Source organism: Mus caroli, unplaced genomic scaffold, assembly GCF_978045245.1.
Source record: "Mus caroli unplaced genomic scaffold, Mus_caroli_1 scaffold_11, whole genome shotgun sequence".
Taxonomy (NCBI): domain Eukaryota; kingdom Metazoa; phylum Chordata; class Mammalia; order Rodentia; family Muridae; genus Mus; species Mus caroli.
In genome coordinates this window covers 4,267,978-4,331,455 of record NW_028227266.1, presented here as the reverse complement: position 1 = coordinate 4,331,455, position 63,478 = coordinate 4,267,978, and the positions used below count along the sequence as shown (strand labels likewise).

General features: G+C 40.9%; 2 protein-coding genes and 1 pseudogene across 2 annotated transcripts; all 3 read right to left on the bottom strand.

Moving 5' to 3' along the window:
• Positions 1-4,001: 4,001 nt before the first annotated feature.
• LOC110301414 (nucleophosmin pseudogene) lies at positions 4,002-5,193 on the bottom strand (annotated as a pseudogene).
• Positions 5,194-30,105: 24,912 nt separating this feature from the next.
• Mmp27 (matrix metallopeptidase 27) lies at positions 30,106-38,943 on the bottom strand. The gene is made up of 10 exons (XM_021172651.2): positions 38,800-38,943; positions 38,214-38,452; positions 36,999-37,147; positions 36,789-36,920; positions 34,030-34,191; positions 33,736-33,856; positions 33,256-33,386; positions 32,431-32,590; positions 31,625-31,728; positions 30,106-30,341 (listed from the first exon to the last, which is right to left on the bottom strand). The coding sequence occupies exons 1-10, from the start codon at positions 38,941-38,943 to the stop codon at positions 30,106-30,108; spliced, it is 1,578 nt and encodes a 525-aa protein (XP_021028310.1).
• A 3,909-nt stretch (positions 38,944-42,852) lies between these two features.
• Mmp8 (matrix metallopeptidase 8) lies at positions 42,853-51,822 on the bottom strand. The gene is made up of 10 exons (XM_021172338.2): positions 51,645-51,822; positions 49,676-49,914; positions 48,860-49,008; positions 48,654-48,779; positions 47,137-47,298; positions 45,405-45,522; positions 44,750-44,883; positions 44,065-44,218; positions 43,101-43,204; positions 42,853-42,956 (listed from the first exon to the last, which is right to left on the bottom strand). Exons 1-10 carry the CDS (start codon positions 51,753-51,755, stop codon positions 42,853-42,855), a joined length of 1,401 nt encoding a protein of 466 aa, XP_021027997.1. The 5' UTR covers positions 51,756-51,822.
• Positions 51,823-63,478: the final 11,656 nt, after the last annotated feature.

Here is a 63,478-nt window from a genome sequence, read left to right as displayed (position 1 = left end):
TTTTTAGAGTTTAATGAAAATGAAGCCACAACATACCCAAACCTATGGGACACAATGAAAGCATCTCTAAGAGGGAAACTCATAGCTCTGAGTGCCTCCAAAAAACTAGAGAGAGCACACACTAGCAGCTTGACAACACATCTAAAAGCTCTAGAAAAAAGGAAGAAAATTCACCCACGAGGAGTAGATGGCAGGAAATAATCAAACTCAGGGGTGAAATCAACCAAGTGGAAACAAGAAGAACTGTTCAAAGAATTAACCAAACGAAGAGTTGGTTCTTTTAGAAAATCAACAAGATAGATAAACCCTTAGCTAGACTCACTAAAGAGCACAGGGACAGCATCTTAATTAACAAAATCAGAAAGGAAAAGGGAGACATAACAACAGATCCTGAAGAAATCCAAAACACCATCAGATCCTTCTACAAAAGGCTATACTCAACAAAACTGGAAAACCTGGACGAAATGGACAAATTTCTAGACAGATACCAGGTACCAAAGTAAAATCAGGATCAAGTTAACGATCTAAACAGTTCCATATCCCCTAAAGAAATAGAAGCAGTCATTAATAGTCTCCCAGCCAAAAAAAGCCCAGGACCAGATGGGTTTAGTGCAGAGTTCTATCAGACCTTCAAAGAAGATCTAATTCCAGTTCTGCACAATCTATTCCACAAAATAGAAGTAGAAGGTACTCTACCCAACTCATTCTATGAAGCCACAATTACTCTGATACCTAGACCACAGAAAGATCCAACAAAGATAGAGAACTTCAGACTAATTTCCCTTATGAATATCGATGCAAAAATACTCAATAAAATTCTCGCTAACCGAATCCAAGAACACATCAAAACAAACATCCATCCTGACCAAGTAGGTTTCATTCCAGGGATGCAGGGATGGTTTTATATACGGAAATTCATCAACATAATCCATTATATAAACAAACTCAAAGACAAAAAAACCACATGATCATCTTGTTAGATGCGGAAAAAGCATTTGACAAGATCCAACACCCATTCATGATAAAAGTCTTTGAAAGATCAGGCATTCAAGGCCCATACCTAAACATGATAAAAGCAATCTACAGCAAACCAGTAGCCAACATCAAAGTAAATGGTGAGAAGCTGGAAGCAATCCCACTAAAATCAGGGACTAGACAAGGCTGCCCACTTTCTCCCTACCTATTCAACATAGTACTTGAAGTCCTAGCCAGAGCAATTCGACAACAAAAGGAGATCAAGGGGATACAAATTGGAAAAGATGAAGTCAAAATATCACTTTTTGCAGATGATATGATAGTATATATAAGTGACCCTAAAAATTCCACCAGAGAACTCCTAAACCTGATAAACAGCTTCAGTGAAGTAGCTGGATATAAAATTAACTCAAACAATTCAATGGCCTTTCTCTACACAAAGAATAAACAGACTGAGAAAGAAATTAGGGAAACAACACCCTTCTCAATAGTCACAAATAATATAAAATATCTTGGCGTGACTCTAAGGAAGTGAAAGATCTGTATGATAAGAACTTCAAGTCTCTGAAGAAAGAAATTAAAGAAGATCTCAGAAGATGGAAAGGTCTCCCATGGTCATGGATTGGCAGGATCAACATTGTAAAAATGGCTATCCTACCAAAAGCAATCTACAGATTCAATGCAATCCCCATCAAAATTCCAACTCAATTCTTCAATGAATTAGAAAGAGCAATCTGCAAATTCATCTGGAATAACAAAAAACTTAGGATAGCAAAAACTCTTCTCAAGGATAAAAGAACCTCTGGTGGAATCACCATGACTGACCTCAAGCTGTACTACAGAGCAATTGTGATAAAAACTGCATGGTACTGGTATAGTGACAGACAAGTAGACCAATGGAATAGAATTGAAGACCCAGAAATGAACCCACACACCTATGGTCACTTGATCTTTGACAAGGGAGCTAAAACCATCCAGTGGAAGAAAGACAGCATTTTCAACAAATGGTGCTGGCACAACTGGTGGTTATTATGTAGAAGAATGAGAATTGATTCATTCCTATGTCCTTGTACTAAGGTCAAAACTAAGTGGATCAAGGAACTTCACATAAACCCAGAGACACTGAAATATATAGAGGAGAAATTGGGGAAAAGCTTCGAAGATATGGGCACAGGGGAAAAATTCTTGAATAGAACAGCAATGGCTTGTGCTGTAAGATCGAGAATTGACACATGGGACCTCATGAAACTGCAAAGCTTCTGCAAGGCAAAAGATACCGTCAATAAGACAAAAAGGTCACCAATAGATTGGCAAAGGATATTTACCTATCCTAAATCATATAGGGGACTAATTTCTAATATATGTAAAGAACTCAAGAAGGTGGACTCCAGAAAATCAAATACCCCATTAAAAAGTGGGGCTCAGAGTTAAACAAAGAATTCTCTCCTGAGGAATACTTAATGGCTGAGAAGCACCTGAAAAAATGCTCAGCATCCTTAATCATCAGGGAAATGCAAATCAAAACAACCCTGAGATTCCACCTCACACTAGTCAGAATGGCTAAGATCAAAAATTCAGGTAACAGCAGATGCTGGCGAGGATGTGGAGAAAGAGGAACACTCCTTCATTGTTGGTGGGATTGCAAGCTTGTACAACCACTCTGGAAATCAGTCTGGCGGTTCCTCAGAAAATTGGACATAGTACTACTGGAGGATCCCGCAATACCTCTCCTGGGCATATATCTAGAAGATGTCCCAACTGGTAAGAAGGACACATGCTCTACTATGTTCATAGCAGCCTTATTTATAATAGCCAGAAGCTGGAAAGGACCCAGATGCCTCTCAACAGAGGAATGGATACAAAAAATGTGGTACATTTACACAACGGAGTACTACTCAGCTATTAAAAAGAATGAATTTATGAAATTCCTAGGCAAATGGTTGGACCTAGAGGGTATCATCCTGAGTGAGGTAACACAATCACAAAAGAACTCAAATGATATTTACTCACTGATAAGTGGATATTAGCCCAGAAACTTAGTATACCCGAGATATAAGATACAATTTGTAAAACACATGAATCTGAAGAAGAAAGGAGACCAAAGTGTGGACACTTTGCCCCTTCTTAGAATTGGAAACAATTACCCATGGAAGGAGTTACAAAGACAAAGTTTGGAGCTGAGATAAAAGGATGGACCATCTAGAGACTGCCATATCCAGGGATCCCTCCCATAATTAGCCTCCAAATGATGATACCATTGCATACACTAGCAAGCGTTTGCTGAAAGGACCCTGATATAGCTGTCTCTTTTGAGGCTAGGCTGGGGCCTAGCAAACACATAAGTGGATGCTCACAGTCAGCTATTGGATGGATCACAGGGCCCCGAATGGAGGAGCTAGAGAAAGTACCCAAGGAACTAAAGGGATCTGCAACCCGGTAGGTGCAACAACATTATGAACTAACCAGTACCCCGGAGCTCTTGACTCTAGCTGTATATGTATCAAAAGATGGCTTAGTCGGCCATCACTGGAAAGAGAGGCCCATTAGACACGCAAACTTTATATGCTCCAGTACAGGGGAATGCCAGGGTCAAAAAGTGGGAATGGGTGGGTAGGGGAGTTGGGGGGAGGGTATGGGAGACTTTTGGGATAGCATTGGAAATGTAATTGAGATAAATACGTAATTAAAAAATATTAAAAAAAAAGAAGTTTCCTTAATGTTTTGTCTTTATAGATTTTTTTCCATATAAAACTTTAAGTTTTTTTTTTTTGATTCATTCAAAAATTTATTGAGAGCAGCTAAGGATATAAAGGTTAAAACGTGGTCAAAGAGATGCAGTAAAGTCTTCTGCATCACAAGAGTAAAAGAAACGTGCTTTAGGAAAAATGAGATTGTTTCCAACCTGCAGGGGGAATGGATGGCCGATCAGGATAGGGAACTGAGATTAAAAGAGAAGACTTCAGTCTGGATTGTTGATGGTACTGAGTTTGTTTCTCCTTTTCTTCTGTCCCCATCTTTGGACTTAATTACCAGTAGTGCCCAGGAATGTTCAATGCACTTTTTTTAAATGCCTTAATGTTTTCTACAAGACTAGGTCCTTTTGGTGTTTTAGGAGTTTTTTCCTGTTTTTGAAGGACTCTTGACACTTTGATCTTGGCATTGATGGTTTTAAGTCTATTTCATTTTGGTTTGATTTTTGTGCATTTTTGGTTGGGGTATCTTGTACAGTTTTTTTTCACTGGAACATTTTCTTTTTTTTTTTTTTGTTTCCTTCTTTATTTATTTATTTTTTTTATTACATATTTTCCTCAATTACATTTCCAATACTATCCCAAAAGTCCCCCATAGCGCCCCCCACTTCCCTACCCACCCATTCCCATTCTTTTGGCCCTGGCATTCCCCTATATTGGGGCATATAAAGTTTGCAAGTCCAATGGGCCTCTCTTTCCATTGATGGCCGACTAGGCCATCTTTCGATACATATGCAGCTAGAGACAAGAGCTCCAGGGTTCTGGTTAGTACATCATGTTGTTCCAACAATAGGGTTGCAGATCCCTTTAGCTCCTTGGGTACTTTCTCTAGCTTCTCCATTGGGAGCCCTGTGATACATCCAATAGCTGACTGTGAACATCCACTCCTGTGTTTGCTAGGCCCCGGCATCGTTTAAGTTTCCTCTTCATCAAAATCATCATCATCTTCTTCATCCCCCTCCTCCTCCTCATTATTCTCACCATTTTCATCAAGTTTTACTTTTTTATGTGGATCCTTGTTACCACCTCCAGGAGCAGATCGCTTTCCAGACATGCCTAAGAGTTTTACGTCCTCCTCATCTTCATCTTCAGGTTCTGCATCTTCCTCTACAGCTATTAGGTGCTGTCCCCTAATGTGCACAGGCCCTGAACCATATTTCAACCTTAAGACCATAGGTAGTGTAATTTTGAAGCCCCCGAGGGAAACTGTTGGCTGTACAGACATTTTCAAAGTTGCCAGTGTGACTTTAATTGGACTGCCTTCATAGTTCATTGCTTCTGCCTCTGTGATGTATAACCCATCTTTTGTGCCCGCTCCTAAACTGACCGTTCTTAATGACAACTGGTGCTCATTTTCATCATTATGGACTTTAAAGTGATAATCTTTGTTAGTCTTTAGTTTACAGCCATAAAGGTAGTTCTGAGGCCTAAGAGGGCTCATGTCCTCATTCATCGAGTCTTCCATGAGGTGGAGGCCCACACTTCAGTGTTCCACAGAACAGACACACAGGATGGAAACATGCCAAGGCTAAAACTTTAAGTTTTATTTGGCCAGGTTATTTTGCCTTTTCATGATGATCTATGGGGTTTATGACTCAGGCAGGGAAAAAAAGACAAAATTTAAGGTGTCCTTTTGTGCCATTTTAATGCTGTACCCTAATTCCAGTTTAGATCTGTTTTACTCCAAGTGTAGTCTGGAGGATCTAAGGAGAAGCATCATTTCCGAGCCCTTGGCCCCACCCAAGTTCCAGAGCTAAGCTCATCCTTCCCTCCCGCTGTGGGTTGCTTCTTCAGGTGTTTGGTCACACAAAAAGAAACTAACAATGTTTTCCTTCACTAGACCCCAAATCTGGAACAAAGAGATTGATCAGTGGCAGCCCTTCTCCTGTAAGAAGTATAAACCAGGAACTGTATCACAAACAGGAGCATGCTAGCCCTTCCAGCCAGCCAACCCTAGGCATCGTGGTGGGAAGATGTTTCCTGCTGAAGGGACTGAGGTAGCAGAATAAACTCCACTTTTTTTCTTAAGACTCCATTCTAAGTTAACTTGCCCTCATAGAGGCATGGACAAAAAGCAGCAGGACAGACTCCATCTTGTCTTCTAAACTCTATTTTAAGCTGCTATCTTTGGAGAAAGCTACTGTCTTTAGAGTGATATGGCTCCTACCCGTGAGGTTTGAGAAAAATCATGAAATGTGCCTGATGATAGCAAAATAGACACAGCGGCTGCAGCTAGCTGATAACAACAGAGTGGGCTAAGAAAACACAAGTCTTTCCCTGGTCACGATGCCCCCTTTCAGGTGTGTGGTCTCTCCTTGTGGTCTGAACAGATGCTATCAGTTTGAAGGTTAACATTCCTTTACCCATTTACCCAATCATGTAACACCAAGGCTTGAAGGCCCCAGCTTGCAAACCTTTCCTATATAAATCCTAAACCCCTAGACCCGAGCGTCACTTTCCTAACCTGTTGCTTGGGTTTGTGACCCAAGCTCGAGCTTGAATAAGGACTCTCGTGTTCTTGCATTGGAGTTGTAGTTCCTGGTGGTCTCTTTGGGGTTTTTGCAATCTGGGTACAATACTGCCCTTGGACTATCATAATAAACACTCTTTCCAAATCAGGTATCAGATTAATGAGGGTCCACAAACTTTAGCCAGATCCAGACTCTCAGGGTTTGGTTGCCAATGGACCTTTTTAGGCAAGATGTTTCACACTGCTCTGGGTTCATTTATCTGCGGGATCCACAGTCTCGGCACCAGCCAAGACTGCCCTGTAGTCTGTTGGGTCCGGGTGCTGTTTGTGAAGGAGACAAGTGAATGTGAAGCAGGCTTCAACTTCATAAATATATGGCACGTAAACAGGGAACTTTGCATGAGCGGCCACCTGGGTGGAAGCTAGCTGCCTTCATCTAGATCCTGAAGTAAACTGTATTAAATGAGACCTAAGAACAGTCAAAGGACTGGGGCCTCCCCACCTAGAGTCAGAGCCCAGAACAGTTAAAGGACTGGGGGCCTCCCACCTATTTCCTTGCTCTCAGTCTTCTCAGAGCTTTACCACAGTAGCCATGATGGAGTTAGATGAACAAAGGGGACATAATGGATGGGCTGGAAATGCACCAATTATGGTGTCTGCAAGCCAACAATGCATAGCTTAGGGCCCTACACTGTAATGGATACTTTAAAATGTCAACTTATCCATAAATACCTGGGGTACTAGCTTACAAGCTCAGCACTCGAAAGACAGATAGGAAAAATTTAAGTTTAGGGCTAGCCAAGTCTACATGGAGGATTCTGTTTCCAACAGCAGCAGCAGTAGCAGCAGCAGCAATAACAATGGGGGAAGAAACTCAACCAAGAGAGAGGTAAGGCATATTCTGGCTTTGAGTTCCAGAGGCTGTGGTCCATGGCTGCAGGAGTCCGTGACTTTTAGACGTGCAATAAGGAGAGAGTCTGCAGTTGTAAACCTGTTTATATCATGGCAGCTAGGGAAGAAAATGTGAGGAGGGGGAAAGAAGAGGATAGAAAATCTGGAGTCCTAATATCCTCTTCAAGGGCATGTTCCAAATGATGTAAGTTGCTTCTGCTAGAACCTATCTCTTAGAGAATATGCATATATATATATATACATATATATATACATACATAAGTATATATGTCTATACATATATATGTAGAGAGATAAATAATAAATATATAATTATATATTATATAATTTCTCTATATATACACACATACACACATACATACATACATACATACATACATACATACATACATACATAGAGAAGCTTTGTATTGGGCTTACAGATGCATCTGGCTTTGGAGCAAGTCTTAACTGCATGAGAACTTTAGGGGAAATTCAGGATTCAAATAATTCTACTTGGAAACCTATTAGAGATGCAAATTCTGGAATTCATTCAAGACTGACTAAATCAGAAAATTTAGCCATGGGACAGCTGTGCTTGTTTAAAACAAGCCCTCTAGGTAATTTGAACACACTCTCTCTCTCTCTCTCTCTCTCTCTCTCTCTCTCTCACACACACACACACACACACACACACACACACACACACACACACACACTACACTAACAGTCATTTCAGAATGGAGCAGAAGTGAGGGCTATTGAAAGAGAGTCAGGGAGCACACGGGGCTTGGGAACTTGCTAGACACACCTATCAGGTCCTGCCCTCCCAAGATTTTGACCTAATTGTACAACAATTGATCAATTCTTTCTGTTGATTCTCGTTGCATCAGTGATTCATAATCTCAGCTTTAAAACACTTAAATGTGGAAAGATGCACCCTATTCACCGTTGTGAGGTGAAAGCCAGCAGCAGCTGAACTGTGGACTGAGAAGAGAACCAGGCAACCCTAGGTCAACCCCTGCACAGTCTAGCGTCAACAGCTTTAGCTGTGTTTGCCTCAGTTTACAGGCGTTGGCACACAGGCTAGGTTCTGCTTGTGGGGCATGGACCAGCGGCAGGTCAGGGCGGGAGAGTCTTGGTTCTGCTCATGATCACTAGATGGCAGCACTGAACTTCAGCTTCCACAGGAAACATCCCCAGCCTGCACAGCCAGGCTCTGCTGTCTGGTGCCAACTCCAAGCTTTCGGTGTTTCATAATCCTTAGAGGCTTGTGCGTATCGGCACCAACACAGGGAGCACAGAAGACACAAGCGAGGCTATGATTTATTTCCTTGTTTCGCTCCAACATGTGATCATCTCATTACACACACTCCTCAGGTCTCCTTGGTCTTGGTCAGTGTTGTGGCCTCTCTCTTGCTGGGATAAACACTCTGATCAGAAGCAACTTGGGAGGGAGGGTTTATTTGGCTTACACTTCCAGGTCATGGTCCATCATGGAGGGAATCAGAGAAAAGCAAGAGATTGAAGCAAAACAATGGAGGAACATTGCTTGCAGGCTTCCTCTCTAGCTTACTCAGTCACAAGCTCAGCTAGCTTTCTTATACATGGCCTGCTTAAGGATGGTGCCACCCACGGTGGACTGGGTCCTCCCATATCAATTAAGAATCAAGGCAGTATCTCACAGACATGCCTGCAAGCCAATTCTCAATGGAGGCTTTCCGCTCAGATGACTGTAAACCCTGTCATGTTGACAACAGAGCTAACTTGGACAGACACTGTACTGACTATATGGAAGCCAAAGACACATCCCGTAATTAAGTTGTGTGTGTGTGTGCTCATGCACATGCAAAGGAGGCTAAAAAAGCCTGCAACAGCAACAAAAGTACAAACTGAAGACAGAGATTGTTGTATAGAAAGGAATTGCAGTCAAAAGAAGATGACCCCCAGTCAACACATGCAAATATGAGCCCCATCCTTGCCATTGGTGAACATGCAGCTTAGTTTTCTCCTCTGTCACTGAGTGGATGGAGAACACCTCTGTTTTCTTCCTTTTCTTGAAAGGTTAAAAACTACACACTATTACAGACATGCAAAAAATTAGTGAAATACAATCTACTTGAATATTCCTATAGTTCAGGTCTACTCACAACCCACAGCACACTGCTCTCAGTCAACTTTCCCGTGAGTTGAGGGTGAAGCTTCCATAGTGCTGTATTACTTTTTCTGAGATGTGAAGAAATGCTTGTCCACCCTAGATAGAGTCAAAGTTAGACTAAAGCAGTAGCTCTCAACCTTCCTAATGTGGAGACCCTTGAATATAGTTCCTCATGTGGTGACTGCTAACTATAAAATTAGTTTGTTGCTACTTTATAACTGTAATTTTGCCATTGTTATGAATCATAATTCAAATATTTGATATGCTGGGCCCAAATCAGCTGTGGCTCACAGGCTGAGAACTGGTGGAGTAAAGAAACAACTCCATTCATGTCCAGCATGATGAACCAGTTAGTAAGACTTATAGGGACCTGAGTGAGGAATTACTTATAGGCATATGAATGACCCCAAACCCATCATTGAGAAATTCTACCAGAACATGGATGAAGAAGATCTCTTGGATGGTATTAGTGGAGCCTGCTCCTGTCCACTTAGCTTTCCATGTTTTGTATACTCCATGTCATGTGCAGCTAGGGCTGAGTTGATTGCAGCTGCTGAAAACACTGGCATAGGAGGGACTGGACAACTGGAATCTCAGGTAGAGTAGAGACCCTCCCCATCTACTTCTACAAGGAAAGCTAACTATGGGTTTAGTCTTGTGAGGCTCTGTGAATGCGGGCAAGCATAGCTGTATTGGCTGTAAGGGAACAATGGCTTGTCATGGCAGGAGAGCTGAGTTCCGCCGCTAGCTCATAGGTTCTCCAGAACCTCTTTGTTGATTGCCTTCTGCAGGAATGTCTTCATGAGGGGACCTTGGTGTCAGAGTCAGCACCATCTGAGTTATCACTGCTTGTCCTTTGTAGTGTTACAGAATTGCTTAATGGGAAATGCAGTGTGCTTCTCTTTCTTTACACATATTGAGAAAAGAAACCACAACAATAATGAAATTAGAACACCGTGAAACACATTGCAGAAGAGCCAGGAAACTCATTGCAATGGAGCCTGCTAGGTTTTGCTGCAAGTCCAACAGTGAGCAGGAAATCACTTTTTTTTTTTTTTTTTTTTTTTTGGTAGAAAGTAGCTTGGTGAGTGGAGGGCTCGTGTTACTCCTGGGAAGGTGGTGAGTGCAGTACAGGCTGGGAGAGCCTTCATGTTCCAGAAGACTGTAGATGAAAATAGATGACACAAGATTTGGATTCTAACATCATATTTGGCTTTAAGTGAGAAAAATAGGTCCTCCAAGCACCATATCTTGCTTTTAAAGCAATAACTACATGCCTGGGGAGAGCAGTTAGAAAAGTGCTTGCTGTGAGTTTGATCCCACAGACCCCAAATCTAGGTAGAGGCACAGAGCTGGGGAATTCAAGGAAGGTAGCTCCTCAGGCAATGAGAGAGCTGGCAGAGCGGCAGATGCTCCTAGGCACTTAGCTTCTCCAGCCCAAAGTCTATTTTTTATTTATAATTAAAATTCATTCTCTGAGAATATAATTTTTCATGCAATATATTCTCATTATGGTTTCCCTTCACCAAACTCCTCCAGACCCTCTTCCCCCACTTTTGCACTCCCAAATCCTCTCTCTCACTCATATTAAAAAAATCCAGGTATCTAAAAATAATAAAATAAAATAAGATAAAATAAAAACAAACAAACCAGAATAGGACTAAACAAACAAACAAACAAACCAACAAACCAACATGCTAATAAAATAAGCTTGAAAAAAAACACCAGAAATGCATACAGAGTCAGAAACACATATCTTTGAACTAACAAAAATCCTACAAAAATAGAAAATTGGAAACCACAATATATAAACAAAAGACCTGTGAAGTTAAAAGAAAAGCAAGCCTCAAAAAGTAATATGACAGAAAAAAAATCCTCCAAAAATATGCCATTGAGTTTATTTTGGTTTCAGTATCAGAGTAATTGTGGCCCCTTAAAAAGAATTAGGTAGTGTTTTCCTGTTTCTAGTTTGCAGAATCATCTAAGAAGTATCAGTTTTACATTCTTCTCTTTTTTGGTAGAATTCTGGGCTGAATCTATCTGTTTTTTTTTTTTTTTTTTTTTTTTTTGGTTTGTAGACATTTAATTATTACTTCTATTATACTAAGGATTATTTGTCTGTTTAAATTGCTTATCTTATCTTGGTTTAAACTTGGTAGGTGGAATAGATCAAGACATTTATCCATTTATTTTAGTTTTCCTGTTTGGTTGTGTACTGATTTTCAAAGCATGTCCTTATGATCTATGGGTTTCCTTGGTGTCGGTATGTTCCCCTTTTTATTTCTAATTTGTTAATTTGGATGTTTATCTCCACTTTTTAGTTAATTTGGTTAAGGGTTTGTCAATCTTATTGGTTTTCTCAAAGAACTAGTTCTTCGTTTCATTGATTCTTTTTATTGTATTTTGTTTGTTTGTTTCTATTTTATTGATTTTAGCTCCACATTTAATTATTTCTTGCCATCTACCCCTTTGGGGGATGACTACTATTTATACCCATCCATCTTTCTTTCTTTCTGTTCTGGATATTTCAGTGCTGTTAAGTTACTAGTATGAGCTCTTTCCAACTCCTCTGTGTGTGTGTGTGTGTGTGTGTGTGTGTGTGTGTGTGTAGATACTTTGCGTATGAACTTTCCTCTTAGAGCTGCTTTCATTGTGTCCCATGGGCTTAGGCATGTTATATTTTCAATTTCATTCAATTCTAAAAAGTTTTAAATTTCTTTCTTAATTTCTGTCTTGATTTATTTTTCATTCAGTAGAGAGTTGTTCAGTTTCCTTGAGTTTGTAAGATTTCTGTTGTTGTTGATATCCAACTTTAATCTGTGGTAGTCTGATACAATGCAGGGAGTTATTTCAATTTTCTTGTATTGGTAGAGACATGCTTTGTGTTGAAATATGTGGTCAGTTTTGGAGAAAGTTACATTAGCTGCTGAGAAGAAAGTATATTTTTTTGTGAATATCTTTTAGTTCCATTTGGTTCATAACATCAGCTACACCAGCATTTTTCTGTTTAGTTTTTGTGTGAAGGACCTGTCTATTAGTGAGATTCCAGTATTGAAGTCCTCCACTATCAGTGTGTGAGGGTCAGTTTGTGATTTAATATAATATATAGTAGAGTTTCCTTTGTGAACTTGGGTGGCCTTATGCTTGGTGCATAAATGTTAAGAATTAAAATGTCCTCTTGGTAGAATTTTTCTTTGATGAGGTAATATCTTTCCCTATATCTTCTTGTTAGCTTTGGTTTGCAGTCTATTTTGTCAACTGTTAAAATCGTTACACCAGCTTGATTCTTACGTCTATTTGCTTGAAATATATTTTTCCATCCTTTTACCATGAGATGATGTCTATCCTTGATATTAAGGTGTGTTTCTTGGAGGCGGCAGGAGGATAGAATTGTTTAAATTCAGTATGGTAGTCTGTGTCTTTTTATTGAGGAATTGAGGCCATTGATATTGAGAGTTATCAAAGAGCAGTACTTATTGATTCCTTTTATTTTCTTATAACGGTGTAGGTTTCCCCCCTCATTTGACTTGCTGGTCTTGTATAACTTATTTCCTTTGATTTCTAGAATGTGGTTAACCTGATTGGATTTAAGGTTTTTTTTTTTAATTATCTCCTTCTGTGGAGTTGGATTCATAGATAGACACTGATTAAATTTTGTCTTAATTTGGAGAGTTTTTCTTTCTGCATTTATTGTGACTCAGAGTTTTGCTGGATATAGTAATCTGGGGTGGCATCTGTGGTCTTAGAGTTTGTAGAGCATCTGTCCAGACCTTCTGGTTTTTAGAGTTTCCATTAAGAAGTCAGGTGTAATTCTAATAGTTCTAATATATGTTACTTGCTCTTTCTCACTCAAACATTTAATATTCTTTCTTTGTTCTGTACATTTAGTGTTTTGATCCTTATGTGGTCAGGGGACTTTCTTTCTGGTCCAGTGTGTTCTATAAGCTTGTACTCTGGTCGTTATCTCTTACTTTAGGCTATGGAAATTTTCTTCTGTGATTTTGTTGAAAATATTTTCTGTGCCTTTGACCTGGGTTTCTTCTCCTTTACTCCCATTATCATAGATTTGGTATTTTCATAGTGTCTCAGATCTCCTGGATATTTTGTGCCTGGATTGTTTTTTTTTATTATATTTAACTGCCATGGACTAGGCCCAGTCGGCTCCCCTCAATCTGTGGGAATCAGGGTCTCGGACAGGTGGGCATAGAGTCGGTGAAAATTGACAGACAGACACAGACAGGAGAGAGTGTGTTGGATCTGAATGTAGTGTCACAAAGCGAACAGCAGTCTTATATAATACAGAAAACAAAGGGGTAGGATATCACAGCAGGCAAAGTACATTGAAGTTATCTGACACAAAACAGAGGAATGACTTCAAAAGGACTTACAGGAACCAGATAATGTTTAAAGTAAAGATAAAACAGCCCTGCCTAGAGTCAGCTAATGACAGGTAAGGATTTCACACCCTAGTCACAATTTGTGCTACTCCTTTGAACCTTGTGAAAGCTAGCACCAGGGGGTTCTGCTCTAGCAGACCTTCTCATGAATAATGCAATACCACAATCCCCTATTTCCTAGGCCTTGGTAAATTCTTGCATATGAAGGTAACTTGGCTGTTCTTTTAAGTTTTTGTAGGGAATCTCCATTTGTCAGGAGAATTCACCAACTTGCTTCTATTATGCAATGTAATCTGTTATACCTGGCTATAATGAAGATTTTAAGTATATGTTTGCTAAGCCTGCCCTGAGACTTCTCTTATCCAGTAAAATACTGTAAGAAAGCATGCCAGGCCCCTCCTCCCCCCAATATTACAGGGACAAATCTGTGGCATTCTAGCTATGGGAATGCCAAGGTTCCAGGGGGCTACGTTTTCTTGAAACTCTGCCTCAGGACTGCTTCCAGGTCTCTAAACCTGTATTTCGAGTCACTACTGGAGTGGATGTAGCATGTGACCTATTTATCCATTTTTTTTACATTGTGTTTATTACCCAAGAGTCTCTCTTTCTTGTCTTATACTCTGTTGCTGAGGTTCACCTCTGAGGTTTCCACTTGTTTTTCAAGTCTTTCATTTCCAGTTTTAAATCAGTTTTAGTTTTTCTTTTTTCTTTTTTTTTTTTAAAGATTTATTTATTTATTATATGTAAGTACACTGTAGCTGTCTTCAGACACTCCAGAAGAGGGCGCCAGATCTCATTACGGATGGTTGTGAGCCACCATGTGGTTGCTGGGATTTGAACTCTGGACCTTTGGAAGAGCAGTCGGGTGCTCTTACCCACTGAGCCATCTCACCAGCCCCCAGTTTTAGTTTTTCTTAAGTGATCTATTTCTACTTTCTGTCATTAATTGTTTCTGTTTTCATTCCACTATTTGTTTGTGCTTTCACAGACCTCACTAAGGGATTTGCTCACATATATTTTAAGGTCCTTGGACATATATTAGCTATTGTCTTGTGCTTTGACTGTATTGTAGTTCTCGGGGCCATCTGTAGTAGGTTACTGTGCTCTGGTGGAGACATATATTGTCTTGATGTTGATGACTGTGCATTTGGGTTTAGAATGATTGTGATTGTAGGTGTTGATATGTGGTCTTGTTCCTGACAGAAGTGAAAAGTGGGAGATAATCAAGAATACATTTCCAACTTTATTGATTAAATTTAACATTGTAAGCCAGAAAAAAAGTGAGCCAAAATTGAGCAGATCTGAAGGTTTAAATCAAGTCTGGTTTTCTGGTTAAGGAAGCAATAAACCCTGAGAGAATCACAAATTGGGGTCAAATAGAACACTTCTTTGCCCAGGAAACTGTCCTCAAACTCTAAGGCTTATTGTTGTATCTTGTTTGTGGTGTTTTTTTCTCTTTTCTTTTTCTTTTTTTTTCCTCTTCAATAGGTTAGACTCAAAGTTATTTGAATCAGTAACAAGTGGGTTCTTATTTCTAAGACTTTGGATAGATTACTATGTAGTAAGTAGATAGAGAACTAAAGTTTAAGATGTTTTGACCAACATGCTGAAGATAGTCTTTAGCATTTCCTGAGCCTCTTCTATCCACACCCAATATCTGAAGAATCTACTCACGTTAAACAGTGGAAATGTTCCGATAAGTTTCTCTCTTTGCTCTCAAGCTAGAGAAAATTCAAACATATCTTTATGAATTAATTTTTGTTTTGTTTGACTTGCTCAGATCTGTTGAGAAAACAACCACTGTCAGCATAGCCTTCTTCATGCTTGCCTCAAAAGCTGCTTCTTTCTATACCTGCTAAGAGGGAACAAAGAAAGTGCCAGGTTCTCTATACTTTTTTTTTCTTCTCATTTGATAATTTCTCAGTATGTCAGCATAACAGAAACAACTTTAACTGATAATCTTCCAACTTCTGTGTGAGAAAATTTATTCAGAGTTTCACTAAGTATGTTACCTTGAGGATAGAAGAATAAAGCCCAATTGCATGAGTTTACTAATTCAGTGAATGCTTGGTGGCACTAAGAGGAGATGAACTTTTTATCTGTAGGATCAGATAATGCCCACATGTCTTGAGCACAATGTCAGATCTATATTTCTTATATATGAGATTAGTGTGCACAAAACTCAATTTCATATTATGTAAGGGTAGTTACATACACGGGGCAATTTGTGGATATCTAAGGGGAATATTTCTTCCCTACTCTATCTAGTCTCTTAATTGTTAGGGATTTGCCTTAAGTATAACATTCTTCTTATCTTTTTTTTTTTTTTTTTTTTTTTAGATAGAAACTGCAAGCATCAATGGCACATCAGAGAAAGTTTCTCTTTTCTTTCTTTTCTTTATTATTGGGTATTTATTTCATTTACATTTCCAATGCTATCCCAAAAGTCCCCCACACCCTCCCACATCCACTCCCCCACCCACCCACTCCCACCTCTTGGCCATGGCATTCCCCTGAACTGAGGCATATAAAGTCTGCACAATCAATGGGCCTCTCTTTCCACTGACACATATGCAGCTAGAGACATGAGTTCGGGGGGGGGGGTACTGGTTAGTTCATATTGTTGTTCTACCTATAGGGTTGCAGATCCCCCCAGCTCCCTGGGTACTTCCACCAGCTCCTCCATTGCGGGCCCTGTGATCCATCCAATAGCTGACTGTGAGCATCCACTTCTGTGTTTGCTAGGCCCCAGCATAGTCTCACATGTGACAGCTATATCAGGGTTCTTTCAGCAAAATCTTGCTAGTGTATGAAATGGTGTCAGGGTTTGGAGGCTGATTATGGGATGGATCTCTGGGTATGGTAGCCTCTAGATGGTCCATCCTTTCATCTCAGCACCAAACTCTGTCTCTGTAGCTCCTTCTATGGGTGCCTTGCTCCCAATTCCTAGAAGGGGCAAAGTATCCACACCTTGGTCTTTGTTCTTCCCGAGCTTCATATGTTTCACAAATAGTACCTTATATCTTGGGTATCCTAAGTTTCTGGGCTAATATCCACTTATCAATGAGTACATATCATGTGAGTTCTTTCATTGAGTTACCCCATTCAGGATGATGCCCTCCAGATCCATCCATTTGGCTAGGAATTTCATAAATTCATTCTTTTTAATAGCTGTGTAGTACTCCATTGTGTAAATGTACCACATTTTCTGTATCCATTCCTCTGTTGAGGGGCATCTGGGTTCTTTCTAGCTTCTGGCTATTATAAATAAGACTGCTATGAACATAGTGGAGCATGTGTCCTTCTTACCGGTTGGAACAACTTCTGGATATATGCCCAGGAGAGGTATTGCAGGATCCTCTGGTAGTATTAGGTCCAATTTTTTGAGGAACCGCCAGACTAATTTCCAGAGTGGTTGTACAAGCTTGCAATCCCACCAACAATGGAGGAGTGTTCCTCTTTCTCCACATCCTTGCCAGCATCTGCTGTCACCTGAATTTTTTTTTTTTTTTCTGACATACAGAAACATAATATATTTCAAGTGTTACAAGGTGTGTGGTCATTACAATGGCAGTCGAAAGTTCATACAAAAGGCTATATTCAAGCAGGGCTCCCAATCTGAAGGTTATTCTTTATACCATCATCCTTAGGATCCCCAATAGGGGTTTCATAAAATGATCCACTTTTTGGTCTGTGACACTTCTAAGATTTACATTCCTCATCTTTTTTTTTTTTTTTCAGCTTACCCTTCATTTTATTTTATTTTTTTTAATATTTTTATTACATATTTTCCTCAATTACATTTCCAATACTATCCCAAAAGTCCCCCATAGCGCCCCCCACTTCCCTACCCACCCATTCCCATTCTTTTGGCCCTGGCATTCCCCTATATTGGGGCATATAAAGTTTGCAAGTCCAATGGGCCTCTCTTTCCATTGATGGCCGACTAGGCCATCTTTCGATACATATGCAGCTAGAGACAAGAGCTCCAGGGTTCTGGTTAGTACATCATGTTGTTCCAACAATAGGGTTGCAGATCCCTTTAGCTCCTTGGGTACTTTCTCTAGCTTCTCCATTGGGAGCCCTGTGATACATCCAATAGCTGACTGTGAACATCCACTCCTGTGTTTGCTAGGCCCCGGCATCGTCTCACAAGAGACAGCTATATTTGGGTCCTTTCAGCAAGATCTTACTAGTGTATGCAATGGTGTCAGCGTTTAGAAGCTGATTATGGGACGGATCCCTGGATACAGCAGTCTCTAAATGGTCCATCCTTTCATCACAGCTACGAACTTTGTCTCTGTAACTCCTTCCCTGGGTGTTTTGTTCCCAATTCTAAGAAGGTGCACAGTGTCCACACTTTGGTCTTCATTCTTCTTGAGTTTCATGCGTTTATCAAATTGTATCTTATATCTTGGGTATCCTAAGTTTTGGGCTAATATCCACTTATCAATGAATACATATTGTGTGAGTTCTTTTGTGATTGTGTTACTTCACTCAAGATGATGCCCTCCAGGTCCATCCATTTGGCTAGGAATTTCATAAATTCATTCTTTTTAATAGCTGAGTAGTACTCCATTGTGTAAATGTACCATAATTTCTGTATCCATTCCTCTGTTGAGGGACATCTGGGTTCTTTCCAGCTTCTGGCTATTATAAATAGGGCTGCTATGAACATAGTGGAGCATGTGTCCTTTTTACCGGTTGGGACATCTTCTGGATATATGCCCAGGAGAGGTATTGCTGGATCCTCCGGTAGTACTATGTCCAATTTTCTGAGGAACCGCCAGACTGATTTCCAGAGTGGTTGTACAAGCTTGCAATCCCACCAACAATGGAGGAGTGTTCCACTTTCTCCACATCCTCGCCAGCATCTGCTGTCACCTGAATTTTTGATCTTAGCCATTCTGACTGGTGTGAGGTGGAATCTCAGGGTTGTTTTGAGTTGCATTTCCCTGATGATTAAGGATGCTGAGCATTTTTTCAGGTGCTTCTCTGCCATTCGGTATTCCTCAGGTGAGAATTCTTTGTTCAGTTCTGAGCCCCATTTTTTAATGGGGTTATTTGACTTTCTGGAGTCCACCTTCTTGAGTTCTTTATATATATTGGATATTAGTCCCTTATCTGATTTAGGATAGGTGAAGATCCTTTCCCAATCTGTTGGTGGTTTTTTTGTCTTATTGATGGTGTCTTTAGCCTTGCAGAAGCTTTGTAGTTTCATGAGGTCCCACTTGTCAATTCTCGATCTTACAGCACAAGCCATTACTGTTCTATTCAGGAATTTTTCCCCTGTGCCCATATCTTCAAGGCTTTTCCCCACTTTCTCCTCTATAAGTTTCAGTGTCTCTGGTTTTATGTGAAGTTCCTTGATCCACTTAGACTTGACCTTAGTACAAGGAGATAGGAATGGATCGATTCGCATTCTTCTACATGTTAACAACCAGTTGTGCCAGCACCATTTGTTGAAAATGCTGTCTTTCTTCCACTGGATGTTTTTAGCTCCCTTGTCGAAGATCAAGTGACCATAGGTGTGTGGGTTCATTTCTGGGTCTTCAATTCTATTCCATTGGTCTATTTGTCTGTCACTATACCAGTACCATGCAGTTTTTATCACAATTGCTCTGTAGTAGAGCTTTAGGTCCTGCATGGTGATTCCACCAGAGGTTCTTTTATCCTTGAGGAGAGTTTTTGCTATCCTAGGTTTTTTGTTATTCCAGATGAATTTGCAGATTGCACTTTCTAATTCGTTGAAGAATTGAGTTGGAATTTTGATGGGGATTGCATTGAATCTGTAGATTGCTTTTGGCAAGATAGCCATTTTTACAATGTTGATCCTGCCAATCCATGAGCATGGGAGATCTTTCCATCTTCTGAGATCTTCTATAATTTCTTTCTTCAGAGACTTGAAGTTTTTATTATACAGATCTTTCACTTCCTTAGTTAGAGTCACGCCAAGATATTTTATATTATTTGTGACTATTGAGAAGGGTGTTGTTTCCCTAATTTCTTTCTCAGCCTGTTTATTCTTTGTGTAGAGAAAGGCCATTGATTTGTTTGAGTTAATTTTATATCCAGCTACTTCACCGAAGCTGTTTATCAGGCTTAGGAGTTCTCTGGTGGAATTTTTAGGGTCACTTATATATACTATCATATCATCTGCAAAAAGTGATATTTTGACTTCATCTTTTCCAATTTGTATCCCTTTGATCTCCTTTTGTTGTCGAATTGCTCTGGCTAGGACTTCAAGTACAATGTTGAATAGGTATGGAGAAAGTGGACAGCCTTGTCTAGTCCCTGATTTTAGAGGGATTGCTTCAAGCTTCTGACCATTTACTTTGATGTTGGCTACTGGTTTGCTGTAGATTGCTTTTATCATGTTTAGGTATGGGCCTTGAATTCCTGATCTTTCCAAGACTTTTATCATGAATGGGTGTTGGATCTTGTCAAATGCTTTTTCCGCATCTAAGGAGATGACCATGTGGTTTTTGTCTTTGAGTTTGTTTATATACTGGATTACGTTGATGGATTTCCGTATATTGAACCATCCCTGCATCCCTGGGATGAAACCTACTTGGTCAGGATGGATGATTGTTTTGATGTGTTCTTGGATTCGGTTAGCAAGAACTTTATTGAGGATTTTTGCATCAATATTCATAAGGGATATTGGTCTGAAGTTTTCTATCTTTGTTGGGTCTTTTTGTGGTTTAGGTATCAGAGTAATTGTGGCTTCATAGAATGAGTTGGGTAGAGTACCTTCTGTTTCTATTTTGTGGAATAGTTTGTGAAGAACTGGGATTAGATCATCTTTGAAGGTCTGATAGAACTCTGCACTAAACCCATCTGGTCCTGGGCTTTTTTTAGTTGGGAGACTATTAATGACTGCTTCTATTTCTTTGGGGGATATAGGGCTGTTTAGATCATTAACCTGATCTTGATTCAACTTTGGTACCTGGTATCTGTCTAGGAACTTCTCCATTTCATCCAGGTTCTCCAGTTTTGTTGAGTATAGCCTTTGGTAGAAGGATCTGATGGTGTTTTGGATGTCTTCAGGATCTGTTGTTATGTCTCCTTTTTCATTTCTGATTTTGTTAATTAGGATGCTTTCCCTGTGCCCTCTAGTGAGTCTGGCTAAGGGTTTATCTATCTTGTTGATTTTCTCAAAGAACCAGCTCCTTGATTGGTTGATTCTTTGAATAGTTTTTCTTGTTTCCACTTGGTTGATTTCACCCCTGAGTTTGATTATTTCCTGCCGTCTACTCCTCTTGGGTGAATTTGCTTCCTTTTGTTCTAGTGCTTTTAGGTGTGTTGTCAAGCTGCTAATGTGTGCTCTCTCTAGTTTCCTTTTGGAGGCACTCAGAGCTATGAGTTTTCCTCTTAAAAATGCTTTCATTGCGTCCCATAAGTTTGGGTATGTTGTGGCTTCATTTTCATTGAACTCTAAAAAGTCCTTAATTTCTTTCTTTATTCCTTCCTTGACCAAGGTATCATTGAGAAGAGTGTTGTTCAGTTTCCACGTGAAGGTTGGCTTTCTATTATTTATTTTGTTATTGAAGATCAGCCTTAGTCCATGGTGATCTGATAGGATGCATGGGACAATTTCAATATTTTTATATCTGTTGAGGCCTGTTTTGTGACCAATTATGTGGTCAATTTTGGAGAAGGTACCATGAGGTGCTGAGAAGAAGGTATATCCTTTTGTTTTAGGATAGAATGTTCTGTAGATATCTGCCAGATCCATTTGATTCATAATTTCTGTTAGTTTCACTGTGTCCCTGTTTAGTTTCTGTTTCCATGATCTATCCATTGGTGAAAGTGGTGTGTTGAAGTCTCCCACTATTATTGTATGAGGTGCAATGTGTGCTTTGAGCTTTACTAAAGTTTCTTTAATGAATGTGGCTGCCTTTGTATTTGGAGCATAGATATTCAGGATTGATAGTTCCTCTTGGAGGATTTTACCTTTGATGAGTATGAAGTGTCCTTCCCTGTCTTTTTTAATGACTTTGGGTTGGAAGTCAATCTTATCAGATATTAGAATGGCTACTCCAGCTTGTTTCTTCATGCCATTTGCTTGGAAAATTGTTTTCCAGCCTTTCATTCTGAGGTAGTGTCTATCCTTTTCTCTGAGATGAGTTTCCTGTAAGCAGCAAAATGTTGGGTCTTGTTTGTGTAGCCAGTTTGTTAGTCTATGTCTTTTTATCGGGGAGTTGAGTCCATTGATATTAAGAGATATTAAGGAAAAGTAATTGTTGTTTCCTGTTATTTTTGATGTTAAAGTTGGCATTTTGTTCTTGTGGCCGTCTTCTTTTAGGTTTGTTGAGGGATTACCTTCTTGTTGTTTCTAGGGCGTGGTTCCTGTCCTTGTATTGGTTTTTTTCTGTTATTATCCTTTGAAGGGCTGGATTCGTGGAGAGATAATGTGTGAATTTGGTTTTGTCGTGGAATACTTTGGTTTCTCCATCTATGTTAATTGAGAGTTTGGCTGGGTATAGTAGCCTGGGCTGGAATTTGTGTTCTTTTAGTGTCTGTATAACATCCGTCCAGGATCTTCTGGCTTTCATAGTCTCTGGTGAAAAGTCTGGTGTAATTCTGATAGGCTTGCCTTTATATGTTACTTGGCCTTTTTCTCTTACTGCTTTTAGTATTCTATCTTTATTTAGAGCATTTGTTGCTCTGATTATTATGTGTCGGGAGGTATTTCTTTTCTGGTCCAGTCTATTTGGAGTTCTGTAGGCTTCTTGTATGTTCATGGGCATCTCTTTCTTTAGATTTGGGAAGTTTTCTTCTATAATTTTGTTGAAGATGTTTGCTGGTCCTTTGAGTTGAAAATCTTCATTCTCATCCACTCCTATTATCCGTAGGTTTGGTCTTCTCATTATGTCCTGTATTTCTTGGATGTTTTGAGTTAGGATCTTTTTGCATTTTACATTTTCCTTGATTGTTGTGCCGATGTTCTCTATGGAATCTTCTGCACCTGAGATTCTCTCTTCCATCTCTTGTATTCTGTTGCTGATGCTCGTATCTATGGTTCCAGATTTCTTTCCTAGGGTTTCTATCTCCAGTGTTGCCTCATTTTGGGTTTTCTTTATTGTGTCTACTTCCCTTTTTAGGTCTAGTATGGTTTTGTTCATTTCCATCATCTGTTTGGATGTGTTTTCCTGTTTTTCTGTAAGGACTTCTACCTGTTTGATTATGTTATCATGTTTTTCTTTAAGGATTTGTAACTCTTTAGCCGTGTTCTCCTGCAATTCTTTAAGGGATTTTTGTGCTTCCTCTTTATTGTCTTCTGCCTTTTTATCAGTGTTCTCCTGCATTTCTTTAAGTGTGTTATTAAAGTCCTTCTTGAAGTCCTCTATCATCATCAGGAGATATGCTTTTAAATCCGTGTCTAGCTTTTCCGGTGTGTTGTGGTGCCCTGGACTGGGCGAAGTGGGGGTGCTGGGTTCTGATGGTGGTGAGTGGTCTTGGTTCCTGTTAGTAAGATTATTACGTTTACCTTTCGCCATCTGGTAATCTCTGGGGTTAGTTGTTATCGTTGTCACTATTTAAAGATTGGAGCAGAAGCTGTGTTCCACTCACCAGCAGTCTCTAAATCCTGCGGCGGGGGTCGTGGGTAGCTGACGGTACCCCGGTGCTGGTCCAGCCGGAAGAGGCCTGTGGTCCTACTCAGGCCGTTTTTCTGCTTCCCTAACTAATGCAGTCTCTGGTCCCGTGTGCAATTGGATTGGAGCAGAAGCTGTGTTCCACTCTCCAGAAGTCTTAAGATCCTGTGGTGGGTGTTGTGGGTAGCTGGTGAGTGTCAGCCGACCCTGTGCCCCAGCTGCCCCGGTGCTTTTCTGACCGGAAGAGGGTTGTGGCCCTATTTAGGCCGGATTTCTCTCTCCCCAACCAGAGCAGTCTCAGGTCCCGCGTGATTGGACTGGAGCAGAAGCTGTGTTCCACTCACCAGCAGTCCCAAAATTCTGCGGCGGGGGTCGTGGGTAGCAGGCGGGTGTCAGGCAACCCTGCGCTCCCGCTACCCTGGCGCTGATCCGGCCGGGTGAGGCTTGTGGCCCTACTCAGGCCGGTTTCTGCTTCCCTAACTAATGCAGTCTCAGGTCCCGCGCAATTGGATTGGAGCAGAAGCTGTGTTCCACTCACCAGCAGTCCCAAAATCCTGCGGCAGGGGGTCGTGGGTAGCTGGCGGGTGTCAGGCAACCCTGCGCTCCCGCTACCCTGGCGCTGATCCAGCCGGATGAGGCCTGTGGTCCTACTCAGGCCGGTTTCTGCTTCCCTAACTAATGCAGTCTCAGGTCCCGCGCAATTGGATTGGAGCAGAAGCTGTGCTCCACTCACCAGAAGTCTTAAGATCCTGTGGCGGGTGTTGTGGGTAGCTGGCGAGTGTCAGCAGACCCTGCGCCCCAGCTGCCCCTGCTTTTCTGACCGGAAGAGGGTTGTGGCCCTATGTAGGCCGGATTTCTCTCTCCCCAACCAGAGCAGTCTCAGGTCCCGCGTGATTGGACTGGAGCAGAAGCTGTGTTCCACTCACCAGCAGTCCCAAAATCCTGCGGCGGGGGTCGTGGGTAGCTGGCGGGTGTCAGGCAACCCTGCGCTCCCGCTACCCTGGCGCTGATCCAGCCGGATGAGGCCTGTGGTCCTACTCAGGCCGGTTTCTGCTTCCCTAACTAATGCAGTCTCAGCGTCACCTGAATTTTTGATCTTAGCCATTCTGACTGGTGTGAGGTGGAATCTTAGGGTTGTTTTGATTTGCATTTCCCTAATGATTAAGGATGCTGAGCATTTTTTCAGGTGCTTCTCAGCAATTCGGTATTCCTCAGGTGAGAATTCTTTGTTTAGATTTGAGCCCCATTTTTAAGTGGGGTTATTTGATTTTTCTGGAGTCTACTTTCTTGAGTTCTTTATATATATTGGATATTAGTCCCCTATCTGATTTAGGATAGGTAAAGATCCTTTCCCAATCTGTTGGTGGCCTTTTTGTCTTATTGACAGTGTCTTTTGCGTTACAGAAGCTTTGCAATTTTATGAGGTCCCATTTGTTGATTCTCTATCTTACAGCACAAGCCATTGCTGTTCTATTCAGGAATTTTCCCCCTGTGCCCATATCTTCGAGGCTATTCCCCACTTTCTCCTCTATAAGTTTCACTGTCTCTGGTTTTGTGTGGAGTTCCTTGATCCTCTTAGATTTGACCTTGGTACAAGGAGATAGGAATGGATCAATTCGCATTCTTCTACATGATAACTGCCAGTTTTGCCAGCACCATTTGTTGGAAATGCTGTCTTTTTTTCACTGGATGGTTTTAGCTCCCTTATCAAAGATCAAGTGACCATAGGTGTGTGGGTTCATTTCTGGGTCTTCAATTCTATTCCATTGGTCTACTTGTCTGTCGCTATACCAGTATCATGCAGTTTTTATCACAATTGCTCTGTAGTACAGCTTTAGGACAGGCATGGTGATTCCACCAGAGTTTCTTTTATGCTTGAGAAGAGTTTTTGCTATCCTAGGTTTTTTGTTATTCCAGATGAATTTGCAGATTGCACTTTCTAATTCCTTGAAGAATTGAGTTGGAATTTTGATGGGGATTGCATTGAATCTGTAGATTGCTTTTGGTAGGATAGCCATTTTTACAATGTTGATCCTGCCAATCCATGACCATGGGAGACCTTTCCATCTTCTGAGATCTTCTTTAATTTCTTTCTTCCGAGACTTGAAGTTCTTATCATACAGATCTTTCACTTTCTTAGAGTCACACCAAGATATTTTATATTATTTGTGACTATTGAGAAGGGTGTTGTTTCCCTAATTTCTTTCTCAGCCTGTTTATTCTTTGTGTAGAGAAAGGCCATTGAATTGTTTGAGTTAATTTTATATCCAGCTATTTCACTGAAGCTGTTTATCAGGTTTAGGAGTTCTCTGGTGGAATTTTTAGGGTCACTTATATATACTATCATATCATCTGCAAAAAGTGATATTTTGACTTCATCTTTTCCAATTTGTATCCCCTTGATCTCCTTTTGTTGTCAAATTGCTCTGGCTAGGACTTCAAGTACTATGTTGAATAGGTAGGGAGAAAGTGGGCAGCCTTGTCTAGTCCCTGATTTTAGTGGGATTGCTTCCAGCTTCTCACCATTTACTTTGATGTTGGCTACTGGTTTGCTGTAGATTGCTTTTATCATGTTTAGGTATGGGCCTTGAATTCCTGATCTTTCCAAGACTTTTATCATGAATGGGTGTTGTATCTTGTCGAATGCTTTTTCCGCATCTAACAAGATGATCATGTGGTTTTTGTCTTTGAGTTTGTTTATATAATGGATTACGTTGATGGATTTCCATTTATTAAACCATCCCTGCATCCCTGGAATGAAACCTACTTGGTCAGGATGGATGTTTGTTTTGATGTGTTCTTGGATTCGGTTTGAGAGAATTTTATTGAGTATGTTTGCATTGATACTCATAAAGGAAATTGGTCTGAAGTTCTATGTCTTTGCAGGGTCTTTCTGTGGTTTAGGTATCAGAGTAATTGTGGCTTCATCGAATGAGTTGGGTAGAGTACATTATGCTTCTATTTTGTGGAATAGTTTGTGCAGAACTGGAATTAGATCTTCTTTGAAGGTCTGATAGAACTCTGCACTAAACCCATCTGGTCCTGGGCTTTTTTTTTTTTTTTTGGTTGAGAGACTATTAATGACTGCTTCTATTTCTTTAGGGGATATGGGACTGTTTAGATCATTAACCTGATCCTGATTTAACTTTGGTACCTGGTATCTGTCTAGAAATTTGTTCATTTCATCCAGGTTCTCCTGTTTTGTTGAATATAGCCTTTTGTAGAAGGATCTGATGGTGTTTTGGATTTCTTCAGGATCTGTTGTTATGTCTTCCTTTTCCTTTCTGATTTTGTTAATTAGGATGCTGTCCCTGTGCTCTTTAGTGAGTCTGGCTAAGGGTTTATCTATCTTGTTGATTTTCTCAAGGAACCAGCTCCTCTTTTGGTTGATTCTTTGAATAGTTCTTCCTGTTTCCACTTGGTTAATTTTGCCCCTGAGTTTGATTATTTCCTGCCATCTACTCCTCTTGGGTGAATTTGCTTCCTTTTATTCTAGAGCTTCTAGGTGTGTTGTCAAGCTGCTAGTGTGTGCTCTCTCTAGTTCCTTTTTGCAGGTATTCAGAGCTATGAGTTTTCCCCTTAGAAATGCTTTCATTGTATTCCAAAAGTTTGGGTATGTTGTGGCTTCATTTTCATTAAACTCTAAAAAGTCTTTAATTTCTTTCTTTACTTCTTCCTTGACCAAGGTATCATTGAGGAGAGTGTTGTTCAGTTTCCATGTGAATGTTGGTTTTCTATTATTTATATTGTTATTGAAGATCAGCCTTAGTCCATGGTTATCTGATAGGATGCATGGGACAATTTTAATATTTTTGTATCTGTTGAGGCCTGTTTTGTGACCAATTCTATGGTCAATTTTGGAGAAGGTACCATGAGGTGCTGAGAAGAAGGTATAACCTTTTGTTTTAGGATAAAATGTTCTGTAGATATCTGTTAGATCCATTTGTTTCCTAAATTCTGTTAGTTTCACTGTGTCCCTGTTTAGTTTCTGTTTCCATGATCTGTCCATTGATGAAAGTGGTGTGTTGAAGTCTCCCACTATTATTGTGTGAGGTGCAATGTGTGCTTTGAGCTTTACTAAAGTTTCTTTAATGAACGTGGGTGTCCTTGTATTTGGAGCATAGATATTCAGAATTGATAGTTCCTCTTGGAAGATTTTGCCTTTGATGAGTATGAAGTGTCCCTCCTTGTCTTTTTTGATGACTTTGGTTTGGAAGTCGATTTTATTCGATATTAGAATGGCTACTCCAGCTTGTTTCTTCAGACCGTTTGTTTGGAAAATTGTTTTCCACTCTCTAGTGTCTGTCTTTTTCCCTGAGATGGGTTTCCTGTAAGCAGCAGAATGTTGGGTCCTGTTTGTGTATCCAGTCTGTTAGTCTATGTCTTTTTATTGGGGAATTGAGTCCATTGATATTAAGAGATATTAAGGAAAAGTAATTGTTGCTTCCTTTTATTTTTGTTGTTAGAGTTGGCATTCTGTTCTTGTGGCAGTCTTCTTTTAGAATCGTTGAGGGATTACTTTCTTGCTTTTTCTAGGGCGTGATTTCCGTCCTTGTATTGTTTTTTTTCTGTTATTATCCGTTGAAGGGCTGGATTCGTGGAAAGATAATGTGTGAATTTGGTTCTGTCATGGAATAATTTGGTTTCTCCATCTATGGTAACTGCAAGTATGGCTGGGTATAGTAGCCTGTGCTGGGATTTGTGTTCTCTTAGTGTCTGTATAACATCTGTCCTGGATCTTCTGGCTTTCATAGTCTCTGGTGAAAAGTCTGTTGTAATTCTGATAGGCCTGCCTTTATATGTTACTTGACCTTTTTCCCTTACTGCTTTTAATATTCTATCTTTATTTAGTGCATTTGTTGTTTTGACTATTATGTGTCGGGAGAAATTTCTTTTCTGGTCCAGGCTATTTGGAGTTCTGTAGGCTTCTTGTATGTTCATGGGCATCTCTTTCTTTAGGTTTGGTAAGTTTTCTTCTATAATTTTGTTGAAGATATTTGCTGGCCCCTTAAGTTGAAAATCTTCATTTTCATCTACTCCTATTATCCGTAGGTTTGGTCATCTCATTGTGTCCTGGAATTCCTGGATGTTTTGAGTTAGGATTTTTTTGCACTTTGCATTTTTTTTTTTTGATTGTTGTGCCGATGTTCTCTATGTACCTGAGATTCTCTCTTCCATCTCTTGTATTCTGTTTCTGATGCTTGCATCTATGGTTCCAGATTTCTTTTTTAGGGTTTCTATCTGCAGATTTGCCTCACTGTGTTTTTTTTTTTTTTTATTGTGTCCACTTCCCTAAAAAGGTTTTGTTCATTTCCATCACCTGTTTGGATGTGTTTTCCTTTTTTTCTTTAAGCACTTGTAACTCTTTAACAGTGTTCTCCTGTATTTCTTTAAGTGAGTTATTAAAGTCCTTCTTGATGTCCTCTACCATCATCATGAGATATGCTTTTAAATCCGGTCTTGCTTTTCAGGTGTGTTGGGGTACCCAGGACTGGCTGAGGTGGGAGTGCTGGGTTCTGATGATGGTGAGTGGTCTTGGTTTCTGTTAGTAAGATTCTTACGTCTGCCTTTCGCCATCTGGTAATCTCTGGAGTCTGTTGTTATTGTTGTCTCTGGTTAGAGCGTGTACCTTTTGTGATTCTGTTAGCCTGTACCAGCAGACCTGGGAGTCTAGCTCTCTCCTAAGTTTCAGTGGTTAGAGCACTCTCTGTAGGCAATCTCTCTTCTTGCAGAGAAGTTGCACAGATATCTGTTGTTCAAATTTGCCTCCTGGAAGAAGATGAAGGCCCGAAACAGGGCCTGTCCCAGAAGCTGTTAGCTTCTGTAGTCCACACTCTCACCTGTGCAGACTAGTCTTTGTGGGATCCGGGAAGGGAGATGGCTCCTGTGGATGCTCCAGCAAAGCCCTCCTGGGCGGGGTGGACACCTCTCCTCTGGCAGGGAAGGTGCCCGGATATTCTGGAGCACGAAATGGGGCCTGCCTTAGAAGCTCTGTGGCTCCCGCACAAACAGAAGCTGTTAGCTTCTGTAGTCCACACTCTTACCTGTGCAGACTAGTCTTGGCAGGATCCGGGAACCAAGATGTCTCCGGCAGGTGTTCTGGGAACGGCTTCCTGGGCCAGGCAGACGCCTCTCCTCTGGCAGGGAGAGTGTCCGGATCCATACTTCGTATCTTAACCAGGCTCTCAGCCTCCTTCTGGGAGGTGAAATGGTTTATTTGATGGGTGAGTCCAGAGTGCTTATAAGAATGAAGGATGCAGTTTACTGGGATTCTCAACTGGGATCCAGAGGACCAAACAAAATGGAATGCTAATGATTGGATTAAGAATTGTCTTTAATGTTTAGTTTTAAGACATGCTTTAATTTTCCAAGTTTGCAAAGCATTAATTAGACTCAAAATAAGTGAGAGATTTTTGTCATATTTAAAACTTCACTGTTAGAAGAATCCGATACTTTAACTGGTTATTGGTTACCCAGCTGATATATAGTAAGAGTAAGAACTTGATGCTAAAGAATTGGGCTCAATTATTTTACTTTTTCATTTTATTTTTTAATTTTTTTATTAGGTATTTTCCTCATTTACATTTCCAATTTTATTTTAAATATATAGCCATTTGCTTGCATGTATATGTCTATGCACCATGTTTGTGCAGTGCCCTCAGAGGCCAGAGAGGGCATCAGATTTCCCTGGGTCTGGAGTTACAGAGAGTTATGGACTGCCATGTGGGTACTGAGAATCAAACCTGAGTCCTTTGAAAGAGCAGCCAGTGAATTTAACCAGTGGGTCATCTCTCCCACTCTTGAGTCTTCCTGAGGCAGAGTTCAGGTTAAAAGATTTGTTTTGGTTTATTTGTGGAATTTATTGTTAATTGTATGTTTTTGTCAGCACATGAATAATACTGAAAGTGAGCAAGCTTAAACTTTTATGATGTAATATCACTGTGCCAATTGAATTTGCTTTTCCTTTGACACTGACATTGAATGATGAGTTTAATGGTTCGTGACACAGGAACCAAGTATTGGTTTTGATCACTTGAGTGATATTTTTCGCCTTCATGTCATACTCAAATTGCCTCGACCCATGGAAGAAATAGAGGAATCCTAGAAGCAGAGAGGCATGGTTAGTTATCTTGCATAGTGCAAACTTCTCCCCTGCATCTTAATTTTATGAATATAAAGTCAATACTATTGTAAGGAAAATAAAGATAATGTAGAATTGCAAAGATGTAGTTTGCTTTCATCCCACTCCATGGGAATCACTTAGGAAAAAGCCAAGCACAAGTGTCAAAGCATCTCTGAGTGTGGTAGGCAGGCCCTGGCTCTCAAGCTAGATTTCAACAAGACATCTCAGTGAGGAGAAAAGAAGGGCTTTCTGGGTCTGTCCTTGGACTCACCACTCTCATTTCTATAGATGTGCAACATGTTTATCTATTTCAGGTTTGGGGGTTCTGTTTAGGTATTATGGAGATAATCAATGCAGCACTTAATTTTTTTTTAAAATCATTATTAGTGTGTGTGTTTACAGATGCATGCCATGCCATGGTGTGTGTGTGGTGGTTAAAGACAACTTTGTAGATCTGGCTTTTCTCCATCTTACTTTACATGAGAACCAGTGATTGAATTTGGGTCATCGACAAGTACTGCTGGCACCTTTACCCAGTGAACCATCTCCCTGGTCTTCAAACAATTGTTTTTAGACTATGAGTTATTTGATGGCCCAGGCCACTGTGTTTGAAAGTCTACTATTAGGACTTTGTTTGCATAAAGTTCTGGGCAGAGGATGTAGCTCAGTGGCAGAACATTTGCCTAGTACAAGAAGAGTTCTCAGTTCAACTCTCAGTACAGCTACTAACTTCAAACTAAGCAAAACCCCAACCAACCAATCAAACAAACAAAAAGCCAATTGCTAAATAGTCTTTTAAAATCTCCTGGGTCTTATCATAATCCCACTGCCTCAGATACTTGAAGCACATAGTTTTTTCATAAATGAACTCTAAGCTATGTATCTTAAACTATATATATATGTATATATTGTGAATGTATGTAATATATACACATGTATGTCTGTTTCTAAATATGTTTGGGGATCATTATTCATCTTGTGTGTTTAGTTATCTTTCTCACATTAGGGGCTATTTTAGGAACTATTTTAGGTCAGTGGTGATTGAAATTAATTTTGGTACTTTCTATATAGACTTGAAATAGCATCTCAGAGTCAGTTTAGCACTTGTTGGCTCAGTTTGAGAATGTCTACGGGGGTAATGCCTACCAACCAGTGTATGTACTTGAGAATGGTAACACTACACTAAAATCCAACATTTGCCCTTTGTGCTGTCCTGTTTTAGTCTCCCAAGCCCCCACACAATGGAGACATTGGCACTCACCATTATGTTGGAAGACAGCATCCACACGGAGGCGAATTCCTGGGAAGCACTTTATTATCCTCTGTGGGAATCCTCTGTCCATTGCTTGTGCCATCTCATCATACCTATGTGCAAATATTTCAAAGGATTCTTTCTACTTGATGTCTGTTTAGTGAGCTTAATCTTTCTGTTGCCAAGTTTAGAGTCAAGCAGCATTATAGGAACTGAGCAGGCCTGGTAGAGAGAAACACCTAATAGTACCAATGATAAAGACATGGTAGAGATTATGATACTGCAGTGTGTGTGTTTGCATGCTCAGATGCCACCGTACCAAACTTTGACGTAGTTCTGGGAATTGTTTTAGGTTCTCACAATTGTAAGGTACATGGTTTATTGACTCAGCCACCTCCTCAGCCTCTACTTACCATCTCCTAAAAACAATAAGAAAAATCACCAGTAGGCAAAGATGTAGCTTTTTGGATAAGGATCAACAAAATAATCAATGGAAAAGGCCACAGCTTCTCTCAGAGTAGTTCTTCCTGAAGAACTGTTAAATCACTTTGTAACTCTTCTAGATTCTGACTGGCTATGATTCTGCCATTGACAGTTTGGTTGGTATTGATATCTTTAGTACGTTTTTATTGTTTTTATTTAAGTTGGACAGAAATTATTGGACTCATTCAACCATCTTAGTTTAATAAGTGTCATACACTGGAGATTGCCGGCAACACAATCCACTGGGAGACTGTAGATTTGTTTTGTTTTTGATTATGTTGGGGTAATATTGCCAGGGATGCCTCCCTCCCTAATCAAACAAACAGAGTTACCTCCAGCACCAGATGCCAACAAAAAAGAAGGTTTTCCTTGTATCTTGATCATAGACGGCTGCATCAATTTTTTTCACACGTCTTGGGAATCCGAGTGTGTGGATGGATTTGGGGTAACCGGGCAAGACAGAATATCCCCTGATGACCCAGAAATTCTCATCTAGACAGAGAAAGGGATCTCTTCAGATGTCTTTTGCTCTGTGTCTTACAGGGAGGAAGAGATGACTCAGGAAGTTTGAAAATAACGAGGTATTTCGTTCCTCTCAGCTGCCAACCCAGTAATCTCATGCCTCTATTGTAGTTTTTTCTTGTTCTATTTCTTTTTATTTGCTAAGTATAATAATCCTATAAAAAGGAACATAGATGAGATAGATTGTTTTGGAAAAAAAGAATGGACTTCTACAGTTTTAAGAAACTATTTACTTTTTGTGAATGGGTGTTTCCTCTGCATGTGTGTCTTTATACCACGTATGTGACTGGTGTCCACGGAGGCCTGAAGAGAGCATTGAATTCTCTAGCACTATTTTCAGCCCATGGGTGCTGGGAATTGAACCCAGGTCCTCTGGAAGAGCAGCCAGTGCTCATGATTGCTGATCAGCTCTCAGCTTTTATAGTTTTTAATCACAAAAATTCCTTTTAGTGAGTTTGGGGTGATAGAAATCATCACAGCCATAGAGAGAAACAATTGTCACTGTCATTTATGAGGATAACCTAAATTAGGGGAGAAGCCCTTCACAAAACTCATGATTAAGATTGCATTTTGCAGAAATACCCATTGCCCTTTTAGAAAAGAGGAGAAAGAGGAACCATGACTGGCAAATTTACCTTTAAAAACAAGGAGCTCATCTCTGGGGCTTTCATAGGCAGCTTGAAGATCAGCTGGCAGAGATGGCCAGAAGGAATCAATAAACTCAAACTCAGCCCCAGCAATATCAGAGTAGACCCTCCATAAGTGCCTGCATTAAACACAAAATATTTCATCAATGATGTCCTGGTACCTGTGTCCATCAGCATGTTTCAGTCTTAGGTTTGTGGTTTGTGGTATGCATGCATGTGTGCCTACATGTTCACATATGTGGGGCATACATGTGAACTCATGTGTGCCTATGTGTGGAGGCTGCAGGTTGCCCTTGGGTGTTTTCTTTGATTGTTTTCTACATTGTTTCTTGAGGAAGAATCTCTTGCTGATGTACTGGTACATGCTCAGCAACTGGCTTTCTAGGTGAGTAGAAGACTGTTTACCAGGAGATCCTTTGATTAAAAACATCTTTATAAGAAGCTGGAGTGTCAAGGGAATAGGTTTACCTGCCTTTAAAGAACATAACTTCCCTGCGGAAAGTAGTGATAGCATCAAAAGTCAAGGTGGGGTCACAGGCGTGGGGCTCAGAGTTTCCATTTGGCTTGGTGGTTACCTTAGGTGGACTTCCTTCAATAAAAAAGAAAGACTATTCAGAAGGCACAGAAACTATGTCCTCATCAGGGTCTTACCTAAGTACATGTTTGCTTCACAATAATATTTCAGGAAGCAACCCTCTCAATTTCCTCTATGCAAAACTTTCTGTTTAGTTACCATATATGCAGCTCCACAATGCTACTAACCATAAATGGACTGGATCCCATCAATATCATCCTGAGAAAGTGGGTATTTGCTAGGATCCAGGGAGACGTAATTGGGGAACATCAAGGCTGTTTGATCATTGGAGTGGGACAGCCCCAGAGAGTGACCAAATTCATGAGCAGCCACAAGAAACAAGTTGAACCCTTGATAAAGCAGAAAAGATGACCATGAGTTGATGAAGAAATTTAACCCAGGACGCAGATTGCTCGAGACTGCTTACTCAGAAATGAATAGCTGGCATGGCAGTACACCCTTTTATTTCCAGGATTGAAGAGGCAGAGGCAGGCAGAGCTCTTTGAATTCAAGACTAGTCTGGTTTACACATGTGTTCCAGGCCAGCCAAGTTTACATGGTTAGAACCTGCCTTAGAAACAAAACACATATACAAACAAAAGAAATGGAATATTATTTTAAGAAATGGAGCCACCAATTTGAGGGATATGTATATGATCATCCTTATGTTCTTCTGTGGTTCTCTACCAACTGGACAATAAAGCCCTAACTTCTTCTCCTAGCTCTAGACAATCTAGCTCTTACCTTTTTTCAGCCATAGATACCTTTGCACAGCCCTCAGGTCTTTCTTCCTGGCTTGGTGCATTCTCTCATGTGCTCTGAGCCAGCCACTTCAAAACACTTTCATTTCTTATCTATACTAAGTTCTTCCTATACCTGTCTTTAGACTTCCTTTCCTTTTATTTTTCTCCTTTGAGACAGTGTCTCATGTATCTCTGGTTGGCCTCAAATCCACTGTATAGCTGAGGATGATCTTCACCTCCTGAGCCTTCAGCCTCGACCTCCCAGGTGGTGGAACTACAGGGGTGCACTACCACACTCAGTTTATTGAGTCCTGGGGATTGTACTCCTAGCCTTATGCTCACCAGAAAAAACTCTTTCAACTGAGCTTCATCTCCAGCCAGTGGATTCATTTCTCCTGCTCAGTCATGCTCACTACAGCTCTCTTCTACTCCAAAGCAATATAATACAATGGACGAAGAATGATAGGGACAGATGGCAACTCTTTGAACTGCTGGCCTGTACAGAGCTTAGTTGAAGGCCATGTTGATCTTATTCCTTGGAAAACAGCCTTGGTTAACTTGGACTACAACTCTGGCCTCTTTAAGAATTCATCTCACAACACTTTTCAGTAGAGGGCTTGACACAGTGCATGGAGGAGGAGCAATTAACACTAATTGGCTAAGGATAGTCAGATGGAGAAATCTTCCATTTCTGCTTCTGGATATGAAAGTGAAGCCTGTTGAAGAAAGCTTGCCAATCCTGAGTTTGGCAAGTGCTTGGGCTATTTCTTACAATTAATTAAGCACATATACTCTGGCTTTGGATCAAAATGGAAACCAAGGAAATAGTGGTTATTCTGCAGTAGAGGATACACATAGAAGAGTTCACCCCACCTCTCAGTTTCCTGAGTGCAATGTTCCTCCTTCACTCCTGTCTGTAATGCTAACTCATGTGGCACTGGCCACAGCTCATCCTAGACTCCCATTGCTGCTTGAAGCTCAGCCAGCACTGACCGCTTCATCTGTCTCAATAGTACTTGGGAGAAAAAGAGCTTCCTGTGCTCTAGTGGATAGAGCAATTAGGGTGTGTCTGCAAAAACTAAAACTAACCCAGAGTATTTGACCTCATGGAGTCAGGAATCATCTGCAGTCTTGTGTGCTGCCCATCAGGAAGGTCATGACCTTTACTTCCCTGGGATCAGGAAGGCCGTGATCTACACTGTCCTGGAATCATGGGGGCCAGATCTCAAACCCAAATTGTTGAGGGACAAAGAATAGTGAGAGGCGGAAGGTTCCTGAGCCTCCTCCTTTGCTTGATAAACATAGAATTACTGTAATGAAGTTTGGGTGTTTTCTCTAAAAAGTAACAGTACACTGAAGCTGGAGAGATTGGTTAGCATTTAGGGGTACCAGCTGTTGGTCCAGAGGATGTGAGTTAGGTTCCCAGGATTCACAAACTCTTATTCCAGGGGATCTGATGTCCTCTTCTGGCCTCTGAAATCATCAAGCATACATGTGGTATGCAGGCATACATGCAAGCAATATACCCATCCATAAGTACACCCAAATAAAACATGTTCAGTGCTGCTCAGGCCAACTTAGTTGCCTTAAAGGACAAGATCAAGTATAAGAACTAGGGTCTAATAATTTGCAGATGAGAGGAGACGGTTAGTAGAGAAAGTCTATGCTTTCAATTGACTTTTATGGGCCATAACCCCACAAAGTGTTTCTTAATCCCAGGCTTAAAACCACCAGCCCTCTTAAGTCTTCTTTTAGTCTTTAAGCTACAGGCAACAATAGCCATTGATTCAGTGTGCAGCCTTGTGCTGAGTATGGAGGTTAAAGCATCACACAGGATTGCAGAGGCTGTAAGGCTGGAACTTTTGAGAACACCTCTGGGGTTCACACAACACACCTTGCACAGTTTTGTGAACACAGTGGACCAGCAGGCACTGTGGAAATTCCCAGTGCTATGTTAATGAGTGCATGGGCAAATGGCAAACAGTGTTCTCAGACCAGGATGTGAGAGCTCTGTAAGAAGACTACCAGAGCATAGCCATTGCTAATGGTTGTTAGTCATCCTACTAGTGTGATCTGAGAATACAGAACATTATGTAAGAAACTAGGGAATTTGGACGTGAAAGGCAGATAATTGTACAGTGCTTCTTTCTAGATGATTTTTTTTTAGATTAATGCAATTTTCTCACAGTGAAAATTAGTCTCACCTTTCCCATCCTTGGCTATCCATGTTTCATCTTCGTCAAAGTGAGTGTCACCACCTAGACCCAGACCAGGAGGAAAGGCATGGCCAAGGACTCCCAGAGGACCATCAAAGTGACGAGGACACCAGCCATGGACTGAAAGACAGTTGATGGGGAGATAGCTCAGCTCCCTGTGATCTTAGAAGAAGTCACTCCCCTCACTGCAAGCCTTACCTCCTGTCCTGAATGCTATCATTATATCTGCAACCCCCTTGGATATCCTGGTAAACATCAGTGGAGTGACCTTGCTCCAAACTTGTAGAGCTTTCTGAATAGCCTCATCCACATCAGCTGGTGTCATATCAGGAGTATAGTTCATTATTCTGAAAAATAGGCAACATTATAGGAACTGTGGATATGGTAGTTTACTAGTCATGGGCCGTAGTGACTTGTAACATTGTGCTGTGCTCCCGCTTTATTTAAATGAGACAGCTTTACATAACCCAACTTGGAGTTTCCTTTCTCATGCTGCAATAACACACTTTGGCCAAATGCAGCTTAGAGGAGGAAAGCGTTTGTTTGGTTTACAGTTCCTGGCCACAGTTCATTACTGAGGGGTTTGGGCAGGAATCCAAAGCATGATGGAAGAACACAGCTTGTTGGTTCACTCTCAGGTTTATGCCTAGCAAGTTTTCACCTATGTGTGCACCCTTGAATGTTTGTATGTGTGCTACATGTGTGTAGGGACCTGCAGAAGTCAAAAGAGGGCATGTAATCCCTTTGAACTGGAGTGCCACATGATTGTGAGCTGTCATGTGAGTACTGGGAATCAAACTTGATTTGCAAGAGTGTACAAGCTCTTAACTGATGAGTCATTTCCTTAACCTCTTAGCTAACTTTTTTTTTTTTTTACTTGTTTCCTTAAATCTCTTGTAGTTCCTTATCCTTAAATAGCCAAGTATCCAGAGTATACATTGTTATACTGGGACCCATCTAAGATTTGAGATTTGATAGCTCTAAAACACACACACACACACACACACACCCCTCAAGCACCCCTCTACATGAGCACATGCTTGGATGCACAAATGAACATGTTCCTCCTCCCCCACACTCACATCCTTCCCTTCTTTCTGCACACCTCATCACGCCTCCAGGGCACTGTAGCAGATGGTGGTGCTTCCTATTCTGAGCTCACAGGGGACAAGAGAGCCTAGAGATTGGAACCTGTCTACTGGAGCCAACTCTGTAGCACTAGCTACAGCCTTTCGATTTAGTTTCTGTGTGGTTGTCATATTGCCCACAGCATAGGTCTAATGAGGGATGAGATACATAGAACCCACAAAGTGGCATGCACTTTGAAAGTGTCAGTTAGATAAGCCATCACTGTAGTTGCTTCTTGGAGATTAATTATTTGGGTTAGTTAACCAAAGTTGGTAGAAACATTACCTGTATGTAAGGCTGTATTTTCTCCACCCAGGGAGTGTGTAGCCATATTGCCCCACATCTGGTACCCCACACCTGGGCACTTTCATGATCGCTAGTGTGTCTGAATCCAGTTTTCCAGTCACTGTCAATCCGAAAAATGCCTGCATCTCCCGAAGTTTTCCATCAAAGAGACTCCTGTTCTTGCTTTGGACAAAATGACTCCCTTCTATTTCAAGAGAGTAGAACTGGTTGAGATATGCCTGTCAGGAAAGATGTAAAGGACACAGACTACAGGAGAGCAAAGGTTTATGAGTGACTAGAATTAGCCAAATCACACACCCATACAACAACTAAGGGCAGCCACTTGGCTTATATTCTTACTGTTCCTTTCATCTTATGCTCTTGAAATTCTAGGAGACATCAGAGATGATGCTCTATTTTGCAAACTTATGCAATTTAACCTTAGAGTTAGACTCACGGAAAGGATCTCATTCTCTTGAGATACACTGAGACTCTGCAGGAATGTGCTGTCTTGGAAAGTCCCGAGAGAAGCTATAAAAGGCACATTTTATTGCTTGTTGCTTTTTAGCATGCATTGAGCTCCTACCTGGGCCAGTTGGTTGTTCTCCTCATTTTTGTCCTTCCTGTCTGGAGGAAATGCAGAGGAAAGGGTTATAAAATTAACCATCAGAGGCAGAAGGCACTTCATTCCTGTCTCTTCAGTTAAAGCTTGTTTCTGTTTGCATGGCATTTAGAAAGTTGACAGTGAGACGTGGCATGAAGTAATCACTTAATTAATAACAGCAAAGCACATTGCCATGAAGTGTCTCATGACTTCTTTTTCCCCTTAGATAAACTTGAATTTTGCAACCACAGTTGGTGATTGTTTATCTAGCATATTGCTCACTTTTGAGCGCTGACAATAGCAAGGCCCCCAAGTTAGTCTTCTGGTCTCAAAACTGGTAGTTTTCAACATATAAGTTATTATGAATTTTGAAATAATTTTCTTTGGCAGAAAACACTAGCATATCTTGGTAGTGTGATGGGAAGAGACAATGGAGTCGGATATTAGTTTAAGTACTGTGCTATGGTGCCTGGCTTCTATATGAGTTCTGCCTACTGAGCCACTTCCCAGACTCTGTGTCTTATTGTCAGGAGTACTGGCTAGTTAAATATGAGTAACTATTTGTTATTATTATTTATTTTAGAATTATATTTGAATGTTTTTTGTAATGTCTTTTTATGGTAATGATGTTAAACATTCTTTTTAAAAAATTATTTGTTTTTTATATCCTAACCAGCTTCCCATCCCTGCACTCCTCTAGTCTTTCCCCCAACTTCTCTTTTCTCCTCCATATGTTAAACATTCTTATATCAACTGTTTGTTTTTTTCTACCAGAATTGTCTCTGGTTTCTCAGAGTTTTTTGTTTGATGTCTGTTTATCACATTGCCAACTTTCAAATGTTTGTTAACTATGTTGTGCAATCTGCTTGAAACTTCTGGGAAAGAAAGTTATCTGGTTAGTACCCAAGGATGGGTGTGGGGAGTTGTAGACCTTTCTTACAGGAGGCAGGGTGTATTCCAGGCTTCTATGGTATGTGATGAAATTTAATTGAACATAATAGGAAAGTGCACAATAGCAGATAGTTAATAAAACTAAAAGTGATATTTTGTTTATGTAAGAGCAGCCGAGGTTTGGTCTGTGGCTTCTAGAGTGAATCACCTCTCTACATCAGGGGCTATGTGGTTTCTCAAAAAGATGGCTATTGAACCTACATTGCAGGTAGCACAAAACAAGGAAGGAAGAGAAATAAAGTTCTTAATATTCTTTGAGGAACCCCACCTGTCTTAGTCAGGGTTTCTATTCCTGCAGAAACATCATGTCCAAGAAGCAAGTTGGGGAGGAAAGGGTTTATTCAGCTTACTCTTACTGCTGCTGTTCATCACCAAAGGATGCAGGACCGGAACTCAAGCAGGTCAGAAAGCAGGAGCTGATGCAGAGGCCATGGAGGGATGTTCCTTACTGGCTTGCTTCCCCTGGCTTGCTCAGCCTGCTCTCTTATAGAACCAAGACTACCAGCCCAGAGATGGCACCACCCACAGGGGCCTTTCCCCCTTGATCACTAAGTGAGAAAATGCCTTACAGCTGGATCTCATGGAGGCATTTCCCCAACTGAAGCTCCTTTCTCTGTGATAACTCCATCTATGTCAAGTTGACACAAAACTAGCCAGTACACCACCCAATAGTTAGCTATAAATTTTGGGTGAGAATTAGGTACATGCCGTACCTGTCTGTACGTAAAACTGTAAAGTCTTGGTTGTGCACAATGATAACACTGAAACTGGATTGCAAAAGCAGTAGAGAATGTTGGGGCAGCCACACTGAAGCTCCTGCAGGGTCAGCATCTGTATACCTGCTTTTCCCAGATGGCTAAGTTTCTCCAGAGAAGAGCTGCCTCCCCCCCGCCCCCCCCCCCCAGGTTCTTACGTACCACCTCCTAGATGCAAATCTGGTAGAAGACATCGCTGACAGCACACCTCTGATTTGTGCAACTTGTCTTCTTGTGAGAAACTCTGAATGTTTCTGTGTTTGGCGTGGCACAGGGTTATAGTTTAGAAGTTTAGGAATTAAACACCCCAGAATAATTCTCTCCCATTAGGGCCTGAGAAATAGCAAAGAATTTTCCCACTTCCAGTCTAAAGTGTCCTGTGGGATTCTTAGTAGGTGGCTGCACAGGCCAGATCCCCATAGCAGAAACCTTGGTGACTCTTGCGGAGCTCTCCCCGCTCCCCCACCCCCCATCCCTTTCCTTCTCCCTGCAGAGTGCACCTGGAATCATGCTGCCCTTTCAAAATAATTGCATTAGGGCCTTCCCACAGGGTTTACTTTTGAATAAGCTCAAAACAAGTGCAGAGAAATCTTGTCCTTTGAAATCTAAATTTAGCTTTTTGTATCTCTGTGCTCACATAAATATGATACCTAAAAAAATGCCCGTGACTCCGAAGTATGGCCAACAAAATAGCAGGAACTAAACTCTCATCTCAAACATTTGGGTCAGCAAACTCACATGAGCAGCTCACGAAGTATCTTGCATTTATATCTGTAAAAACTGTCCTATCAGGAAGTTTTAGGAATATGGCATTTGAAGTTGATTGGCTGTACCTACTGGTTTGACAGCACGAAGGAGAAGTCAGGGAGGGCAGCTAGGAGGTGGCCTCTCCTGTTGCTGTGCTGGGAAGTGCCTCATGGTCACCAAGTAGGCCTTTGATTTGACTTTGTGTTGATTTATTTTCTTTTTTTAAAAGATTATTAATTATTTTATTTATTTACGTCTCAAATGTTGCCCCCTCCCTGTCTCCCTTCCCTTGCCTTTGAGAGGGTGCCCCTCACCCAGGTATCTCCCTGCTTCCCTGAGGCATCAAGTCTCTACAGGATTTGGCTCATTCTCTCCCACTGAGGCCAGACAGGGCAGCCCTTTGCTACATAAGTACCTGGGGAGAGGTATCAATCCATCCTGAATGAACTTGATGGTGGTATTTTTGTTTTTGTTTTGTTAACTATTGTGTTTTGTTTTTGTTTTTTAAAATCCCTCTCCCGGGAATTGAACCCAGGACCTCACACATGCTAGTTAGATACTCCTCTTCGCAGCAACAACACCCAGTGGTCTTAAGGGTTGATGTACTATGCTTCTCTAACAAAGAATACACATTCAATAGAGGAGAATAACAACTTTATTTTTTCACAAAAGCCAGAAAACCCATGTCAACAAGTGCCTCAATGCTGGAATCTGCTTGAGGAAGGAGGAATGTTCCTTCTTTTTTAAACCCTTCCTACCTGCCTCTGCCTGGGAACTTATTGGCAAATAGATTTATAGATGCAGCCCTCCAGTGTCTGGTTCTCTTTGCTTGGTTTCTTCTATCATGTGCCCATGCCTCTGCTGATTCTTCCCAAATCTCCTCAGAATAAAACATGTTAGGAAAATGCTTTAATCTCTGAGTGACATCCACACCTCTCACTCCTTTTTATAAGAACATATGTATGTGCTTATGGCTCATCCTAACTCTGTTTAAAGCTGTCTTGTCATTTACACATAATTCATTATATCTTCAAAGACTCTGGTTAACAGCTAGATAAACAGCTGGGGTTAAGATTTCAATGTATTTTTTTTCCTGGCATGCAGAGGGGCATGATTCAACACACATTACATATTTTTCATATTTTTTCCAATGGAGGAAATAACAGCACTTTTTTCTGTACAGATAAGGGGATAATATCTATGTGTTTATAATCCTCATTTGTAATGAAAATCCAATGCTAGATTCCCTGTTTGAAGAGATTTAGGAACATTTGAAGCTAGATAAGCAAGTAATAAAACAAAAGGGTTTAGAAGGCAGAAGAGCAGATAATGAAATAGTGAAGTGTAAGGTAGTAAATGGCTTGCTCTCTTTGTGATGCATTCAGGAACCAGGGGCGGAATATGCAGAAGGAGTTAGCCATGGCTGGGAATGCCAGATTACAAACACTGGTTCTTCGAAGAGGGCTGCAGAGTTAGTTACCACTGAGGAAAGTCTGGGCAGGACATGGGGATGAATATACAGACTGAGCTTCCCTTTTTGTATTCATAGGGTGGGTGCAAGGACATTTGACATTGCTCAACTCTATGAACAGTTAAGCCATAAATTGCTTCTTGCAACTCTAGTGACTCTGTGACTGACAAAATTAAATGCAAAATATTGTGGTCCGCTGAAGAAGAGGAGGAAGGCTGTAAGAAAGAGACACAGGTCCAAGTCAGCTTAGAGATCTCAGCTCTCACTGAATTCTCACCAAATCAACCAAACAGGATATAGAAATGCAAAGGTGCTATTTTAAGATTTTAAACAGTGTTGTTAACTTTTCCCCCACTTACAGTCCTGCAGGAAAACTGCATCGACTCTACAGTTTACTCCTGGGAACAGGCTTGCTATGCTTTTGGGGTAACCTGGGTCCATGGATCCTCTTTGATTGTCATATCTAACGAGAACAAAATATCACATGATTTAAAAACAATATACACTATGACAGTTTTATTTTAATTTGTATAAGTCATAAAGTACTCTCTTACATATGTTCACACTAAGTCTTCACTGTGTCCCATTGGCTGAGATTAGGAACCTTAACGTCTCTACCTAAGGGTATTTTGTTTAGAAAACAGAGGAATGCCATTGATTCTAAAGCAGCATTCTGATTGCTGATGAAGGGGTTATTTCCCAAAACTGTAGCCTATATTTTCTAAATTACTTACCTGGTAAAATGGTAAAAATAATTAATTGTGTGTATATATGTATATGTGTGTATAATGAAAATAAATGCACTTATTAGTATTTTTTAGCATGTAAAGTAATGGGCTTCATTACAACACTTTCCTACATAGATACATTGTTTATTTATATTCATGTCTCCATTGTCCTCCTTTTAGTTCCACCCCCTGTCGTCTTCCTTTCTACAGATAATTTCTCTCTTGCTTTCATATTTTAATAAGTTCCTCTTATGCACCAAATTCTGTAAATGATGTAGAAAGCACTCATTGGGGAATATCAGAAATCAACTCATAATATCAACTTACTTCTTTCTCATATCCCACTCTAGTGCGTTATGAGGGTGTGAAACAGCTCGTGATATAGAATCCTCAGCATATTTGTGTAGGTGTTTTATGTGATAAAATGAAAAATTTAAAACCAGTGGCAATACCACACTGTGTTAAAGACTACAACCTCACTAAGCTATCAAAAGATCATGTGGATTTCAGTCTTCAGATGTCTATGTTGACATTTGGTACATAGAGCAAAGAAACACATATTTCAATTTTAATGGAAAAAATTCATTCATATCACCTCCAGCACTGGTTGTTTACGAAGAAGTATGTCTTCCCACTATAGGAAACAGCTGCATCAATGGCTTGGACACTCCTTGGGAATCCATAGTTGGATATATCTCTGGGGTAACCTTGCTGCAGGTCATAGCCACTTAGAGCCCAGTACTGTCTGCCTGCCAACAATTCAGAGAAAATCCTTAACAAAGCTCTTTCTTTCTACAATATAGTATACAGCACTTTGTTATCCCACAGTAATGAAAATGGAACAGATAATCTGAGAAAGACAAGGGCGTCACAGTGGAGCTCAGAGTGCAGTGGTAGTCCTAATAGTTCCTCCCTGAACCTGCAAAACATCAACTGTTACAGCCTGATGTTCATGGTCCCCAAACTAGAGGTCTTTCCTGATGTGACTTCTGTACAGAAACTAAATCACAGCCTTGAGGTATCTTAGAAGATCATATCTAGGATGAGGGCAGAGAAATACTGAAGATTGTCTCATGCAGTTGCATTTGTTGAGGATGATATTAAGAGCTAAATGAGGGTCCAGCCTGTGACAATTCACTAAGTTGTTGACTATGATAGGGCCCAAGCCTGGCAGTATCATGCTCTTCCTGGCATGTTCCTTCTGAATGGGCTGTGGGACAGAGAGAAGTTCTGCTCTGCTCTTCAGGAAGAACAGGAGGAGGAAGACAGTAGGATGTTACCTTTAAATAGGAAAACTAGGTCTCTGTCAAAATCTTCATAAGCAGCCTGAAGACCATTGGGTAGGAAGGGCCAGAACAGAGATATGAAATTGAGGTCAACTGTTCTCAGCTGAGGATGCCGTCTCCAGAAGTACCTAAAGGAACACAAGAACACACATACAGAGACAGACAGACAGAGGGGAGTAGGAGATGTAGAAGGGCAGGGACAGGAAGAGACAGCTGTTATTTTCTGTGATTCTTGGCTAGAAATGACCCTTGCAAGGTTTCTGCAGCATATTAATGTGTAACATGAACGATTCATGTAGGACCTAAATTTATGGTAGTGGTGTCCATCTGGTGAGCCCTTGACAGTTTTTAGGTCCCAGTTGGCTTCACACCCTCTTCTTATCCTGACAAATCTAACTTGGTTAGGATCTTTCAGCAATGAATAGGTCCAATGCTGAAAGACTATAACCACAACAGAGATGCTTGTGAACGTTTGATGCTTTAGTTCCCCCCCCCCCGAATATTTCATGACATCAGAAAACATTAAAAATGCCAAGGAGTTGCATGTGTGTTGGGTCAAAAGGAAAGCTGAGTGGTGTGTTTCATTTGAAGTCAGTTTTAAGGTCTGACAAACAGGCATGTACAAAGGAAGGACAGCTCAATTTTATACTTGTCTTTAAAGAAGTAAATCTCCCCACGGAGTGTGGTAGTAGCATCAAATCTCAGGTGGGGGTCACAGGCTTTGGGTGTGCTGGGCCCAGTAGGTTGGATGGGGTTGTCTGAAGGTCCTAGGGAATGAAATAATGTAATAAGTAGAGGTGCCATGATGCTTTTGATGCTTTCTAAATATGTAGGAAGGCAGAGGGTCTTTTCATGAAGAAAATGTTACTAGCGGATTTCACGAGTCACAGCAGGCTCTGGACATATTATCCTTTTAAAGGCTGGGCCTGTTCACAAGAGAAACGATGGCTTCTACTTAATCTAGAAAATAATTGGAATCTGATGTTTCCTTTTAACGTCTAAGCCACCCTTCTTCCTCCTGTTTCCTCTTTCTGTCTTTTTGTCACTGAGAATCCACTTCCTTGTTCTTCACCAACATCCAAATGCAATGATAGATCTCATATTAGTCTTTTACCCTATACCATAAATCTAACTCAGTTTCTTTTCTATAAAAAAATGACATGTTAGCTAGACATTGTAGCACAGGCTTTGAAATCTCAGCACTGTGGATATTGAGACAGGAGGATTAGTCTCAATCTGAGACTCGTCTGGACACAAAGTGAGAATCTGTCTTAAAATATTAAATAAATACACAATAATGTACATCTTTATGAATTTTCCTATCATGGAACTAAGGATTGTACTTGTCATTTAGAAATTCTGGATCATCAAGAGAATTGGAAAGATTGGCCAGCCAAGGAAGCAGTTGCTGGCATGTGGCTGGAAGTTGGAGATTTGAGTGAGGTTCCTTATTCTTAGAGATTGTACTGTGATGAGAAGATTCCCTGACATGTTATCCCATACTCCTGATTTATAGGGCAACCCCACCCCAAGAGGAGAAAGCTCTTCCTTCCCATGCTGCTTCTGTCTGTAACTTCAGGTAGCAGAAGGGCAAGAGGGAGGAGTTGGGTCTCCCTGTGGTCCTTCACCTTCCTCTACTACAAATTATACTTCAATGAACATTCTTGCCAGGCCTTACACATGCCTGCTTAGGGATCTATGTGAAGAATTCTTTCACAGAGGATTCTGGAAGGACAGCTGCTCTATGAAAAGGGATAATCATGTCTTTTCAGAATACACAAAATTGGAAAGCATAAAAATGGAGGCAGAAAATGTCTCCACCATTTAGAAGTAATGGTGGGGAAGTACCTCGATACATTTTCCCAAGTCTTCCCACTTTTCTCCTTTCCTTTATCCCTCCTTACCTCCCTCCTTTCTCCTTCCTTCCTTCCTTTCTGCCTGCATTCCTGCCTTCCTCTTTCTCTCTTCTTCCTACCTTTCTCCTCTCCTTCTCTCCATCTCTCCTAACTTTCCCCTTTTCTTTTCTTGAGACCAAGTCTCACCATGTACTCCAAGCTTCGCCCAGATTCCTGGTTCTCATGCTTCCAACTCCTGAAGCTAATATTACAGATATGTGCCCTCAGGCATGTCCTCTAACCTTTACTTTAGGGCAGAAATAGACATATGATAACTAAAAACTAAGATGTAGCAAAATCACATTAGAGGCTCAGCCTATCTTTTTCTAACACTATAGTTATTACTGGCAACATTAAGCAATTAATTTGAGGTTCCTTTGTCGATAAAATCTAGAGACTCCGAAGGAGAGATACTTGCATACTGAACTTGATGAGGCCAAATCTCAAGTCCTATTATGTTCTACCATGTTGTCCACATGACCTTACCATAGATTGTCTGAATGCCATTGATGTCATCTTGAGGTAGTGAATAGGTGCTGGGTTCCCTGTAAGCATAGTTTGGGTACATCAAGGCACCAGGATCAGTGGAGTGAGAGAGTCCCAAAGAATGTCCAAATTCATGAGCAGCCACGAGAAATAGGTTGTAATCTGAAATGCAAGAAAAAAATGGTGAATGACCTAATTGGCTCCACAGATAGTAAAAATATGATCTGTATGATCTCAAAAGATGTGACCTTGAGGCCAAAACTGTACAGAAAGGAGACATTCATTTATTCATCTTTTTCTTTTCTTTTCAGGCACCTGAAGAACAGCAACTAGGAGGCATCAAGATAGGTGACACAAAATTCTTATCAACTCTCAGATACTAATAAAATCTGTCTTTATTCCAACACCCTCATTTTATGAATGTGGAGGGTTGTTGAAATGGTGGTAGAGATATGGATCTCAGGATGGAAGAATCCTGTTTCTCTTGTGTCCACACATCTTAACTGGCCCTCAGGCTCATTGGCAGTCTCCATGGAAGGGACAGGGAAGAGCCTGACTCTCAGTGCAGCAGCTCAGACACAAGGCTGACTGAGCACAGGCTCTAAATACACTGCCCACGCTTCCTCTTCTCTCCTCAGTCATCCCAGCCCTTCTTGTCAGAAGTCTCTTGCAAAGGTGTCTTGTTGCACAGGCACATTGCTGAGAAGGAGGCCCATGGAAATTAGGCTGTTAGAAGCAAGAATGTGGCTGCTCTTTGAACAGTATACCTTTTCAAATGAACCCTAGTACTTCAACTTTTGCGAAAGATGTGAAGAACAAGCTTTGTCAAACAACAAACTCAGGAGTGGGGTGACTTAAGGATCAGGGTCTGAAAACTTCATGCTTTGTGAGCTAAGTAGCCTTTGACTCAGCTTGTCCATCGAGAGTGCAAGTTGCCAAAGAATATGTTTAATAATTGAGTGTGACTTTCCTCAGCCCAGCCTTGTTTGAACACCCAGGACCCAGGCAGGGTTCAGCTGTGGTTTTCAATGTTCAGCTCTCTGCCTGCAGAAATTTAAATGCTTCTCTCAGAACTCATGTGTTAGAAAGTTAGTCTTGAGTGAAAAATATTGGGAGGTGAATGGTCTGGATTGGTGCTGCTGTGAGGCATCCAAGAGGTTTCAGGGTCATTTATTTTGGTTGCCCTCATCCTTCTGCCATGTGAAGATGCATTAAGAAGAACTTTAGCCCTTAAACAGCTAAGGAGGTAAGTTTCTTTAGTTCACCAGTTACTTCCTTTCATTATCCCATGACAGTAGTGCATGTGGATTTAGGCACTGCTGTGGGAAATAAAGTTAACATTTAGCTTTTGATTAAAACAACAACAGACTTTCAAGGTAATTTATTTTTAAGTAGCAAAAAGTATAAATGATTGATTTGAATTCTAGAGCAATGTGAGTAGGTATACATCCTGACTCTCAGGTGGGAAAGATGAATTAGAAGCTTCATGTGAATCTAACAATGACCCACTCACTCACTGTTGGAATCTTGAGTCCACGTTTCTTCTGAATCAAAGTGAGCATCTCCTCCAATACCTTGGCCTGGTTGAAAGGCATGGGCAAGGATTCCATTGGGTCCATCAAATGGAGAATTGTCACCATGGTCTGAAATGAGATGGTTTGTGGTTAAGCCTTTGCCTAATGTTTCAGGCTAGCTAGAGTAAGCAAAATTTCTTTGAGCCTACCTCTTGAGACGAAAGCAATGTTGATGTCTGCTTCTCCCTGTAAAGTCTCGGTGAAGGTCAGGGGCGATGCTACACTCCAGACGTGAAAAGCTTTCTCAATTGCTGTTTTCACTGCAGCCCTTGACAGCTGTGGCGTATGGTTTATAATCCTTTGAAAATGAGAAGGAGTAAGAATGGTTTGCTATTATTAGCAACCCCTTTGAACTACACAGTCACTCTATTTTGGAGTAAGTTACTTATGTAATGCACTACCACTTGGGCAGAGCATCTGGAGGGGTGCATGTCTCAGGGCTGAAGACAGACTGGAGTCTGGACAAGTAACTACTTGTCTTTAAGCATTGGTGTCCCTGTTCATAAGATGATGATACAGTAAGATCTGCCTCATAGGTAGCTGAGGAAATTAAATACACTGTAAGCTGTTAGTTGGTGGGTTAAACATACTATACAGAAAGTGAATATTATTACTGCTGTTACTAAGATATACAGAACAGGGCTAGGTTTTCTTCAGCAATGGTTAAGCCTCTTTTGGACTTAAAAGTAACTGACTAGAAGAGACAGTCTCATGATGGCATAGTCTTTTTAGATTGCTGAAGAGAATCAATGTGGTAAGCTGTAGGGTTGAAAGAACCCTGGGCTCTCTGCTTTCTCAGCCTCAAGCTAGCTTCCAGCTCACATTCTACTCCTCCAAATTTGGTAAGGGCAGGATATTTGTTCATTGGTCTATAGTGACTTCCAAGTTCTGCAACAATGTCTGAGGTGTCACAGACTGTCAGTCACTAGCTGAGTGGATGAATCCCCAGACTCTAAGAATGTCACCTGTAGGTCAGGTTAGTGTGTGTCCACTTGGGACTTCCTGGGGTTAGCAAGAAATCACCAGAGTCAGGCACTCCACATCGAGGCATTTCCATCATCCTCATTGTAGCTGCATCTAACTTCCCAGTCTCCTCTAAGCTGAAGAAGCGCTGCATCTCTTTAAGTTTCTCTGCAACCATTGTGTCATTCCTCGAAGACCGGAATTGATTGCTTGGTAAGTTGTAGAATTTTCGTAGGTAATTCTGATCAAAATAAACACACCAGAGTACTTGCTGTGAAATTGTTCCTGACATTTTGCAATTCTTTCTAAGTTGCCACAGAGTGTAAACCAGGACCCGACAGGCAAGAGATAATAACAGAAATTGTGGGTTGGGACAGCTCAGTGGGTCAAGCCTGACAAGCTAAGATTGATCTCACCACCCACATGGTAGAAGGAGAGAGCTGACTCTTCCAAGCTGTGTTCTGATTACCATATGTGCACTGTGGCATGCAAGTCCCTCCCACACTCACGAAAAGAAATTCACTTAATTAAAATAATTTGTAGATTGATTTTGAAAGAACAACGCCATAGAACATTCTCTGCATTCCCTGAGATCTCATGAATTTTTGAATAAAAAACAAAAGTCTTACAACAGGGGAGGGAATGATTCCAAATCACACACAAACTGCTACTATACAGTCCGATACTATACAGTCCGCAGCATGACTTTTTTTTTTTTTTAAATCAGTACTGGCTTTCAACTTTGTTTTTATATCTGTTGAGGTGTTAGTTATAAAAATGAGGACTTTTCTGCTTAAAAATTCTTTCAATAAATGGAGAGAGGGTTTAATCACCCTCACAGAGAAATGGAGGGTCCAATAACCAAAGGGAAGGTGACAGTTCAGGTCCTGGCTTACTGCAATGGATTTCAAATGAGAATTGGTCATTTAAAAGATGTTTGGGGCAACAGCAACATTTCATTTACCAAGATAAGATCTTGTAAGCCACTCTTATTCACAAGTGTTGACATGCCAATTAATGGTAAAGTCTCTTTACCTTGCCATATGTAGCCTATGTATATATACTGTGCTTCATATGTGACTACCCGGTTATTTGGAGGTGACAGAGAGCAGAGCTTGCACTTTGAGATGTGACAGGTTTGGGCAAATCCCAACACTGTTCTTTGTCTCCAACATCACAGTCATTGTGATACTTAGAGGAGTGGCACCTGCAAAGTGAACCCAGCCCACCCTCAGTATGAACTTAGGGGCTTCTGTGCCAGGCACAAAAATGACTGCGAGAAAGAGCAAGAATTATGCTTTCCGGAAATTTCAATACTAAGAAAACTATGAACAAGAAATTGGTGATTACATTCTCTTGCATAAAAAAGTGGCCTTTTTTATACTAGAGAGATGCTAAACTTCCAAAGTTTAATAAACAGTCCTGGGAAATCTGATTAACAATGTGTTGATTTTAATTAATTATAACCCCCATTTCCATTCTATCTTCTATATATGATAGTATTTTTGGCTGCAGAAAACTATCCATACAGGAAGCGGTGGGCAGGTCATAATTTGACCTCTTCGCAGCCCCTACCATTTTTTAGTGTTGGGATACCAGCAAGTATTCTATCACTCTAGCACTGACCTATAGAGCATGGAACAACTGGGTTACAGGTATACTGGAAGAGAAAAAATTAGGTAGGAAACTCAGTTCATTTTATAATTAAAATTTTCTCTCTGAAAAGGCTCCAGCTGCAGCTGGCCTGACAGTAGTGTTCCTTGGGCTTGAAAGCACCCAGCTATCTTCATGTCTACATTTTCCAGGGCCAGGCCTTGACCACGTGCAGTCTTTCAAGTCTCAGAAGGTGATGCTGAGCCTTGGCAAACCCATGCAAAGACTCTCTTTCTGTCCTTCTAGACTAAGAAGGGAAAGCCACCCTCAGAATTCTGTAACCATCAGCAAATCACCTGTGATAGACAGCCCATTTACCTCAGCAGTTTTTATATTTTTCTCTTCCAGGTGTTCAGGAGGTACTGGGAAGGCATTGGCAAGCTGTGTGTGGAGGAAGATCAGAAATGGAAGTGTCTTCAGGCGAAGCATAATCTTATCTTCCAAGACAACCTCTCCTGCCTTCCTCTGCCCCTCTGGCGAGTGCCCTGAAGCTCACCGCATCCCCTGCCAATCACTGCTCTTGTCTGGTCCCTTATAAAGTTACATCTTGAGCAACTTCTGCTTAAGCAGTATGAGGCAACATAATTAACCACACTCTGACAGTTCTTCAATGTTGGAATGTGATTTGGAACCTAGAAGTGGGGGAGTCATTCAACAAAGCAAGAGGATGGATTGCTACTTTTGTAAACTGACAGGGTGAGGTGGCTGGCACTGGGGCTACAGTCTTCCAGTTTATGTCTGTGTGTAATGAGGAAGTTGTGCTAGTTAATCAGGGAAACATTTTAAGAATGTTCAATGATCATCTTGGGAACCAGTTGCACACCTGTAAGACTTCTGTTTCTAAGCCACAACTGCTGCCTGATAGTGTGTGCCAAAGCAGGCTTTGTGTGGGGACCAAAAGCAGCATCTGGAGATGATGGCTTTGTTAGGAAAGTACTTGTCACACAAGCATGAGGGCCTGAATTTGATTCTCAGCATGCAGGTAAAAAACTGAACTTAGTGGTACATGAGTATAATCTCAGTACTGGTCTGTGTCAGGCAGGGGATATTTGCAGTTTGTTGGCCAGCCAATCTAGTCTACTTGGTAAGTTCCAGGCTAGTTAGAGACCCTGTCACAAAACAAACAAACAAATCCCACTTACAGCACACACAAAACATGAACATTCACTTTTAAATAAATGCACACGTTCATATACATATGTAAACAGCAGCTTCTGTATGGCATGACTGCTATAGATGTACTAAAACATTCACTGTCTATAAAGTATGTTTTTCCAGAGAAAGGACAAAGATAGTGATAGTTAAGACAAAAACTAACATCTGTTGTACTTACAATGTTTCAAACATGTTAATGACAACTAAACCCCTATTCTCACACAGCCTTCAGAGCAACACACTATTGGTATCATTCTGCAGGAGAGACAGAGGCTGGAAGACCAGGAAAGGCACAGGCTCACTTTGCCTAGGACTCAAGCCAATGAGTATGGTGAGAGAAACAGAGCCCATCCTATACCAGGCTCTAGTTCATCAACCTGCTATTTGAATCCAGGCTGGACCATCAGTAGCTGTGGGCTCACAGCAAGTGGAAAACTTTGGCTACATCCAGGGACAAGAGGACAAGGGAGAGCAGGAGATAGATGTCTCAGACATCCCCGGAGTGCTAGGAGGGTGAGTGAAGGCTTCCAGATGATGTGGTGACACAGGGCACTGGCTCTCTTCCTGCCTGCCTGTCTTCATGATCTAACTCCTGTTCTTCATTCTTGAAAGAAGTAATTCACAGACTATGTTTTATTCTCAGCCCCTAAAATAAACTTTAAAAAGGAATTTTTTTTTTTAAAAATGTATTTTACAAAAGTGTTTAGAACATAAGAAATATAAGAATATTTTCAATTTGTGATGAACATAGCAAAGGAGAAGCAGAGGCTGGGTATGCAGGTCTGAGCTAAAGAGGAAGCACCTGGCTGGACGTTTCTTCTACGTCTTCTAGTCAATGCCAGACTTCACTGTTTGTCCTACTCCTCCAGACATGACAGAATTCTAGAGTAGGGCCTGAGGTAAATGTTCATTATCTGAGTGTCTCCACCTGGCTCCCAGGAGAACTTTCATTCTCCCTCTCCTCCCTCTCCCTCTCCCTCTCCCTCTCCCTCTCCCTCTCCCTCTCCCTCTCCCTCTCCCTCTCCCTCTCCCTCTCCCTCTCCCTCTCCCTCTCCCTCTCCCTCTCCCTCTCCCTCTCCCTCTCCCTCTCCCTCTCCCTGTCTCTCTCCCTCCCCCCCTCTCTCTCCCTCTCTCTCTCCCTCTCTCTCAAGTTCAGATTACAGAAATCAATAAAGCTGTACATGGAATTGAACGAGCTTCAGCTCTTCCTGAAACCAGTACGATTGTGGTCGACTCTGGAACTGTAGCATTTGCAAATTACTTCAGCTGGGAAACCATGTATACACAGTACTTATTTACAGAAATGTTATGATCCAGCTGTAACAAATAAATTGCAAAACTAGGAAGAGCAGCAAATACCTCAGCTAAAGAACAACTCAGGGGATCACAATTATTTGGACTAAATCTACAGATTGTAGAACTGAGAGAAACAGTGAAGACATGCAATAAGGCATCAATTGGGCAAGAGCCAAGGAAGAGGAGCTTCAGTTTTTAAATTGTTGAATTAAGGAAGCATGATTGTAGATTGAAGGGAAAAGCTAAGGCATGATGTTAGAGGTGGTGACTTATAGAGAGAAAGTGGCTGGGAGCTGGCACAGATACTAGTATTATGTGATGGGAGATGAAGGAAAAATGTATTTTTATTTATATTTCTTTCTTTTTTTTTACTTTCCCCCTTTCCATAATATTTTTGTTTTGTTTTAAATTTTTTATTAGATATTTTCTTCATTTACATTTCAAATGCTATCCCAAAAGTCCCCTATACCCTCCCCCCACCCTGCTCTCCTACCTACCCACTCCCACTTCTTGGCCCTGGCATTCCCCTGTACTGGGGCATATAATTTTTGCAAGACCAAGGGCCTCTCCTCCCACTGATGGCCAACTAGGCCAACTTCTGCTACATATGCATCTAGAGACACGAGCTCTGGGGGGGGGGGTACTGGTTAGTTCATATTGTTGTTCCACCTATAGGATTGCAGACCCCTTCAGCTCCTTGGGTACTTTCTCTAGCTCCTCCATTGGGGGCCCTGTGTTCCATCCAATAGATGACTGTGAGCATCCAGTTCTTTATTTGCCAGGCACTGGCATAGCCTCACATGAGACAAAGATCTATATGACAAGAACTTCAAGTCTCTGAAGAAAGAAATTGAAGAAGATCTTAGAAGATGGAAAGATCTCCCATGCTCATGGATTGGCAGGATTAATATAGTAAAAGTGGCTATCCTGCTGAAAGCAATGTACAGAGTCAATGCAATCCCCATCAAAATTCCAACTCAATTCTTCACTGAGTTAGAAAGTGCAATTTGCAAATTCATGTGGAATAACAAAAAACTTAGGATAGCAAAAACTATTCTCAATAATAAAAGAATCTCTGGGGGAATCACCATGCCTGACCTCAAGCTGTACTACAGAGCAATTGTGATAAAAACTCCATGGTACTGGTACATCGACAGACAGATAGATCAATGGAATAGAATTGAAGACCCAGAAATGAACGCACACACCTATGGTCACTTGATCTTTGACAAGGGAGCTAAAACCATCCAGTGGAAAAAAGACAGCATTTTCAACAAATGGTGCTGGCACAACTGGCGGTTATCATGTAGAAGAATGAGAATTGATCCATTCTTATCTCCTTGTACAAAAGCTCAAGTCTAAGTGGATCAAAGATATCCACATAAAACCAGAGACACTGAAATGTATAGAGGAGAAAGTGGGGAAAAATCTTGAAGATATGGGCACAGGGGAAAAATTCCTGAACAGAACAGCAATGGCTTGTGCTGTACGATCAAGAATTGACAAATGGAACCTCATAAAATTGCAAAGCTTCTGTATGGCAAAATATACTGTCAATAAGACAAAAAGGCCACCAACAGATTGGGAAAGGACTTTTACCAATCCTAAATCTGATAGGGGACTAATATCCAATATATACAAAGAGCTCAAGAAGCTGAACTCCAGAAATTCAAATAACCCCATTAAAAATGGTGTACAGAGTTAAAGAATTCTCAACTGAGGAATACCGAAGGGCTGAGAAGCACTTGAAAAAATGTTCAACATCCTTAGTCATCAGGGAAATGCAAATCAAAACAACCCTGAGATTCCACCCCACACCAGTCAGAATGGCTAAGATCAAAAATTCAGGTGACAGCAGATGCTGGCGAGGATGTGGAGAAAGAGGAACACTACTCCATTGTTGGTGGGATTGCAAGCTTGTACAACCACTCTGGAAATCGTTTTGGCAGTTCCTCAGAAAATTGGATATAGTATTTTTATTTCTATGATGAGTCCTTGCAAGCATCTTATTTGTTTTCTGGCTATTGGGTGGTGACCCCTGCTGGCCACAGGGGATATCACTACCATTCCCTTCTCTCATTCCCTCCCTTTCTCTTGTGTTCTTTTCTCTTGTACCCGCTTCCCCTGCTATCCTCTCCTCTCCTCTAATGAAGTGTCTTACAAAGGATACAGGTGAAGGGACACAGAGAGAGTAGAGTAGAGCAAGGCACATGGCTCTCTTATGCTTGTGCAGGCACCCCATCTTCTTTTTAATGGGTACTTCTTTGCATAGGCAGGATTGCTAACAGATTATATTTGGAAACCCAGCAAGTCTAGATCCCTTTTGTCATGCTGTGTACTACCTGTTCTTGGGTTATGGGGCAGGACTTCTCTGGAATTAGGTCTTACTAGAGAGTGTCTCTATGGCAAGCTCCAAGGGAAAAGTGGGAGAGGCACAGAGTTTCTATAACCTATGTTGGGGAAGAGACATTCTAGTTTCTATAAACTGCCTTAGACAGAAATGATCCAGAAACTGTGAACTAACTCTCTCTCTCTCTGTCTCTGTCATATTTTTATTTGTTACACATGTTGGGTTTCATTATGATATTTTTGTATCCTTGTCATTGGTCCTCCACTGGTTCTCTTTAACAAAGGAATGCTACTACGTGATGGTGGCCCTCAAGGTGTTTTCTGCCAAAGCCCCAATCCACAGGGTGGTAGAAATGGTTGGCCTATTTGCTTCTAGAATCCCAGAATCTTATGACTGTTTATGTTGAAGAGTTTCCATTGGCATAAAGTGTCACAGCCAGACTAGCAGACCCAAAGAACTGCCTTCCTCTGTGTCACCCCCACTTTCAAGCCACAGTGGGACCCACATTCTCCTCCCTCTTTCTATTGTCAGGGGATTTCCCTGCAGAATTCGTCTAGAATAGAACTTTTGCCCTTTGCATTTGTATTGTTTCCTGCTTAGGCTGCCCTTATCACAGCCAGGAGTAGAGTTGCTTGGCACTGGCTAAAATAGGTCACATGACAGATGGTCTTTTTTTAAAATTTTTTTATTAGATATTTTCTTTATTTACATTTCAAATGTTATCCTGAAAGTTCTCTATACCCTTCCCTCGCCTTGCTCCCCTACCTACCCACTCCCACTTTTTGGCCCTGGCATTGCCCTGTACTGGGGCATATAAAGTTTGTAAGACCTAGGGGCCTCTCTTCCCAATGATGGCCAACTAGGCCATCTTCTGATACATATGCATCTAGAGACACGAGCTCTGGGGGGAGGGGTACTGGTTAGTTCATATTGTTGTTCCACCTATAGGATTGCAGACCCCTTCAGCTCCTTGGGTACTTTCTCTAGCTCCTCCATTGGGGGCCCTGTGTTCCATCCAATAGCTGACTCTGAGCATCCAGTTCTGTATTTGCCAGGCACTGGCATAGCCTCATAGGAGACAGCTATATCAGGGTACCTTCAGCAAAATCTTGCTGGCTTTAGTGGCTGATTATGGGATGGATCTCTGGGTAGGGTAGTCTCTGGATAGTGTTTCCTTTCATCTTAGCTCCAAACTTTGTCTCTGTAACTCCTTTCATGGGTATTTTGTTCCCTATTCTAAGGAGGACCACACGATGGTCTTCCTTCTTGATTTTCTTGTGTTTTGCAAATTGTATCTTGGGTATTCTAGGTTCCTGGGCTAATATTCACTTATCAGTGGGTGCATATCTAGTAACTTCTTTTGTGATTGGGTTACCTTACTAAGGATGATATCCTCCAGATCCATCCATTTGCCCAAGAAGTTCATAAATTCATTGTTTTTAATAGCTAAGTAGTACTCCATTGTGTAAATGTACCACATTTTCTGTATCCATTTCTCTGTTGAGAGACATCTGGGTTCTTTCCAGTTTCTGGCTATTATAAATAGGGCTGCTATGAACATAGTGAAGCATGTGTCTGCATTACCAGTTGGGTATATGCCCAGGAGAGGAATTGCAGGATCTTCCGGTAGTACTATGTCCAATTTTCTGAGGAACTGCCAGATTGACTTCCAAAGTGGTTGTACAAGCTTGCCATCCCACCAGCAATGGACGAGTGTTCCTCTTCCTCCGCATCCTCTCCAGCAACTGCTGTCACCTGAATTTTTGATCTTAGCCATTGAGGTGGAATGTCAAGGTTGTTTTTATTTGCATTTCCCTGATGATTAAGGATGTTGAACATTTTTTCAGATGCTTCTCAGCTATTTGGTATTCCTCAGTTGAGAATTCTTTGTTTAGCTCTGTACCCCATCTTAATGGGGTTATTTGAATTTCTGGAGTCCAGCTTCTTGAGCTCTTTGTATATATTCGATATTAATGACAGATGGTCTTATTGCTGTTGCTTCTCCTGCTTGGGTGCTGTGTCCCACTTGAGTGCTTTTTGTACTGAGTTGTGATGAAATACTAAACCAAGGCCATGCAAGGAAGGAAGTGTTTATTTCGACTGTCAGTTCCAGGAATACACTCATTATGGCAGCAGAAAGAAGCAGCAGGTGGCTGGTCACATTGCCTCCACAGCCAGGAAGAGGGAGCTAGGAATGGAAGCTTGTGCTCATCTTCTCTTTATTCAGTCTAACATTCTACCCAGTGGGTTAATACTGTCCATACTAAGGGTCGATTTTCCCACCTCATTCCACCCAACACTTAAAGAGATTTGTTTCTAATGTGATTCTAAAGCCTGTATAATTGACAGTTAAGACTAACCATCCAACCGGTAATTTTATTCTTCACTACATGTTAGTCTATTTTCAGTGGGATGTGGCTCTCTGTCCACCTCTGCTGATCTCTGAAAGACACTGAACAGGACCACAGGCTGTCATATTCTAGCGTGATACTTTGCATCTTTGTGTATTTTAGGAAGGATTTATATTATATTCTCCCACATAGCACTTATGAGATAACTCATAACTGCTGACAAGAGTGAAAGTGCAGAGAGAGATGAGCACCTGATGTTTGGCTATCTGCTCTGATAAAGAGATGAACATCTGATATTTTGCTATCTGTTTTAATGTCTTGAACCTTTCCAGCCTGTCCCCAGAGATACACCTCCCCCAACAAGGCCACACCTCCCAGTCTTTTCCAAACAGTTCCATAGTGATATATTCATCCAACTGTTGAAGTATTAAAACATACGAGCCTATGATGGCCATTCTGGTTTGAACTACTACATTCTTTTTTTTTTAAATATTATTTTGTGAGCATTTGTGTTTTGTCTGCATTTATTTTTTATGAGATATTTTCTTTATTTACATTTCAAATTTTATCCCCTTTCATAGTTTCCCCTCCGAAAATCCTCTATTCCCTCCTCCTCCTCCTGCTCCCCAGCCTGCCCACTCCCATTCCTGGTCCTGGCACTCCCCTATACTGGGGCATAGAGCCTTCACATGATCAAGAGCCTCTCCTCCCATTGATGACCGACTAGGCCATCCACTCTTACATATATAGCTAGAGCCACAAGTTCCACCATGTGTTTTCTTTGATTGGTGGTATAGATCCAAGGAGCTCTGAGGGTAATGGTTAGTTCATATTGATGTTCCTTCTATGGGGCTTCAGTCCCCTTCAGCTCTTTGGGTATTTCTCTGGCTCCTTCATTGGGGACCTTGTGCTCTGTCCAATGGATGACTGTGAGCATCCACTTCTGTATTTGCCAGGCACTGGCAGAGCCTTGCAGGAGACAGCTATATCAGGCTCCTGTCATTGTCTACACTTATGTTTATATTAGGGTGTCAGATTCCCCTGGAACGATAGTTATGTACAGTTGTCAGCTGCCATGTGTATGCTGGGAATTAAATCCAGGTTCTCTGAAAAAGCAGCCAGTACTCTTAACGACTTAGCTATCTCTCCAGCCTCAAATTACTACTTTCTTCAAGTACAGTTCTTTCTGAGAAGTCCAACCCAGAAGGGCTTGTAATATCCTATAGGTGAGATCAGTCAGGGCCTGCCTTTTGAAGCCTCCAGCTCTGTACAGATGGGTTTGATTAGCCCGAGTAGCCCAGGTTTCATCAAGATCTTGCCCACAATTCCTACGTAATGACTTGTTTCTCTGTGTTTCTCATGTATATATTTGTCTTGAGATCCTGTTTCTGGGAATCAGGGTCATACTACAACCCACATTATGTTCAATTGGTTATATTTGGCTCTGTGGTTAACAAAGAAAAATATACATGATACAAAGCCTGTTATCTTTTTATGCATCCTATGCTTGTTCTTAGGTTCCTCATGTCTCTACCTCTAAGCTCTTGTGATACCAACTGTTCTGATACACTGTTTTACCTTGCCACTCAGCTCTCCCTAAAATTTACACTGAATAAAGAGATAATATTCAAGGGGGCTATCAAGATGGACCAGTGGTTAACAGCACTGGCTGCTCTTCCAGTGGACCTGGATTCAGTTTCCAGCACCCACATGGCAGCTCACAACTGTCTGTAACTCATGTTCCAGGGAATCTAACACCTTCCCCCCAAGAGGTGACATTCAAAATGTTCAATGAGTGACAATTTTTACAAATGTGATTATATTTTGTCTTTGTAGCAGTTTTATAGAACAATTGGGACAGACTCTATCAGTCACCATTGAGATATAGAATAATCCCTCACAAAGATAAATGACTTTTCAAAAGTTTCACACCACACAAAAGTACAAAAAAATCTGGACCCCAGCCCCCTTGAGTCACAAACCAATTAGCTAATCCCAGAACATAAATCAGTGACATGGATCATCTAGGATCTTGACTGCATTTCTGAGAGAAGGTAGGTGAGCCTTCATGAAACATTGACTTGTAGATAGTCCAGGCAAAATTCAGGACCTGGTACAGGCAAGTTATGGTTCCTGGTACAGACTTAGAAGTGAGCCTTGTGCTATAGTGCCAGAACTGAGGACTAACCATCTTTATTTTTGTTTCACTCCACTTGCAAGACCGAATCTCATTTGGAGCACACCATTCAGCATAAAGTTATAATTGTGGTGAAGAATTTACTCAGAGTAGAAGGATGACAATATGAATGTTTGAAGACAACCCATTTGTCTAACTTCCAGATGAGACATGTGGTCTTATGAAACTATATGATTAAATGAGAGATATGAAACAGATGCCTAAATAATAAGGACAAATGAATATGCCAGTGGCCATATACACACCCAGCAATCTCAGGAATGTATATGCTACCAACCATTAGAGAAAATGGTTTAGGTGATTCAAGCAGACCAAAAGTTGAGAGCAAGAAAGAAAGAAAGAAAGAAAGAAAGAAAGAAAGAAAGAAAGACATTCTTTGAGCACTTAACTAAAGAAAAATCCAAAAAAAGAGGTCAGATTATATGATGTAATAATTTTGTTTAATATGATTTCTACATTTATATCCATCTCAGGACTGACATTAGTTACTTGAAACCATTCTGTCTCAGTTAGCATTAATTATGAACATGACACAGTGTAGATTCACCTGAAAAGAGAGTCTTAGCAAGCAAGAGAGAGCCAGAAAGCAGCATTTCTCCATGGTTCCTGCCTTGAGTTTTTGTTCCACCTGGGAACATAATCCAATAAACCATTTTCTCCCCCAGGTGTCTTGGTTAGGTGTTCTTTCCAGCAGCAGGATGAAACTGGAGCTCACAATATAGCCCCTTCATCTCTGGCCAGAGATGTGTCTGTTAGTGACATAGCCCATTTCTTTGCTCTGTCCCTAAACCCAACATACACAGCACTGATGACCATGATGAGTCTAGAATGAATATCTGAGCCCAAGCTCCACTGCCTACAAACTCTGCAAAGTGAACATATTTCTTAAAGTCATAAAAAGAAAATAAAACTTTATCAACTTGTTATTAAAAGCATAAGTGTATAGTAAGTCCTTTGCAAATTGCACTACTAAAATTTTAGCAATTATCTGCTGACGTTAAATATTTTCATGTTATTAAACTATATAAAGTCTAGCTTGCATGGTTTCTTTCTGGTACCAAATGTCTTAGTTAGAGTTTTATTGCTGTGAAGAGACACCATGACTTCCACTCTTATAAAGGACAATATTTAATGGGGCTTGCTTGCAGTTCAGAGGTTTAGTTCATTATCAAATCATCATGGTGGAAAGAATGGTGGCATACAGATAGGTATGGTGATGGAGAAGGATCTGGACTTGGCTGGTGCTTCTGAGACCTCAAAGCCCACTCTAGGTAATGCACTTCCTTCAAAAAACAAGAACAACATCAAAAAACCCACACATGCTCCAACTTCCTAATAGTGCCATTTCCCATGGACCTATGGGGACTACCAGAAAAGTGTAGCTCACATGATCTCTTTCTGCATGAAAAAAAGAAGAACCTCATCAGCAGAAGCACAGGAAGAGAGTGTACAAGCTCCATGTGATTGTCAGCAATTGCTAGATAACTTCACAGACACAGGCTAGTGGGCCAACAACAGAAAGCTGGAGTCATCTTAGCTCTGTGAGAGGCAGAGAATTGTGAACTCTAAGTTAGAGTTAAATTTCCATACCCATATATGGTCTGGTTTTCCTGTCTAGAAAATAAAATGACAACTTTCAAAATGATTTTTTTTGGAGGCCTAGATGAAGCAGAATAAATTACATTGCTACATTGAAGAACATTATTAAGTGAATACTGATTCATCTTAAACTGGACGAACATCTTTTTTTCACCAGAAAAGTATCTTGTAAAAAGCGATCAGCTAAATTCTCTCATGTATGAGATGGTAAAAATGAAATTCAGAAATGTTCATTTCTTGGAAAAGTAGACAGAAGGAAATGATCTGAGGAACTGGATGAGGTCATTGGAAATGGATTTCAACCTCTTAAAGTAAATTTCCTGAGGAAACAGTTTCTTGAGGTTGGTGTGAATTTAAATAGAAATATCTTTTAGCTGAATTTACATTATGAACCACATAGTACATCATCTCCTGTGTAAATATGGAGCCTTGTTTACAGAGAGAGCCACATAATCAGAAATTCCCACAACATCATCATTGCCATGAGCAGAATATTGAGTCTAAGAGTAAGTTTCTAAATGTCATGGTTTCAAGACAAATACTCTCCACTGCTGGTACTAAACATCCACAGCTAAGCTTTGGGAAAGCTTGGGGTGATTTTCTACCATCCCATTCTTATTGTGAAAGCTACACCAATCACCTACAAGTGAACTTCTGGATACTTAGTTCCTGTCTGTGGCTAAGGGAGGATGCTCCACACAGATCAGCTTTCTACTGACTTCTCCAGGGTTGAGTTTGCATGCGTCCTTAGATAGCTATAGTAAAAATAATTTATAATGGACTCAATACAAAAAATGAATTTAGACTCCTGAGAACCAAATAACCCTATTAAAAATAGGGAACAGAGCTAAACAGAGAATTCTCAACCAAGGAAACTTGAATGACTGAGAAGCATCTAAAGTAATGTTCAACATCCTTAGTCATCAGGGAAATGCAAATCAAAACAACCCTGAGATTCTACCTCACACTAGTTAGAATGGCTAAGATCAAAAACTCAGGTGACAGCAGATGCTGGCGAGGATGTGGAGAAAGAGGAACACTCCTCCATTGCTGGTGGGGTTGTAAGCTGGTACAACCCCTCTGGAAGTCAGTCTGGCAGTTCCTCAGAAAATTTGACATAGTACTACCTGAGGACCCAGCTATACCACCCCTGGTCATATACTCAGAAGATGCTCCAACATGTAATAAGGACACATGCTCCATT

Excerpts from the sequence above, each read along its gene's own strand:
- Mmp27 (XM_021172651.2), bottom strand. The coding sequence starts at position 38,943 with ATGCCATGCAAACAGAAACAAGCTTTAACTGAAGAGACAGGAATGAAG. Across the intron at positions 36,921-36,998 it reads GATAGCATTCAGGACAGGAG|TCCATGGCTGGTGTCCTCGT; the intron begins GTAAGGCTTGCA and ends ACTGTCTTTCAG. Across the intron at positions 33,387-33,735 it reads GTTATGTTCTTTAAAGGCAG|GCACTTATGGAGGGTCTACT; the intron begins GTAAACCTATTC and ends TGTTTAATGCAG.
- Mmp8 (XM_021172338.2), bottom strand. The coding sequence starts at position 51,755 with ATGCTTCGCCTGAAGACACTTCCATTTCTGATCTTCCTCCACACACAG. Across the intron at positions 49,915-51,644 it reads AAAATATAAAAACTGCTGAG|AATTACCTACGAAAATTCTA; the intron begins GTAAATGGGCTG and ends TATTTTGATCAG. Across the intron at positions 47,299-48,653 it reads GTGGACTCAAGATTCCAACA|ATTACAACCTATTTCTCGTG; the intron begins GTGAGTGAGTGG and ends CTTGCATTTCAG.